General features: G+C 39.5%; 3 protein-coding genes across 11 annotated transcripts; all 3 read right to left on the reverse strand.

Moving 5' to 3' along the window:
* Window positions 1–321: 321 nt before the first annotated feature.
* loxl2b (lysyl oxidase-like 2b) lies at window positions 322–30,720 on the reverse strand. The gene is made up of 14 exons (XM_037258686.1): window positions 30,479–30,720; window positions 25,450–25,803; window positions 24,954–25,129; window positions 15,328–15,539; window positions 12,490–12,706; window positions 10,847–11,030; window positions 8,529–8,680; window positions 7,048–7,215; window positions 4,998–5,163; window positions 4,113–4,353; window positions 3,691–3,806; window positions 3,002–3,138; window positions 2,815–2,926; window positions 322–1,008 (listed from the first exon to the last, which is right to left on the reverse strand). Exons 2-14 carry the CDS (start codon window positions 25,790–25,792, stop codon window positions 938–940), a joined length of 2,295 nt encoding a protein of 764 aa, XP_037114581.1. The 5' UTR covers window positions 25,793–25,803; window positions 30,479–30,720; the 3' UTR covers window positions 322–937.
* A 1,201-nt stretch (window positions 30,721–31,921) lies between these two features.
* On the reverse strand, window positions 31,922–36,197 carry LOC119127492 (cytochrome b ascorbate-dependent protein 3). Of its 4 annotated transcripts, none has more exons than XM_037259437.1 (7): window positions 36,044–36,197; window positions 35,777–35,894; window positions 35,264–35,468; window positions 33,675–33,883; window positions 32,474–32,628; window positions 32,227–32,395; window positions 31,922–32,149 (listed from the first exon to the last, which is right to left on the reverse strand). In XM_037259437.1, exons 3-7 carry the CDS (start codon window positions 35,448–35,450, stop codon window positions 32,123–32,125), a joined length of 747 nt encoding a protein of 248 aa, XP_037115332.1. In that variant the 5' UTR covers window positions 35,451–35,468; window positions 35,777–35,894; window positions 36,044–36,197; the 3' UTR covers window positions 31,922–32,122. The 4 variants fall into 4 exon arrangements, with proteins under 4 accessions (XP_037115332.1, XP_037115334.1, XP_037115333.1 ...); XM_037259439.1 differs by lacking the exon at window positions 36,044–36,197 and adding an exon at window positions 35,652–35,688 and having other exon boundaries at window positions 35,777–35,888; XM_037259438.1 differs by lacking the exon at window positions 35,777–35,894 and having other exon boundaries at window positions 36,051–36,195.
* A 4,518-nt stretch (window positions 36,198–40,715) lies between these two features.
* hdr (hematopoietic death receptor) lies at window positions 40,716–52,675 on the reverse strand. 6 transcript variants are annotated; one of them, XM_037258888.1, is made up of 10 exons: window positions 52,550–52,675; window positions 47,237–47,384; window positions 46,949–47,077; window positions 46,746–46,857; window positions 46,564–46,655; window positions 45,943–46,026; window positions 45,811–45,839; window positions 45,485–45,718; window positions 43,820–43,856; window positions 40,716–42,751 (listed from the first exon to the last, which is right to left on the reverse strand). In XM_037258888.1, the coding sequence occupies exons 1-10, from the start codon at window positions 52,565–52,567 to the stop codon at window positions 42,453–42,455; spliced, it is 1,182 nt and encodes a 393-aa protein (XP_037114783.1). In that variant the 5' UTR covers window positions 52,568–52,675; the 3' UTR covers window positions 40,716–42,452. The 6 variants fall into 6 exon arrangements, with proteins under 6 accessions (XP_037114783.1, XP_037114786.1, XP_037114784.1 ...); XM_037258891.1 differs by having other exon boundaries at window positions 45,647–45,706; window positions 46,552–46,655; XM_037258889.1 differs by having other exon boundaries at window positions 45,485–45,706; window positions 46,552–46,655.
* Between the last annotated feature and the right edge of the window lie 2,504 nt (window positions 52,676–55,179).

Consider the following 55,179-nt stretch of genomic DNA (forward strand, 5'->3'; position numbering starts at 1 on the left):
AGCCAATAAGCAAAACCTGATTAAACAGACAGCAAGTTACTAAAGAAGAAACCACACCCATCTACATTTGAGTGTTTAAATAGGGAACGCTTTGAGTCCATGGTATCATTCGCCACATTTATGAGTCCACACAGATGTTCTACTCCAGCTCTGTAACATCTTCACATTGTTTTAATACAAATTAAAATGAAATAAAAAGAACCACAAGTGCTTCTTGCTGCTTTTGGCAACAAGGAGGAATCATAATCGATTGTCGATGGAGCTCTTTTCATACCTGACTGAAATTACTCTCTACCGTTTGGGTTTAGCCTTGGGTTTCTGTGATTGCAATTTTGTTGCAAATGTTTGACAATCCCCCTTTTTTTTTTGCAAGCATGACTGCGCTCCAACACACAAAGCAAGGTCCGTAAAGCTACTGTATATGGTTGGATAGGTGTAGGGTGGAGAAACTTCAAAGCTCTGACACCGATTTTGTCCAACACTTTTGGGATATTTTAAGCGAACATCAGTGATCTCTTAAATTGTCTTCTAGGTGAATAAACAGACATTCCCATCATCATTGTTGCATTAGATAGAGGTGCTGCAGTGGATGGGAAACCTTTTAAAAAGTTGTGGAAGGCCTGAATGCCAAGCGTCCCTTGCAGTCACCCCCGACATTAAATGAAGCAGGAAAGCTTTAAAACGAGAACCCTGCATGAGCTTCTTTTTCTCCTGTGCTGCACATTCACAAAGACGTTCCTATGACACTTTATCAAATTGTATTCCATCAACAGCTCTCTTGCAGGGAGGATGGTGAAAATAGAGCTGTTCTTTTTTTGGGGGGGGCGTGTAAGAAGAAGGCCGAGGCTGGCAGGAGGTATGCACCACAGATGGAGACGTGTAGTGGCTGCGGGCTTCAGAGGTTCTCCCTGTGGGAGGGTGAATGGCTGGTGGGTTTTTACCTGTGGGTGACCTGATTGTTGAGGAGCCCTGGGATCGTCTGCTCGGTCTCAGTGCTTAATGAGCCACCTAGCAAAGAAGCAAGGAAACGTTTACCGTCAACTTTTCTTTCCTTAGGTACTGTAACAGCTCATACCAACAATCTATCTTGACCTGACATTTCACATACTAAATGAAGGGCTGAATTTTAATTGCATTCATTTTGACTATTTATTTTATTGGTTCACCTAAATATAAGCATACATAGAAATATGACTACTAACAAGGTGCCCGTCTTTGTCAAATAGTACCATAACAATTTCCATATAAATTCTTAATTTTTGGTGTGAATAAGTCTTCAATGTGAATAGTGTTTTTATTACTACATCACCAAATTTAATTATTTAATGGTAGGGACACGATCTTGAACATTGCCCTTCGTTTCTCAGCAAATACTTGCTCAAATGGAATGAGAAAATTTGCACACATTATGTTGGAGGTGAAAGTGAGGTGCAATTTCGTGCCAATCCAATTGTGATTGTTGAGCCTTGGTGGCCGTCTGCTTTCCAATGAAGGCCATTCTAGAAAGGACAATATGAATACGCCATTTATACATTTATTAGTTAAAATAAATTATAATCCATCTATTTTCTCTACTGTTTATTCCATTCACGGCTGTGGCGAGGTGGAGCTTATCTCATTTGACAAAAAACATACTGCACCCTGGACATTTTCAATCACCGAGACTATTCAGACTTACAAGTGCACTGCCACTGGGTAAGAATTGAACATCTACACTGCTGTAAACCCTGATGGAAATTGTGTTTATACTCATCTGACTCTTTCTTACACGCACACACACACACACACACACACACACACGCACACACACACACACGCACGCACGCACGCACACACGCACACACGTGCGCGCACAAACACGCGCATACGCAAAGGTGCCACACAAACAGTGACTTTCTGCTATGTTTGGATGGTTTCAGTCAGTGTTCAGCCTTGAATCGTGATCATGAAGTTAAAATGCCCCTCGGAATGACCTACTGCCCCCTCTCTCCTTTTCATTGCTATAATTGTGTGTCACTAAAATGGAGATGTTTTTTATAAAAGCTTGTTTACCTCCCTACTGCTTCAAGATTTGCGGGATGAATTGAAATGACTTTGTGGATGAGTAAGAATCTATTCCAGAGCTAATCGGTTTATTATATTCAGAAATTTTGGTTTGTTGCGAAGGTGCAGGGGTGTGAGGTCTGTGAGAAGAGATTACAGTTCGTATTATAGTGAAACTGTGTTCAGTTTGAACCCTTATGGCACGGACCATTATTTTATTTTACGCCTATTTTCTCTCATTTTACACAGTAGATAAGTAATCATCACAACATGTATTTGTAAATTACATACACTCAGAGCATCATGATGGTGCCCCATTCCAGAAGTTAAAAGCTAAACCAAATATTAAAATGATTTTACATCAGTAAGCCAATGAAAATTCCTGCCACAAGCTATTGCAACAATAAATAACATACGACATGGAATTACGACTTCTCCATTAGGGGTTAAGTGCAGTGAAGAAGGCACTGTAATTTTGTTTTGTTATCACTGAAATAATCCCAAAACACATAAACAAACTTTGTGAAGGGATAAGGCATGGACAAATAAAAACCTTACATTTTGCTCATTTAATAAGGTTTACCTGCAACTGAGTGCTGAGGCTAAATATAGAAATGGATGTAACAGTGTGTTTCCCACAATCAAAACATTTGAAGTGATGATCATTATATCTGAGTGAGGGTTTGGGAGGCATGTTATCCTTTTAATCATGGATTCACGTGAAGCTCACATTAGGAAAAGAGATAACAATTTACTATCTCTAAGACTTACCATTGTGACAGCTGTACATCCACACACGATGGCCATCATATCGACAGCTACATTTCAAGATGTTGTTGGTGTAATCAGACTCTGGCACTTCGTAGTTTGGATTGATTATTATCTGTAAAAAGGATACATGAAGGATTTTGAAGGACACAGAAATAAAAGAAGAGATAATTGTGGGCAGCAAATTTACCTGGAACATGTAATCTCCGGGCTTTAGGTCAGTGATGTCAATCCACTGGCAATCGATGTCATGCCTGTATGTGTCCCAGCAGCCCACGGTGATGCCCTGCTCTCCAAAATTGGCACATTCATATTGCTTTTCAATGCCTGCAAGAAGACAAGAAAAAAAAAAAAGGTATTTTCTTCTTTTTTTCTTCTTTTTTATTGCAAGTTTATTGGAAGTTATGTGAAGGTTGACTGGACATTTTAACTTTTTTTTGTACACTTTCGCTAAATGTTTTCTCTAAATGTTTTTGCAGACGTATAGCATTTTTAGCCACTTGGGGGCAGAACCTACAGCCACCCATTCACTTTTCCCAGCTGACTTTGGGGAAGAGGTACATGTTGTACCAGCTAATCGAACTGCCCATAATGACAAAGCACCATTCACATTCAAATTTCAAACCTATGGGCATTTTGGAGTCTCCCAAATTAAGCTAACATACAATATACAAAGCTAACCGACATTACCTGTAAGTAAGCTATGCAGGATAATACTGAAGTTTGACATCAACTCATCAGTAGCTATTTTGTCATATCACAACAGTCGATCATCTATTCCTGTTTATTTGTGACTGCGTGGCATGAATACCTTATCATAAAACGCTGCCACAAAAGTGTATCTCTGAAGTAAAAAAACAATTGAGATGAGATTCCTACCTTCATCACACTCTGAGTCTTCCAGACAAAAACTGGCTTTGTGTCCTTCTGCTACTTTGGTTCCATTCAGACTAAACAGGTCGTAGAGGGTAAACACCTCCATGCTGTGATAATGGCTAACGACACATACACAGAGTTTAAACAACAAAGCTCCAACGCAGCACTCTGAGTACAAATACATATCCTGCAACAAAGCAAAAGATGTTAACAAAAGTTGCAAACCCTGAAGTGGAGGTGTCAAGAAAAAAATCAAAATTGTTTTTGCATACTTAAGAAGCTCCTGCTTTCAGGTCAATCCAGGGGCATGCGAATGCGTGGCGAAGATGGAATAAGTTTTGACGTATTTTTCAATCATGCCATACACAATTAAAGTAGTATGCGTTTCATCAAGCAAACAGAGACATCTGTAATTGGGAACTGACCTATGACAGTCATGCCACACCCAAGACTGTCGGTCAGCTTTGGGACGGAAGTCGGAATGACCGTTGTTGTGAATCTGCGAGGAGAAGCGCAGCAGCCGGCGGTAGGAGTTGGGAGGCGTCTCTTTGGCGGAGGAGGCCAGGCACTCCTCCTCAAAAGCACATTGCAGCATGAACATAGGCCTGTCCTCCATGTAGGTGGTCTGCTCCACCGCCTGAGGGTTCAGCACCAGGTCAGGGGCCGCTGTGGGACGAGAATGAAGGATGAGGCGAAGGAATGGTGCACAGACACAATTACACAATGGGACACGTGCCATGTCAAGACGGTTCCAGTGGATGCAAAGTCTCAATCAGAGCCAGATGCTGCATCAGCAGCAAGGTGAAAAGAGGTTGTAAACTTTGTAAAGCACTCTAATTCCAACAATGGCACTGGAGCATCACAGCACAAAAATGATTTGATTTGAAGTCAAGTCTGTGCAAATCATGTGGCGTTGCATTTGAGTAGTGTTTGCGGTCGTGTCAACCAGAAATTCTCTTTCAACACACTCCTTTCATTGAAATGTAAAATTCTATCAAATCAAACGTAGGATGATGTTATGTTGGTTGATAATAAGGAAAACAAAACACACTTTGAATCAGCCCACATTTTTGGGGTAATAGTGTTCCCTTACTTTTCACAAGTGATACTTTCCTAGCAGGCTAGTAAATTTTCCATAAAGTAGAGGGTGACTTTTTCTGATGGATTCACACCTCTATTTAGCCATTATGACCCCCCCCCCCCCCCCACACACACACGCACACATGCAAAAAAAAAGAATGCAATTAGGTAAAACTGCGAATTATGAATCGCAAATCAAACATTAAAAAAACTACGAGGGGCCACCTTACTCTCAGAGCACGAGACTCCGGCGGCATTGCGGCCGCCTCCTTTGGAGCAGCTGAGGTGTGCTCCATGGTGCAGGCAGTGGGACAGAGACATCTCAGTCCCAGAGCAGCGAACGCCACTCATCGCCACACTGTCTGCACTCACCTCGCCTTGCCAGTACCATGCCTCCTGTTAAGAAGAAAACAGGCACCAAGGTTTGAAGTGGACAAACAAGACAAAAAAGCTTGACATGGTTAATAATAATAATGACAACATGAGTGTTCGACTTGACATAAGTGTAATGGATGGAAATAACCTGTGATTATTAAATCACTTCAATCTATCTGAAAAAAAAAAGGTAAAGTCAGTACGGTGAAGACTATATGCCAAATACACCTCACAGCCCAAAGTTCAAACCCAAGGTTGCAGCTTTCTGTATGGACTATGCATGTTCCCCCTAAATTAGAAAAATCTAGAGATTCATTGATTACAAAATTACTAAATTACCAGGATGTGCAATCGTGAGTTTGGCTGTTTGTCTCTATGTGCCCAATAAGTGAGCACACAAACCACCAATGCAGGGTATACACTGCCTCTCACCCACAATCAGCTGGAATAAGCATCAGCTTACCCATGATCCTGAACAGAACAAGCAATGGAAAACGGATGAAAATTGGTAAACTAATCTAATAATTTGCTATAGTTGTTTTTCCATTGGAGTGCAATTTCCAATTCTGACCACTGGAGTGCACTCTGGTATTTCTTCAGCTTTACTTGAAGCCTGTAGAACAAAACCACTACATTATTGTCAAAAATATATTCTATTTTATCCACAGAAAAAAAACAACCGTGAAATTCGATTGATTTTAGCAACTATTAATTGATACTAGAGGGCAGTAAACAAAAGTTCTTAATCATTCACATGTGCCATAAAGGGAAAAAGTACAATGATTCAAAGGAACCATCACTGACAGAGGCCCTGCTAAGAAAGAATTAAAAACTTACATTTCTAACAGAAGGGGCTCAGATTCCTGGCAGCCTCCTGCCTTCATTGCAAAACTTCCAACTATGTCCAATGCAATGTCACGCTCTCATATTAATAATCATCATCATCATCATAAGTACCACAAGGTTCCCCTTGTATAACTCAGCTCTCTCCAACTCGTTGCAAACAAACTGGAGCTTCTCGGAGTATTTTTTCCTATTAAAGTAATACAGCACTTTATCTCATCATCCTCTAGTCTTAAGCAAATTGGATGGTTTTGGAAGCTTCCAACTAAAAAAAAAAAAAAAAAATTGTAATAATTTTGTTGCTCTTGTCTTGGGAAAACAGCGTGGCATCATAACTGTTGGACAATTTAAATTTACTATGTATTCATTTAATTGTAAACTTTGTAAACTTGTCTACTGTTCTTTATAACTGGATATTGATGGTGATGACGATGGACATTTTGCATTTGTGAGCTCAAACTTACAATAAAATGTTAAACCATGTTGTTATGAAAGTAAAACTTGTAACTTATGAGTGTTCTCAAAGGACATTCAATAGTATAAATGTAGCTACATTTAACTAACATTAACATCTTACATAACTATGAATGTATAACTTATTCAAATTTTAAGTATTGCATATGCGTTTTACATATTCAGATTGCATATTAGAAATGTGTGTATATTTACCTCAATCTAGGTCATTGGCAGAGTTCTTTTTGCATCTTAGATTTTGACACGTGCCTTAAAAGGCTCTTCATTCTCCTACTACTACTACTACATTGATTGATAATAATATTTGGAACAATTTCTAAACAAATAAAATCACCAACGTAATCTGTTTCCTATTCCTTTTTGTTTTGTATTTTGCTATGAAAGATTGACAAACTTCGTAAACAGTCGTTCGAATTATATATAATGTATTTAGTTGTAGCTATTGTGCTCCTCTTCACATTTAAAAGAACCGTGGAAATTATCTCGAGAATCCAAATTATTTTTGTGTTTAGCACTATTTTAGCTGAGTTAATTTGATATCTTTAATTGGGTACAACCTCCTACTCTATCTGGTTCCTTTGCTCATACCTGGAAATAATTGCTGGCAAAGCCCAAACCCAGTTGTCTGCAGACAACCATGGCCTCCATGGTTCCCCAGCCCTCACTGCATACGGTGCCCCACACCAGAGAGCCGTTCTTCTCCACCAGCACCTCCACACGACCCTCAAAGGGATTTCGACCTCCACTCAAACGCAGCTACAGGTATGGACGAGAGGAGAGGCACATTGTTTCAGGCTCATATTCATAAATCAGGTCTGATTTTTAGCACAATTAGTACAAAAGACAGAGACGAAGGAATTCCTTAAATGATAAAATTATATACAGACCAAAGGAGTGGTCATGAAGCTTTTTGAAAGGTACCGTTACTTCATGGGTACCGATTCATTTGAAGGGCTACCAGTTTGATACACACTTCCGTAATAAATGCCCTCAAATTACCTTTGGTTTATAAATAATTATATTCATCTATATGATGACCCAGATTATGTTAATGATTTCCCACTAGAATTTTTAATGATATAACAAAGTATAAAATGGATAAATATTCATCCGTAACACTAAATTTCTATCAAGCTCTACAAGATTTCACATTTTCATGTGATCATATTTCTTGTTTCTAAATAGTGAGCTATTTTTGGAACAGCAATATGTTGATGATCACTAGATTATAAGAGTCATTTCAAAATGTCCATGAAGTGCTGGTGTATGAAACATTTGATTTCGTAAGTGTGTACCAATTTATACTTTTACATCTAAAATAAGTGTATACAAAATAGGCGAACTCATAATAAATCTATAATTCATGCTAGTGACCCAATAAATGTCAGATGACCAACCAGTATGTCCGCAAAGAGATCCTGTAGTGGTTGACCGCAATTATACATGTTTGATAAACTTTGCTCAACATTTCTTAAGCGTTCAAGCTCTAAAATCTTTAACTTTGAGTATCCTGTAGTGAAGTTAACAAACGGTAAAGAGTTCAAGCAATTTAAGAACAGAGAAGTTAATATGATTTGTCCAAAATAACTCCTTTTTTTTTCTTTTTTTGGTTAAGTATAGGAGAGTCATTAGGAACTGGAATTGAATCGAAGAACCGGACTCAGAAACCAAATCTTTTCATTAATTTTATGAAGTTTTGAAATTGCTAATCTCATCATCCGAAAGTAGCTAAACATTCCACTTCACAATATCGCTGGCCACTTTTTGATGTCATAAATAAGAAGCGGGATTGATTTTTTTCTCTCTCTTTTACACTGTGATATCTAGTGTTCTGCACGTTGTTTACATCTGTAACTGTCATACATAGCAGACTCATGTAAATAGTTCTCATGTAATCAAAACACTGGTTCCAGTTCATACCGGAAGTCACATCCATAATTCATGCAAAGGCTCCTAGGGCTTGGGAATCAAGTGGATAAATAATTAATTCCCAACTATGTGTTTTGTAATCCTTTTGAGAAACAAGTCAATAGAAAACTAAAGGGGAATCAAATAAATCTGAAGCTCACCCTCTCCTGGAAGCCCATAGCAGGGACATTACATCTAACAGCTGCATCCTCCTCGTGGCTGCAGCCCAGAGACTCCTCGTTGAAGGAACACTCTGTGATGGACTTCTCAAATCCAGAACACTGCACTTCATTCATATGGACTGGGCCCATGCCTTGCAAACAAAAAGAAAAACACTTCTTGAAAAGGACACTTTCTGTCGACACTAGCCATATTTACAGAAAGGAAATGCAGGTGAAAATTGTAACCAGAAATGAAGTATGCTGGAGGAAAAGAATATATCGCTATTCTTATGTTGTATTCATAATAATACATTTTCTGTACCGCTTGTCCCCATGTGCTGGAGCCTATCCCGGCAGTCATCGGGCAGTAGGCGGGGGATACCCTGAACCGGTTGTCAGCCAATCACAGGACACACAGACGAATCAGCCTACCATGCATGCTTTTGGGATGTGGGAGGAAACCGGAGTGCCCGGAGAAAACCCGCGCAGGCACGGGGAGAAAATGCAAACTCCACGAAGGGAGGACCAGAGGTGGAATTGAAGCCAAACCCTCTGAACTGTGAGGCGGACGTGCTAACCAGTGTACCACCATTCAGGCATCGCCAAAATCTGAAATGTATGTTCTTTTTCTAAAGTAGTAGGCGTTTCTAGTCACTGTAGCCTCAATGTAACATCTAAGGTAGAATACAAAAGTCATATTCATTCTCCAAACTGCTTTCAATTTGTTCTGATGATGTTCAGAACTTAAAACACTCATATCTCAAACCAATGAAATTAATAAAATTGTTATGTTGCTTATCCAGACATGTTTTGGCACCATTTCTGTTTAAAAATGTCCTGTTTAAAAGGTTATAAACTGATACTACTCATTAGCCAGTTTATTGTGTTTTGCAATGTTTGTTAGTATAAAGCTAAACGGACATACTTAAGGCTAAGCCATGTGGCTGATTTAAACACACAATGTACAATTTTCTTTGTTTTGTTTAGTTTGACAGTAAACTTTGACTGGGAGTGGTAATAAACAGCTTGAAACCTCTTCTTTGAACTGTTGTTCACTATCTGCCCAAGTGCTGATTGTTGTCAAGAAAATTTAGTTTATTGGCACCACAAAGCGCTCCGGACTAATTTTTTTGCTCACAAGCCAAAGCAAAAATAAAAATGGTTGAACGGCGGCTCGTACCTTCAAAAACTCTTATTAAATTTTGCATCTACAAGAATGTTATTATTTTTTTATGTACTGCACAAAGGGCAGCAGCCAGCTCAATTCAATCCAGCTCAATTCAATACTCTTACTTTGTTTTACTTTTTAAATAACCTTTCCATTGTATTTTATGATGACAGGAAAACAGAGTGTATAAAACATCTGCTGAATGTGTGATTTTCAATGGGTAAACAGCACATTTCAGTTTTTCCATGGGGCAACTCACTCTTGTTGTAAAAACGTGCTGAGAAGACACTGTAAAAACACTTCATGCAGCCAGCGGTATAAACATTGTGTGCTGTCTGGAAGTCTGGAAAGGAAGTCCTTCCAGTGCAGGCCATGATTACAGAAGAGGTTACTGAGATCACCGAATGTCTTTTCTGCATGTTTTTTTTCCACCAGCTGGTTGGTGTGGTAAGGTAACTGATTATACACTGTAATGTATGCTACATACGCCCCAACATCCCACAAAAAAGAAAAAGATGATACATTGCATTAGAATTAACATCAAACACAATGTCTCCTTTTATGTGACTTTTGGCCTTGAAAATAAATATAAAAGGAAATATGATGCATGATTGCAAATTTTATAGAGCTGGTGACTCTGTGCGTTGTGTATTAGTATATGTTTTCTAAATATACACTACCGTTCAAAAGTTTGGGGTCACAAAATTGTTTGGGTGACCAAACTTTTGAACGGTAGTGTATATATTTATTTAGATAATTATTTATAGATTATATATATAATCTTCTGTGTAAAAAATCTTATAATATATATGTATACTTATATTCATAGATTTTTTATAATCTTATACAAATATAAGATATAATTTATAATATTTAATTCATAATATTTTATTATAATAATACTTACACTACCGTTCAAAAGTTTGGGGTCACCCAAACAATTTTGTGACCCCAAACTTTTGAACGGTAGTGTATATGGCAAAAGCCCTACAGTGACTCCAACACCCAGGTAAAACATCTTTATGAGTTTTAACATACAGACTTGGTTATTGAAGACAATTGTGATATTACTAATCCCAGAACACTTGTAATGCTTGTAAAGCACATTTTTGACTCTTGGAAGTATTTATTCTTTGGATGCGTAACTCACCTTGTCCGAGGCGACCACCGGACAGGGCCTCCTTGGCTGTACCGAAGCCCAGCTCTCGACACACCACCGTGGCAGACAGCAGATTCCACTTGTCATCACATATGGTGCCCCACTCTCCATTTTTCAACACTTCTACACGGCCCTCGCCTACTATGGCCCCACCGCGCAGACGGACCAATGGTTGCTGAAAAGGAAAAACGTTCTTAAAATCAACTTAAGAGTTTGTAGACGAAAGCAGGCAGTGATACAGATCTCCCAGCAACTGTTTAGGAAAACTTAGTGGAAACACATGTAACAAGTGTCGCATAGTTTATACAGTTTACACCACATATTGCAGTGTTTGGCACAATTTGGAGTGCCTAACAAACATGGTTTCTTTAGGGGATGTGGGAGGAAACCGGAGTTCCCGGGGAAAAACCACGCAGGCACGGGGAGAACATGCAAACTCTACGCAGGGACGGCCGGAGGGGGAATCGAATGCGCAACCTCTGAACTGCGAGGCAGACGTGCTAACCAGAGAACCCCCCTCCCGCCCTAAAATAATATAAAGTATAATAATTGCAAACATCAACTAATGAGAGACCCCTATTTTATTATCCTTGGTTGTAAATTGTTTTTTTACATTGTAGAGCCAAGTCTGATTTTCGAGTTGCACACCTTCCATGTATTACTACATTGCGCCACAACATGCCAGGCACTAAGGTCTGCTAGAAGATATGCAGCACATAAAGAAGAGGCAGAGAAGATCCCAAACTATGAATTTGAAGTACGATAACATCCATGAACACTTTTTTTTAGCCAATGTAAGGCGTTTTGCATTATGTGTACATAACAAGCTATTCGACATTCATTAGATGAAATGATATGGTTTGGTTGAACATTTTGGTTTTTAAATTTAAAACTTACTTCTGTTTTGTTGTATCTGTGGATTAAACAGTAAACTTAAACTGGGCACGACAAACAGCTTGAAGCACCATTCTTTTCCCCTTCTTTGGAGAATGGTGTTATACAACGGTCTCCCTCAGAACAGCAAGAGAGATTGAAAAATATGGAATACATTGAAGTGTGTGTTTTAATAAAATTATATTTGTATTGGTTTATTTGGCGTGTCTTTTAAGGACTGCAAGGGTTAAAACCTATTTTTAAATGTTTTTTTAATATGGTCTCTCCATATCACAGGTGGATTTGGAGTGCATCCCCCTCAGGTTCACAAACCGAAAGTCACAAAAACTGAAACCATTTCTCACGTATCAAAGTTTATATCTTTCTACCTCATGTGAACGTTTTCAGTTCTAACTACATGAAAGTAAAGTTTTTTACCACACACTGGGCAGGCCATGAGGGTCTGTGCCCATCAAGATGCTTGTGCTCACACTAGTCCATGAGGCACAGAAAAGAAACTGAAAAGAAATTTAAAATGTAATTTTTACGTGCTCAAAGCAGCTACTTTCATGATACGAAATACATTAAATAAATTAAAAGTTCAATTTTAGAGATCTGTGCCTCAAGTAGGGGCACAAGCCTCTTGGTGGTCGGGCACAGACTCCTTGTGCGCCTATAGCGACAAGTGCTTGAATTTACTCTTCAATTGACACCAACCAAAGTGCTTTTCAAGCGTGAGCAGAGATTAAGTGAGACTGTACCTCTTGTCTGAAGGCCTTCTTAAATCCAGTCGCAGATGAAGGAGCAAAGGCTCTTCCAGGGACACAGCTCACCACCACAGGCAACCCTTCTGCGCAGGTTCCATTGGATTCCACGGATTTATCCCTCCCCAGTTTACAGCTAGACAAATGGGCCTCGTTGCCGGTGCAATTGACGGCGTACTCCCAATATGAGGGCTTCCTCCTGCGAGCAAACATCCTGCACAGAACAAGGAGTAAGAATCAGTTACAATATTAAACTGCTTAGAATGGTTTATGTATGCAAGTAAAGAGTGAAAGAGCCAACATTGGCAAGCCCATTAAAACTCTGACATTAAATATTGTTAATCAATTATGATCACTGCTATATCTACATTTGCAAATAGAATACGTGAAAAGATTTTCATCGAACCAGTTATGAAAAGAAAGTGACTCATTAATGAAGATTTTATTAGATTTGCTTCAGCGCTACATGTACGTGTTTCAGATTCATTGTACTAATCTTAATCCCTCAGGGTGAAATGGAATTTACACTCTCTTTTATATTTTTGTAAAGATGACAAATGGAAATAATTTAGAATTAATAAACGTGGCAAAACCTGTTATTCTAACAATGAGGGGACCTGCTGGGTTGCTAATGTCTCATCTTGAGGAATCCCGCATTATGTAATTATTTATTACGCTCATTAAGTGCAACGGCACATCTTAAACAACTGTCCTAGGTCTAAGATATGTGTAAAAAAACAGATGGGGGAGGCAACATTTATTTTTCATCGGGGACTCGATAAGACTCATTATTAATTTTGTTGGAGGCAGCTGGGCAATTAGAGCCAATCTGTTAGAACACTAACAGAAGGAAACCTTTACTGATACAATTCTTATTTCGCTAGCATGGAATGAAGCCATTGATCTATATTGGAATTTACTCTGCACTGTACTACAGCAATCATGATAATGCAAAAGATTATCACAGGAGTTTATTTTTCACAAATGAAAACTAAACCCAGTTTAATTTATTAATGTTATTTGTAATAATACATTGAATACAGTTTCATGATTGCACTGATAAGTGCATTGACGCCATAGCTAATGTCTTGATTGGTTTTCTTGTATAAGTTTTCATAGTAATTTCTTAAATACAGTTCTTGGATATTTTCCACGTCTCCATCAGTAGTATGTACAATTAAACAATTGTTTTTACATATGATGGAAAATCCACTTCTTTTGTTTCAATATTCATTTAATTGTGCACTTTGGAGTCTCCAAGATTGTAGAAAAGTGTAATCTATCCCTCCAGGTGTTGCAGAAATACTTTTATGATCAGTTATGGGGGCTATTCTTTACCCCGTTCAGTTTTGGCTTTTGCCGTGAGGTGCAGATAGCGCGCTCCCTAAATTATGGACAAAATCCAACAGCCCCACACACCACACGTTTCACACGGAGTCATAGCACACGGAGTCATAGCGGGAGCAGGATGACACGTCGATGGAAAGTTAAGCAGTCGCCATGCTCTGCTGCAGTAAAGGAAAAATCCAGCCTCTGCGCCCACTAAATTTGGTGTTGAATGCATTAGCACTAGTTTATAGAAGACTAGGATTAACCTGTGGTGCAGTGTCTCATGCACCTTGGACATCAGAAATCAGTAACTAACAAGCATTTTACATAACGTAACTGATGGCACAAAATTCACTCAAAGCATCTTCTTGTCGGAACTATAAAGAATGAAATATAAAATCGGGACCAAATTTGTGTGCAAAACATAAACCTAATCTCTGTCAGTCAGAATTCATTATACTGATATAAAATACTCTGCATAGTGGATGCAAACAGTGAAGTTAGCTCTTTGAGAGGTTCTCATTATTCCACACAGAGATTCGCTCCAATAACAGTGTTTTCAGCGAGAAAAAAAATCAAAGTTATCAGGAACAGTGGCAACCTAAGCTGGCTGAACTCCGTGGGTGTGAGGCATAGCACACATGTCAAACGGCTTTAATTGCTGTTAATGAGAGACGGGCAAAAAAACTCGTAAGGTTTATCCTCGGAGATGTGCTCCGACCTGTCACAGCTAATTTGTAGAGGAGAGGCGAGGTACATCCTGAAGTAGTCCGCAGCCAATTGCAGGGCACAGATACCCAAATATAACCATTCACATGGGCAATTTAGTCTTCAAGTAACCTACCATGCATGTTTTGGGAGTGTAGGAAGAACACCCCACTTCCCCCTGTAGGAAGTGTACCCGGAGAAAACGCATGTGGGCACAGGGCACACGTGCAAAATTCACAAAAGAAGGCCAAAATTAAAATTTGATTCCACAAATTGAACTGTGAGTTGAATGTGCTAACCAGTTTTGCCATCATTCCAAAGGTATGTTTGGCGCAAACACTATAATGCTCATCAGCAAAAGAACAAAATGCAGTGAAGCATAGTGGTGGCACCGTCATGCTTTGGGACTATCTTTCTTTCGCCAGAAATAGAACGTTAAGTTCAAAAGAATATGAATTTTTAGAAAAGTCTACTAGTATAGCCGAACTTCATTTTGGGTTAATCATAGGCATTTTAAAAGTTGGTAGTTGTGTGCTGACTCTCATTTAACGTGAGTTTGGATCTAATTCATGATAAAGTTACGTCCCCACTTATTAGAGGGTGTGCAAACTTGTGCAACCGCATTATTTTGGCTGATTATTTTTACTTTCATTCTCTGACTTGTGCAGGTGGTGGTCGTATTATTTGTCCAAAAAAACATTGCGAAACTCTAATTTCTTATAGAAATGACCAGGAGTGATCATGTTCTCACACCTGCACTAGATAGAATGCAACCCCAGCCTAACCACAAATACTCACTTGTAGACTCTGGCGTTATATTTCCTCTCCCCAGGGAAGCCAAACATGCCACAGATGACTCTGCTGTCCAAGTGGCTCCACTCCGTGTTACAGATCTGCTTCCATTTCCCACCATCCTTTACCTCCACGTAGCCCTCTGTCACAGGGATCCGCTTGCGTAATGATGACAAAATGGCTCGAATGCGCACATCCTCTACTTGAATGTCAAGGTTCTGTAAGAAATATGAAACCCTCATGAAAGACGGAACATCAACAAATTAAATGTATGCTTAGTTCCACAATATATTACAACCGGAGAGTATGAAATGAAATGGAATATTGGTTAGCAAATCTGCCTTGCTGTTTTAAGACTAGATTTACAGCTTCTGTGTGCTGGGGAGTCATCCAGAGGCCGTTGAGCTAGGTTCTAAGTAATCATTTAGCTGTGTTACATAAGACACAATAAAACACCCCATTTCCTAGCTGCCTGGTCGTAGGCTATGACCTACCAGCTTGGTGTGATCAAACATTTTTCAAGTAAAACACATTTTTACTGTTCTTAAAGGGGCACTATAACTGGATGCCCTGCAACTGTGTTTACCTTTAAAAGCTCATAAATGTAAGATTCTTCACAGTAGCCGTAATTAAGATGCCTTTCCAAACGAAAGAAAAATTAAATTTCCTGTTTTTAATTAGACATACTATGTATAAACCTGAGACTGGGTGTCTTGTTAACACAACCAAACTAAACAAAGCAATGGACTCGGCGAGCAGAAAACACAACATCACTTAATAAGTAGTTACAAGAGGGCTACACATTTTTACAGTGGATTTTGCAGTTCATCTTCCATCATTCCTGGCAGAAGGGACAACTAAAGGACATGCTTTAAAGGAAAACAAAACAGCAAAAAGAAAAAGCTTTGAACCATGTTTGCCGTTCTGCTGAATTCAACAATTACGCTATCCATCCTTCAATTTTCTTTTGCACCACAAAGTGGTTGTCAGTCAATCATAGGGCACATAAAGACAGACAGCAATTCCCCATGCACAAAGACAGGTAAGTAAACCACTACACCATCAGTAACTTTAATAATTAGATCAAATAAATTATTGGGCTTACATATATGTTTTGCGCAGCCCAACTCGTCAAAACACAATATTCTGATTAATGTTTCGGGCAAAATCCATCAAAGTTCCAATCCAAAGTTTTTATCTATCTCAGGAGGTGACAATTTTGTCACTTGCTGTTGACTAAAAATGGCATCACAGTTGCCAGGCCTCAGGTCATGACCAATCACGGCTCACCAGTTTTCTGAAGCTGAGCCGTGATTGGTTCTGAACCGAGACCTGGCATCTGTGATGCGATGGATAAAAATGTGTGGATTTTGCTATTTAACTCATATTCCACAAACACAATATTGACCAGAATGCCATGTTTAGACTAGTGGGGGCACATGAAGAAAATATTGGGGTTGACTTCCTCTTTAAAAATGTACGAAGCTCACATTAACACTAAATAAGAAAGCTGAAGAACACCACTGCTACTACCAAAAATATTTGATGTGTTGCAAATTGCACGACTTTTGGGTCATTTGACTTTGAATGTTTTACTGGGATTTTTATCAAATATGGCAAAGAATAAAAAGGTCCAGAGAACAAGCTTGCAGACCCCTTTACTGTTTGCTTCTGTGAGGATGTATCATTTTGCTATCTCCCATAGCCCGAAGCAACCACATTCTTGAGCTTGAGCCCATCCTGCAATACGGAAATACATCGGGTTGGCTCAGCAGACATGCTCATGATTCCTCACCTCACATACATAATGCAGTAAATCAAATAATGAAGAAAGCATTTTCTAAACACTGCTTTTCCTCCAAGTCCAAGACAAGTCCAGAAATTTGAGAACTACAAATCACCACTCAATCTGACCTCCGGTGGAGTATTTCCTGCCAAACCTAACTGAATTTGTCTAACAAAGTCTACAGTGCAGAGAAAATGAAGCTGTGCAAAATGAAGTATAATAAAAATGGCATGTGAACCATAGATGTCTGTGTTTACTAAACACACAATAAGATACAAGAGTCAGTTGGAGACATTTTCATGACCCATGACACCATAAATGCTTAAAATTTAAGCTAAAATGACAAAAAAGAGGCAGCTAAAATGCATCTCTTGAGGAGGTAAACAACAATGCCAAACCTCACATTGGTCCTCATTCAGTAATGAATGCCTAGAAATGTTTGTTCACTGCGCACAAGTTGAGAACATACACAAAATTACTATGGTGAGTGTGGCCTTTTGTCTACGTTTACCAAACACACAATATGATACAAGAGTCAGTTGTAGACATTTTCATGACCCAAAACACCATGGCTGCTTGAAATTTAAGCTAAGATAATTTAAAAAAAAACAGGCGGGTAAAATGCATCTCTTAAAGAGGTAAACATCTCTGCCAAACCTTACATTGGTCCTCATTCAGAATGCATTGAGATTTCAGATTTTTTAGATCTTCATAAATATCACTAAACATATTATGATTACATTCTTCTTATTAAAATGTGATGTGCCAGAGAAAAAAATGAGGGCAATTTGGAAATCAGACCAAATAAATGCATTCATAAGTGTTTATTTGCCAGGAAACGTAAGCGATTCGAAAGCTTGTCTGGTTACTGGTCGGAATTCAGTCCACAGAAAAGGCGCACCTTATTAAAAGGCGCATCTTTGCTTTTTGAGAAAATTAAAGGCTTAAACTAGTAAGTGCACCTTATGATGGGGAAATACAGTGCAAATGTATGGACATTGTCTTCATACAGTACAAACAAACTTACAGGAAAAGATACCAACTTCGTCTTTAGGTTAGTGCTTTACTCCTTGGCTGGACAATGTAAATGCTTGCCCTCATCCACTCCATTTAATTTCTCTTTATTCCTTTCCAGTCTGGAAATCAGGCGCTCACGTGATGTCCCACCCCTAAAGTATGAGCCATTTAGTTTCACCAAAAAAAAAAAAAAAAAGATTACAAACATGTGTGTCTTGTTTTGTTCCCGCACTCTCCAGGGACATTGGCCTTTCCTGTGTCTTGTTTTGAGGGAAAAGCACAGATGGAAAAGCCATTTGTGGGATGACAAGTAAAGGAGAGGTGAAGTTGATCTGGTGCAATATAATATTGTATATTGTATAAAGCTACACACCAAACAGTTGTGAAGAAACTCCATAGTTGAGAAGAAAATCAAAGGAAGCAAGCCAACAGCCCCTTTTCGACCCATCGTAAAGTTCAGGATCACATGTAAGCTGACGAGCAAAATGCGAGAAATACCCTGGACTGTCCCTCACAAGGGGAAAGAGGCATTGCATGTTGACTTGAATATAATTAAGTGAATTCACATATGTACGTATAAATAATAAGACCACAGACTTGCACAGGCCCACTAACAGTAGGTCTGTGACTGGAAAAAATTACTTGACTGAATGCTTTCCAGCTCATCTCAGCAGCAAGCACCACAGATTTGACAGTTTGCGGGGGATGAGATAACCACCACATGAATGATTACTTTTGACTATAAATACCAAAATAAGTAGTGACTTATATTTATTTAATCGGTAGTGACTAACATATTTATTTCATTAATTTACTTACATCTATTTATGTTTTGCAGTGAAGACAATTTTGCTACGAATGGTAATGATGCAGACTACTAAATTTGACAGAATAAACTACACGTCATGGACATTTTTTAAAGGCTTTTAAAATAAATCCACACAGCCACTTAAAATAATTGTCTGTCAGATGACGGTCACTATGATACCAGTACTGAAGATAGAGCAATACTGTAATCATACTCACAAATAGGTAGTGCAACACTGAAAAATGTTTTAGCTATTCTTTCTGTCAACGTGTAAAACTCAAGTCGTGTTCTGCCTTTCTAACATCGAGCAGTTATATACCCAATCACAAATAAATAATAATAATAATAATGATAATAATAATAATGGCAACCCTTGTAAAGATGAGTGGTATGGAAGATGAATGAATGACTGTAATAATAATATTAAAACCCTTGACAGCAGATAGACCTGATTATTTTTGGGAGGTGTTTCCAACAAATTGCACTTTCCATTTTTACTGGTCCATATCACGTTAATCTGCTTCTAAGTAGAAATTGTTATCACGGCGACAGATAGTGAATACTATCTCACAGTCCTCATTCTCCGGGAAACTATGTTTTTCATTTTAGTCAAGAAGAGTTCCATGTGTCAAAAATAGCTAAGTGAAGAGGCTATCTTATCGCATTTCAATCTCGCAGAGTCAATTTACTGTACAGGGAAGACAATATTTTGTTGGTTCTATTTTTATATTACAGAACACAGCATAACTCTTAGTAAGTAGACTACTGTAGTTTTATAAGAATGTGAAGCTATAGTTTGTGTCATCATGTTTCAGTCACTGCTGGCTTCGAAACAACAATTTGGGTTAAAAAATGGACCAACCCAGGAAATCTTTTAACCCAGCAGTTTTAAGGGTGTATGTACAGGATCTAAATATTCTTACGTGCATGCCACAGTAAGACAGCAACCCAATATATTAACTGTAAAACATTTTAGAGGTTTCTCAACTTTTCGACCATGATGTGCTTTCAGTACATTCCTCTTGTGCAGCAGATGAACATGCGCCAGCAAAAACAGCACACATCTTATGAACACGTGTTTCTAATAGAGGCCTTCAACAGCTTTCAAAAGCAGCAGAAATCACATCACATGCAGGGGAAAAATGCCATGCTGGTAAGGTAAAGCCTCCAACAGAAATGCCTTTTCCTCTATATTGTAAATGGGTCGATCGATTTATGTCAATACTGTATATTATAAGAATAGAAAATTATTTTTAGGAGGAAAAAATATTTGTACCTTCATATTGTACTTATGTATTATGTGTCTACAATGGATGCACTACAAAACAACAGTCATACAGTTCCAAAATGGCCCAGTTTGCGACGCCCCATTTAAAAACCTCATTTGTTCGCAAAGTGGAAACAGATGTTTCCCCAACGCTTTGACAAAGTAAACTAGAAAATTGAAACGATGGAAGTTGTTCATGTATGTAACATACGAAGCTTCAGCAATAATTCCTACATGAAATAATTTTGCAGTATTTCTTATCTCATATTGTTGAACATTGTTGTCAGTCTCGCGATGTATTATCATTTATTGTTGTCTGGGACCTCGATTTGCTTTTGCTTCAACAAAAGCTTTCTTCATGGGGTACCAACAGAAAAACATAAAAGCTTAAACGGTGTTCTTATATTTACAGTGCCTTAAACCTCATACATAGTATTGGTTCACTGTAAAATCACAAATGATGTCAGAGATGGTAAGCAGATATATAAGAGAATATATAGTTTATATATATTTCTATATACATAACTACACACCTACATACAGAACGTACATACCAACACTCACATGCAAAGAAATTTAATACAGGCATAATGAATGGAAAAAGAAATTTGAGAGAAATGAAAACTGATGAAATTGGCCAGAGTTCACCTTTAATGTCAATAAGTAATGTTTTGAGCCACAAAGTACAAGCTAGTTTGATTTAAGTGTCTTATGTGACTTCCCAGCAAGTGTTAAACTGAATTGAGAGTCACTATCTAGCATATGTCTAGCTATGAATCATTTGTTTACATATTAAAAAAATCATTTTGGCTTTATTTAATACTAATGCAATACTAATGCAAAATTAATGCGGGAGTTGGGAATTTCCTTGAGGAACCCCGTATTGCATCTCCTTGTCTCAACTCCAATGCTTTCTATTCCTTGCTGCGTTCCGGAGAAGATCGCAACGTAGCCGTCTCGTTCAGTGAATTAGGCATTAGCAGCTGACAATTTAGTTTCAATATGTTGACCTGAATGCTAAAAACATGATATTTGCATCTTGAAAGATTGATGCCTTGACTCAAAATAAAAAGCATGAAATCATTTACATAAACTGCCCCATGCAAGATTTAGACATGCTGAACCAACCAATTGTCAATTTAAGAAAAAGTGACTACCCACATTAAAAACATCTGTATGAAGATGGTCATTTCTGAAACCTTTTTTGTAAAGATAATTACCATGTACAAATCCACAATTACTGTGCAATGATGAAGGCTGACAAAAGCATTTTACCATTTTACAGTTCAACGCGGACGTACTGTATTTGGAAGTTTACAGGGAGTAAAGTGAAATTTATGTTCTCAGGAGTGAGGGGGTGACCTAAGAGAGGAAAATGTGAGTTGCACAAGAGGTGACTCAGCGTAATTTTCTTATGAAGTGTATGTGCATGAGAGGAGTTAGGGGATGAGAAATGCTGCAGCCAAACAAAATAAACTATAAATTCAAATGTGTTGACACTGTTAGTTCTCAAACATTTTTTCTGTTCTTATAAAATGCAAAGCTTTTGTCAGGAACAGAAGCAGCACAGGACCTGACAAACTGGCACTTAGTTAAGATTAATATTTCTTGTGCGTTATTAACAAAACATTTTTCAGAAATGATGGTTGAATATATTCTTAAATAAATCTGAAATATATAGAGCCGATGCTAACCCTCACAAATATTGTACGACTCGTTACAACTACAGTATTATTGTGTTTGATCAACAAATTAAGTCTGTATTTTGTCTTGCAGGGTCTTTGCAATTATTGTGATTGAGTGCCTCATTGGCAAGTTTCTTCCTCCTGCAAGCAGCTGCAACAGTTCCTGGGGTTTGCAAACTTTTACAGGAAGTTCATTCAAGGTCACTGCACCCTACAAACAACTCCCTTCTACTACCTTACTATTTCCATCAAGCCGATAAACTGATTCTGCCTTTAAATGCCTGAAATAACTGTTCACCGCTGCCCCAGTCCTCATCCAACTTGATCATGCTCCCCAACGTCGAGGTGGACGCTTCTAATTCTGATATTAACGAAACAGGCAAAAGAGCAATTTTACCACATGCTGTTGACTGAAAATCACATCACAGTTGCCAGGTCTCAGGAGACAACCAATCATAGCTCACCGGCTTTCTGAGGCTTCACATGTGACAGCGTGTGCGAGTGTGTGCGTGTGTGTGTGTTTAGTTGTCCAACATATCATTTGGCCTTCCTTATGAAATGTATAGTCTCAGGACATACTGTTTTTGTTACCGTTCATATTTTTAGACTAAATGAAATTGTGTCCTCAGGCTGCAGGAAAGTGGGAATTGCCAACCATTTCATAAACTTCGGAATTTCTACATGTTGAAGATGTTGAAAAATAGAATGGAATGTATGCTCATGAATGCAGTTCAGACCTCAGCGAATTCCCAGTGGCCGATTCAATTGTAATGGTGAAGCAGCAATGCAAACACACAGACAGAAAACCAAATATTTCATAGAGTGAGGCTCAGTAAACTCACAGTGTCAATTGTGTACTGGTCAGCTTACTGTGACAATCAAGTCAAATATACTCCACTGGAAACCTCTGTATCGTGGCATAATAGCCAATTCGAACAAATGTTCAAGATTCAACACCTACTATTCAATTTCAAAAGTGTAACATGGTGACGAACTTACAAAGGAGAATCTGACCGCATTAGTAAAAGGTCAGCAACACATGCATGCAAGGATTCATGTTTCACCTCCCTCTTAGCTCATTGGCTGGGTATTTCCTTTGTGTGTGAATCGCTTGCTGGACATCGAACTGAGGTTAGCGCCACTTAAAAAGGTGGTGGCTCCCCTACATGCTCTCGGAGCACAGTAATCATCCAATCAAAGAAAACCTCCAACTATATGTAATCATTACCACTATTACACATCAGAGTGTCTTTGGGTGTGTCACCAGGATACCGCTTCCAGATAATGCAGTGTGCATACGATGTGGCATGGGGTCCAGATGTTTTTTAGAATGGAAACGCTGAATCAGACTTTCACCACACGGCTTGACATCAGACATCTGGAGCTTTTTTAAAGCATTACATCAACTTCTGCACATTTCAGATACCGTAGACGCATTTACACATGCAATTGACAAAGAAAGATACATTCCACTTCCGCAAATAAATTATAACAGTCCAAGAGGGAACAACACAATAATAGCATTGACATGAGAAGCCCACAATTCGGTCCTTGCTCACTTATCGAGGCGCTGCAGTGTTCTCATAACATTGGAATGTGCATTCAAGAGACTTGCACAGAAAGCTAATAGCTGAGTTTGAAAGTAATTCCATGCTAATAGTCCAGTCTAGAAATCAGCAGGATCTGAAAACATCCAGCCTGCCAGCCAACTCCGACAATTATAATATACCTAAAACAAACAAACCAGTTAAACATTACTTTTACTCACACACACTCAGTGAAAGATGTGTGGAAATTACTATTATTGAACCAGAGAGTCGGGATGTGCTATTGCTATTGACCTCAAGTGTGCCGAGTTGTTTAAAACCAAAAAATTATGACCTGCATTTAAGAGGGAGTTCACTTGTGCTTTGTCCCAAATGTCCTCACTACAGGCCGAACCGATGGTAATATTTACTTCAATCTTCAATTCTAGCACCCTTGTTAAGTCTTCAATTTTGTCTGTATTCTTTATGGAAGGTGATGTAAGCTATTATAAGGTTTTTTTTTACTAAAAATCCTTTGCAGTCAATGAAAACGTTATATTCTGAGCCAGTTAAATGAAGCTATGAAGGGGGGGGGGGGGGGGTGTTTGTAACTATCCATTTATTTTGAATTTGATGCCTGCATCAGATTGCAAAAAAAGGACACGGGCATGTTTATTTTTAACAATAGTAATTAAGCATTTGGAAACTGAAGAGACAAATCTTTTAAAGCTTTGGCAGAGGAATTTTTCCCATTCTTGCTTGATTTACAACTTCTGTTGCTCAACAGTCAACACTCTTTTGTTATAATTTGCATGTAATAATGCACGACACAATTAATGGGAGACAAGTCAGGACTGCTGGCAGGCCACTCATGATGGCCCATTTCTTCTTTGGCCCAGAGGACACAATGTCCATGATTTCAAAAAACAATATAAAATGTGGACTCATCAGACAACAGCATACTTTTACAATTGGCCCAACTCAGATGAACTCAGGCCCAGAGAAGCTTGTTGTTTGTATATAGCTCGCTTGCTGCTATACTGCTATACTGGCTAGCTTGTTGTTGTTATATGGATAGCCTTTCACTTTGCATAGTAGATGACACTAGTTTTACCACCCACCGGATCAAAGGTCACGGGGATTCAGTGTTGGGCTTTAGGCATGCCACTTTCATGGAGAGATTTTTCGATTTTCTCTGAAATTTTTGATGATCGTATGCATTGTAAATGATTAAAACTCAAAATTTCTTGAAATTGTACGATGTGAAAAAGTGTTCATAAATTGCTAGACTACTTGCTCATACAGATTGTAAAATTCATCAGTTTCAAAATTAAACATTGTGTAGTTTGTACATTGTGTCTTCAATTGAATATAAATTGAAACGGCTTGTATTCTGTTTCTATTTGTATTTTATACAACGTCCCAGCATCATTGGAATTTTGTAAATTTCTGAAAGCATTATCATAAAAGTAGGTCCTTACCACAGACTAGTGCAACAATATTACACATAACAAAGTGTGATTAAATTATGCTTGAGCTGTACCTCCAAATGGTTGGGAAGAATGTTGAAAAATTTAAATCCGGGGATCCTCTTGTCGCTGCACATCACGCCTACATCTTCGCTGTGCTTACAGTCCGAAACACCAATCCCATTTGAGGGACACAGCGCCAAAGTCTTTTCCTTGCCAGTGCAGTGGAGATTGTCAAACCAGATGGGTCCTGATGGGGAAAATAATTATTAATCGACAACGGCATGATAGTGATGGTGGGGGGGCTCTAGTTGTGGAACCAAGAGAGGAAAAGTCTTGCGTACGGAGAGAATTATGGAAAAGTGGCCTTGAAGCAAATTCCAGATACCAATGACACTAAAAAGCCCAAGATGGAAAAGAGCGAGCGATCTTATTTTTCTCCTGGTTAATTCGTTGAGATTTATACTTATGTGACAAAAATATAAAAACATGCAGAGATTGCTTGAGTCAAGAAGTGTTTCTGCACATATACATTTCTCAGCCTCCAATAACTGCAGCGCCATGAAATACCTTCTCCTTTCCCATACTTTGCTGATGGTGACCATGAAACTGCTTCCAAGTAGCCCAGCTCTCGGCACACAACTTGTGCATCGTGGATCGAAAAGTCGTCATCGCAGACAGTTCCCCATAGGTTGTTGTAGAAAACTTCTACACGACCCTCGTTGTGTTTCCTCTTGTCTCCTCCCAGCCTGAGCTGAATTCTGGGCGTGTCAGGCGTTAGCTGGGGACCAGAGTACTGCTCCTGCTCTGGCTCCAAATAGCTTGGTGGATAGCCGAGGTGCTCGTACTGGGCTACAACCAGCTCCAGTAGAACTAATAGGCTACAGCAGAAAATGTACTGGATGAGCAACATTTTGGTCAGACCTGCAGAAGAAGAGGAAAGAATTAATTTGATACTTTTAAATTTTGGATTGAATAGAATATTTTATTTTGAGCACAATAGTGAAGTAAAAATAAAAATAAAACATTCCAGCTTTGAATGGAGGAGGGAATTGAATGAACCAACCAACATTAATTTCTTCAACAATTTTCATACTAATATAGAACTCAGTAGGCTTGACGATGAGGAAATTACTTGGACTTTATAGTATTATAAAGTTGAAGAACATAAAAATGCGCTTTTCTGCATTAATACACAGTATTTGAACCCCAGCAAAGGAACATTGCTCCCTGTAAATTTCATGTGCTATATATCAGATATCGCTGGTGTCGGGCCAACATCTTGTACCTCCAAAATAGTTACTTTTCAGGAGAGCCCAACAATGTCAAGTTTGTACAATCATTAGCATTGCATCATGGACGAGAACATGCCATTTTCAACCCTTTAGATTGGACAATGATTTGTGAAAATAGCACCCACACGCGTGGACTGACTAATAGTGTAGATTTTGGAAAAAAATATGAAATTCACCACAATGTGATTTATGAGTTTTTGGCCCCATGTCAACGATATACATAGCTTGGCTTAATTCTGCTCTCTCACTCACTTCCCATTACTACTTTTTGATCACAGTGCAGCTGCAGTAGCCTACAGTGTGTGAACGTGAAATAAAGAGGAGTAAGTGAATATTATGCTACCTGTACAGAGCCACTCTCTATGGATGGATGGTATTTTATCATGAAAGGGGACAGCTGCAGGAAGGGAGCAATTCATCCAAGACAAGTTTTGTTTGCGTTCAGAGCAGCAGATTTAAAAAAAAATAACTCATGCCTCCCTTGGGGGGGGGGGCACCAGAAGACCTTGGAGAATTTGCAGTAGCGTGGGAAAAAAAGAAGAGTGGATGAACGCCACTGAAGAATTCAGTTGTGTTGTGCAGTGTGCAGGGTTCTGCAACTACTTTTCATGAGTTGACAACTGGCCACAACTCGTTGAGCTGTGATTCTAAATGTTGAATTGCAAGTAAATGCATCACAACTGCATGGACGCTGCAGCCAGTAAGAGACAAGACCGGAGCAGAAATTAAAAAGTGGGATATTTATGGAGGCAGCACGGTGGGCTTGTGGTTTACACTCCAGCCTCACAGTCGAGAGGGCCAATTTTGAATCTCAGCCTAGGCCTTTCTGTTTGGAGTTTGGTTGGTGTGGGTTTTTTCTGTCTATTAAAGTTTCCTTACACCGTCCACCTTCCATATTAGACATATCATGGAAAATCCACTTTTTTTATTTTATATTCATTTTATTATGTACTTGGAGTCTCCAAGATCGTAGAGAAGTGTAATCTATCCCTCGAGGACCTAGAGGTAGTACATACTATAATGATCTGTTTGGGGCTATTTTGTACTCAGTTCAATTTTCTCCGTTTTCTATTACGTATTTTTATCGATTACATCACATCCATTGGGGCGGTAGTACCAAACAAGACATTGGGTGAGGCCAAACGGTTTCGCAAATCAGCCATCTTTATTACTCGGATAGACTTTTGTAGTCCAAACAACTCAAGGATGCTGAAGTGAGGAGATCAAAATGTTCCGTTGTTGGTTGCATCAGTCCACAGAACTCATTGCACCGTCCCCCAGCATCAGAACCTCAAAGAAGTGCCTGGTCAAATTTAATTTTTCAAGCAGTGTTCCCACATCTGTGGGCAAAATCCTGTTTGTTCAAGGACGGGTGTTTCAGAAATCTTTTGTCAGTATAGAGACTGGTTCGCCGAAAGATTTTGTTTCGTTGATGGTCCAGTTCCTTCAATCTATGGAAACGATGGGCACAGTAAAGCGGTAAGCTTGAGATGACACAAAATAATAAACTGTATTTCACTTTCATAGTATTGCCTATTGTCTATGATGTACTATGTGTTTTCATAGCATTAGCGTCAATCTTTCTGCTGATTTTAGAGCTGTGCGCTCTATGTTTTGTCTTGTGGGTGTATTTGGAGTAGTTCTATCAGATGAATTGCCTCGAAGGTGCTGTATTATTCTTGGAGTACACAATGTGTTAAATGCATTCGTGAACTTCTCGTTAACACTAGCATTAGCTTACTGGTTAACTTGACTGCAGTGCTTGTTTACAAGATGTGTTCATAAATATTGTAAGGGGATTTTTTTTTTTGTTACGTGTTATGTATGTATGGACAAGTCTTCTGCCCTTGACATCATTTAATCAATCAAAATGTTTGCGGCACAAGTAAACGCTACAGTGGCTACAAAAAAAACTGCTGGGATAGGTTCCAGCACGCCCGCGACCCCCGTGGGAACAAGCAGTATAGAAATGGATGGATGGAAAAATTCATTAGTCACGGTCGTAATCAGCAGTGTACTTTTTTTTTTTGAAAGTATGTTGGGAAATGAAAGACGCAGACGAGTCAAGTGCAACTCTAACAGTTTGAGCAATTTGCATTAATATTATGTGATGCCTGAAAGAGACTGTTAAACACTACTTCTTGTTTACATCCATAAGTGTCAAATGCAGGCCCAGAAAGTAGAAACCCTGCCACAGGTTGACTTTAGCCACAGGTGCTTTTAAACTTTTCACCCGATCTATCATTGAGGACGTTTTGATTATGGCCCATAATCAACCATAATAAACGACCCAGTTAATTTCAGAACCGTAATTGCAAAACCATGTGCTCATACTATTGATGGGTAAAATTAGACAGATGATGGGAAAATCATTGGGGGGTAAGCTCTCATGGGTTAAGTCAGGGATTTTCAACTCGCGGTCCGCGGCCCTCTAGTGGTCGGTGGCGGTATTGCAGGTGGACCGCTGAATTATAAATGGAAAATAATTGTAACATTTTTTAAAATAAAACTGATTTATTATTTAGACTTGATTTATATTCCAACTAATTTTATGACCAATCAACTGACTTTTTCTGTGTCTTCCTGGGGGGTTTCTCACCGGGTTTTTCCTCGCCATCACCTTTTTCTAGTAAACGGTGATTCCTGACTGCTTAGCGACTTCTTCACATAGCTCAGTCGTAAAGTGATAGTTTCCAAGCTTGTAGGTGCTGAGTTCAATCCTCAAGCCTGGTGATCACATCAAATCCTGGGACTTTATTTTTATATTTTGCTCCCAGTAGGGCCTGGCAGCACGGATCGTGGCAGCATCAATTTATTTTTTCTGTGTCTTCTGGTTTGGTCATCGACTGATAGACTTCAACCTTGAAGGTGGTGGGATCAATCCCCAAGTCAATTCAGAATCATTTATCCATTCAAATTATGTCAAATGTAGCTGAAATACAGACACAAATAAATAGCTTGTGTAGGTCTATCCTCCTTCGGTGCAAAATAAAATAATATTCCGCCAAAGCAGTGGTCCCCGAGTTGCTTCTTGTTTATAATGGTGGTCCCTTGGACAAAACCAGTTGAAAACCCCTGGGTTAAGCGAAGTTATGCATAGGGCCTGATCAGGTCTGTGGGATTTGTCTAACGCCGAGGTACTAAAGTAACTGGACTCTAGAATTATATTTTTTGTATATACAGGAGAGTAACTGAATTATCTTTATGAGAGGTTGCAAAACAACAAACATGCACACCCCAACAAAAACTTTTACCCCAAAGAGGATAATACATCGTTCCAAGTCACATGCTTGCATAACCAAAAGTTAACAGTTGGACCAAATAAAACGCAATAGAATTATTATTAAAAAACCAACAACCAATACGTCAGTGCTTCATATTTAACATACCAATCAGATGACTAAAACTCACCAGCTGCATTGCTAAAGGAGAATGTGTACATAAATCTTCCAGCAGGGGCTTTTCCTTAGCTCATTGTAACGTGGCAGTGGTTGCACAAGTGGGAAACATTACAAAATGAACAGATGGACTCTACTGCCAATGAGTTAGAAACATTAAGGGAAAAAGCATGTAACTCCCAATGTAATACTCTTTAGAACAAAACATGTTACAACAAATTATTGAAACTCAAATGGTAAAATGACACCAACAAGAACATCAGAAGAACATACTGCAGCATTTGCATGAAACCAACTTTTTTCCATTAACATGAAACCCTCTTGTATGGTTAAGAAATATTTTGCACCCTAAATAAAAACATTGTTTTTCACCTGTATGCATGCATGTGGCAGTATATCCCACCGGATTCTAGAAGGATATTTATGTAAGAAGGGTCAAAAGTTAACTTTCTTAATAATGTTAGTTGATCTTTTGCGTTAGTACTGTGATTGTTAATACCATAAAACGCAACTTTACTTAAACCTGACTTCAAAAGAGCAAAGATTATTCGTATAATAGATATTGTCTTCGCAAATGAATATCCAGTGAATAACCCTTAAAACACGACTTTTCACGAGTAATCAAAACAATGTGATAATTTAACTATTCGTGGATAAAAAAAAAAAAAAAACTAATCAGAAACCTAATTGTCTTGGCTGACAATGTCATCAGATCGTAATTGATTCAACGTGTAATCTGGACAATCGTTCCATCTTGAAACAGTTATTCAACATTTAACTTTTTTTCCCCGAGCCATAACAACTCAAGAGATGTTAAGATGCTGTAAATTAAAGATACTTTCGGATACAGTCTTCTTTGAATGCAGCATTAGAGAGATGTCTACTCGAAGACTCAGGTAAACTTACTTCTTGTCTGCGACCAGTCCAAGTTGAGCAGGCAGCGGTAAGAGGGAAGCCCTGAGTGAACAAATCAGTCAGAAGCCTCTTGTTCCAGAGGACTTCACCTCCCAGATGTGAACTGCTGGCTTTGGGCAGGATCCTCGCACCCGCTGACACCCACCTTTACAATGACATCACTGGAGATGGCCCAAGACGTGAAAACGCGCACGGAGACAGATGATCCTCGGCTGTGAAAGCAGAAATGCTGCTTTCATAGACTGTCGGAAACTACGAACGCGCTATCGCAGCAAATGGGACTAAAATTGATTTCAACAGGTGAGCCTGAATTGGCTGCCTCAAGATACGCTAAATTTAATCATGACGCCACAGATAAATTAAAGTTCTGTAAGATGACGTTAATTGACGGGGGGGGGGGGGGGGGGAAGAAGACAGTACATATGATGCGGTTGTAAAAAACAGAAAAGTGCGTGTCCACACTACTAGGTACGATAATGTGAGTTGGTTGTGTTCTGGTTTGATGAGTATGGTGAAAGAAAACAAAACTTTAATTACAATATTGTACATGCAATTACCACCGCTCCAGGTGGAGAGAGAGAGAGAGAGAGAGAGAGAGAGAGAGAGAGAGAGAGAGAGAGAGAGAGAGAGAGAGAGAGAGAGAGAGAGAGAGAGAGAGAGAGAGAGAGAGAGAGACGCCACGGCGTAACATTAGGTTTATGGACTTGTTGACTTAGTAGGCAGTTAATAGTTTCATTTATTTATTTGCGAATTAATAACACTAATAATTGAGTAAGTTGGAGCGGGTACGACGAGGGGAACTACACAAAACACCTCTGTGCGCGTGTTTGAACCAAACTCTAATTTGCTGCCACCTTGTGTAAAACTAGGGTAATTAATATTATTGTCATCCCAAAATCCTCTAACACAAATGCCATTGTGTTGTTTAGTTCTCCGGGGGGAAAAAATGTGCCATGAGATAAATAAATAAATATATAAATAAATAAATAAATAAATAAATAAATAACGGGCGGCTCGGTGGGGCACTGGGTAGCACGTCCGCCTCACAGTTAGGAGTGTGCGGGTTCGATTCCACCTCCGGTCCTCCCTGCGTGGAGTTTGCATGTTCTTCCCGGGCCCGCGTGGGTTTTCTCCGGGCACTCCGGTTTCCCCCCACGTCCCAAAAACATGCTTGGTAGGCTGATTGAGCACTCCAAATTGTCCCTAGGTGTGAGTGCGAATGGTTGTTTGTCTCTGTGTGCCCTGCGATTGGCTGGCAACCGGTTCAGGGTGTCCCCCGCCTACTGCCCGATGACGGCTGGGATAGGCTCCAGCACGCCCGCGACCCCTGTGGGGACTAAGTCTGTCTAAGTCTAAGCGGTACAGAAAATGGATGGATTTTGAGACAATGAGCATCACTGTTACCGACCATGAAGAAATGAAAGGCACTAAGAATAAGAATAAACCTTTATTAATCCCACAATGGGGATAATGTCATAAGTGATTTACAAACACTATTATTTAAACACACAAATATTTCTGGAAACAGAAAAAAAAACGTGTTGCTTATTTAAACACCCAAGACAGAACTTTTAATTTAAAATGTCTTCTTTGGTTCCATTGACTTCTCCAATTTGGCTTTGACTGCAATTTCCATTACGTATTTTCTTCATCGAGCAATGGCTGTGGAGAAATGATGAATATGTTGCCACTGATATTAAATCATACACATTTTTGAACAGTTGTGATGTCGAACTCACCGCGTAGGTCAGATTTGCAGGCTGGCTTTCTGGCCACTGCCACTCATGAGTGGACAGAATCTTGAGGACAACTAAGCCAAAAGCTACGATCAAGACTCCTAATGAATTTCCGAGCAAGGCCTCGGTGGGAAGTTGAGAATACGGCTGAGACCCATTGGTATTTCCTTTCCTATTAAAGGGTTTGGATATGATAATCATGATAACCATCAAACCATTCGAGCAACAAAGTTTGGAGGAAAGTACTTACAGTACAAAGAAGAGTTTTTCGTTAATGCCCGAGATACAGGCTGCAATGCAAAGAGTCATGAGACCCCCTCCCATCCAGACATGCTGGGGTTTCAGCAGTTTACGCAATGAATCAGGGCACCACGGAAAGAGGAAGACAGCCATCCCTGCAGCCCACTGGATTGACAAAGAGATAAAAAAAAAAAACTGTTGTGAAAAGAACAATATTGTCATTGTCCCATGAAACGCACACAAATCCAGTCAACATTTTTGTACTTTTTTCAGCATAAAGTTGTTAATTCATTTCAATTCAATTAAGGGGTAATAATGCGCCTTTAGCAGAGGTGGCCCACATCCTAGCGAGCTGCTTAATGGGGGCAAAAAATTACATATTTTGACTTAGGCCACTATTTTAAGAGGGTGACAACATAAAGAATACATTTAACACATTCAGGTAACAGTGTACATGCCATGTTTGTGTACCGTAAGTTTCGCACCATAAGGCGCACCTAAAAGCCTTTAATTTCCTCAAAAACTGAAGGTGGGCCTTTTAATAAGGTGCACCTTTTGTGTGGACCGACTTCCAAATTCTGTAAATGTTGTGTGGCGGCAAGGACGTAAGATGTAGACCCGATGAAGCGATCAGAGGACATTAGGTTGTACGTAAAATATGTAAAATGATCAGAGGACTGTACGTAACACGCAGAGTACGCACCTTCACCGCCATTGATAAATAAATACTATCGGTTCGTGCAAAACTAACAGCATGAGGACCCTCTAAAATGGCGTCGACAAAGAGACACGCTTACGAGGCACAATTCAAGCTTTCTGGAAAGCCGGGATCATTGCCGAAGAGCAACGTGGCAACGACGAGACAGTGACGAGAGGGTACTTGTCACGTTTAATGGCGACCTTGCGCAAAACTGGGTACAGAAGATGAGGACTTTGATGGATTTGCGATGAACATCGTTTAACTAGAATGTTGAGTACAGTAGTTTAACTAGAATGTTGAGTACAGTAGAGTACGCGGTTAAATACTAGAATAAAGTACAACCGATCTGTCTTTCGCCCGTTTTTTTTTGGGGTTTTTGTTTACGGTAAGTCATGCATGCGTCCTATAATGTGGTGCACCCTACGTGTGGATTAAGAACCGAAAAGCCCGTGCAATTGAGTCTGCGCCTTTTAACCTTGTGGTGTGAAAAATACGGTACATGGAGTTGTACCTGTGTGGCAAAGAGAGCTGTAGTGGTGATTCCAATCCAGCTGTGCAGGGAGTATAAATTGGGGATTTTCGAGGCATTGTGATTGCCAAAAACAGCACAAAGTCCAATAACTGAAAGTATCACCGCGATGAGCATCAGTGCGGCATGCAGCAGCTTCCGAGGAAGTTTATTTGCTCCCCAATTCAGGGGGACACGGTACAACACAGCTCCTGCAGGGAAGAGCATTTTAGGTTCTATTAAAGAAGTCACCTTCAATGTCCATTGCCTGTCAGGGCTCAGTGCAAGCGCAGCTTCAATAGCACATGATGGCAATATGATTGAACGAGGCTTGTTCTCAGAAAAGGTGGTCCGCCCCGGGCTGTGGATGGTAACCCAATTGGAGTCAATATTTTTTTTCCCTCTAAAATCAATCACCAGATTTCCAATATCGGAGACATAATGCAGAAATAAAATAAATAACCTAAGGGAGTTTTTTGAACTCTGAATAATACAAACCAGAATGTAGCATCAGATAAGCTGTTTTTCTTTTTTCACAGTAATGCTACAGTTTGTGTCTGACTTTATATCTGTTTTCTATCCCCAAGGTTATCTGGTGATCATTTCACCAAAAAAAGAAACATAAAAAGAATACTATATTCAGGGCACTGCAATGATTTTGTTTGAATATTGAGAGTATATAAGCAATTCTAACCTAAGGGATGGTAAGCCAATAGTGCGGTTGTTCCCCGAAGAATTCCTGTCATGATATTCATCCATCTATCCCACCCAAACCCATCAGCCCGCCGGTCCAATCCATTCATCCTGACAAAATATAATCACACAACTATGTTTTGTGGTCTCATTTTCTTGCAATATGGACTCAAACGGCCTATTTTCCTCAGATATTGTTTACAACCAGAGACGTACGAGACGGTCAGAAAACTAGTCAGTATCTGCTGTGACCACTCTGCCTCACACAGCGCAACACATCTCGTTCGCATAGAGTTATCAGTTGTGCCAGCCATCTACAGTCATCACCTCATGTTGCAGCCTGATAAACGCACGGCTCCTTGTTGCCAAGATCTGTGTATAAGTCCTGGCAGCTGAAAACATCCTCGTTTTTGCATACTCACTGGGCATGTAGTGCGTCTGGGATGCGTGAATAAATAATAATGTGTCTTGACTATTGTGTATATACAGTAATAACTTATTTATCACGGATAATTGGTTTCAAAAACTACCCGCGATAAGTGAAATCCGCAAAGTACGGTCACCGACAAGAAGTACTGGGCAGGGAGTTAGCGGAAAGATGCTAAGTCGCGATCGTGCTAATACGCGTAAACGGACTTCTAAAGGAATTTAAACGAACATTTGGAGCAATACTACATTGTCCTAAAGGTTAGACACATTTCCTCAATTTAGAAGTTTTATTTTGACTTTTAAATGTTTTATTAATCTGGAAAGAAAATCCGCGATGTAGTGAAGCAGCGATAAACGAAACGCGAAGTAGCGAGGGATCACTGTATAGTCTGTCTGATTAAAGATGAGAGTCAAGAAATAGAAATGAAACATTGTATGCCCTCAGTTGGGAAGAATAAAATCATATTCACCATTGCCGTACAGCACCAGCATGCCCGTTACCATCAGGACCGGGTGCCAGTTGAACTGACGGGAAGAGCCGTCCCAGGCGAAACCACCACGCCACTGGCTGTTCCACAAACACACGCACACCACGCAGGCCAGGCCCAAGCCCAAGCTCAGAAAGTACCATATGTGGAAGGAGGTATTGGTCATCATCCTGGAGACACTTGAACACTGAGAGACAACAAAAATAGAATTGTGAAAATGTTGCCACACTTTGCGCAATCTTGTCAAATGTGAATGTAATCATAATAATAATAAACATATAGCCAAATCAATTAGCACTACCTTTACGTTTTATTTTTATTTAAAAACTCCACAGTTGCTATTTGATGGATGTTTATTCACAAGACTTACCTTGTAAGGAGCTGCTTTGAAACAGTGATCAAACCTACTACAGTGCACAACTAAAATAAATCATTTCCTGCACTCATGATCGCTGGTTAATGTTTGATCACCCACGTGCTACAGTTTGCTCTCACTTGGCTTTTTCTGCATATAGTAGTTTCAGTTTCACGCTCGGCCGTGTTGAAGTGGCGAAGTGGGAAGTAATCAGAGGTTCGTGAAGAGTCTGCGGTAGAAACGCCAACCTAAATCATAAAACAAAAAAGGGGGTGGGGAAGGGTACATGCAAACGAGTTTGACAAAGCGATTTACTTTCGTCAATATCGCAGACTATGTATGGTTTCTTTTTGAACAGTGTAATGTGAAAACAAGTAACGCTTAACGAACTTTTTTCGAAGTCATTATATTTACGTATTGCTCGCACTCGAACGACTGCACAATAATATCCAAATAGTATATATATGCGTACTGGAGATAATCTCTGAAAGACAAACCGCAAACTCGAAATTGAGACTGTTTACCAACTCGCAACCAGTTCCTTATTGGTCGCGCAAAGAATCTTGGGAGTGACTTGCTATCAGTCTATGCCACCTTAACCCGAGAGCTCTGCCTGCCTGCCTTTTGTTTAAAAGATACGAGAAGGGTTATGTCAAGTCAAGTCAAGTCAAGTCAAGTCAAGTTTATATAGCCCTAAATCACAAGCAGTCTCAAAGGGCTTCACATATACAAAACAAATGGACAATTATTCTCAAAGCATCCCCTGATCTTAAGCTCCCATTTATGCTATAAATCAGGTGGCAAACGTATAAAAAATACCCGCTAGGTTGCATTGTGCTGTACTTGAATTTTTACATATGTAACACTTGAACATTGCACTCTCTAGCCATTAGAGGCGCCATGGAGACTTACAATTCTGATTCACTTGTGATGTATTTATGCCGTTTACCTTGCATTACAGTGTTCTATGACTTCACACATGTACAGTCTTCACTCCAGCAATTCATAGGGGAACAAATATATAACGTGGGTAGAAAGTATATATTATGTAATGAAATCCAATAGGATTCATTCATGTTTAAAAAAATGCTTTACAAAACACGTAAATATATTTCATATTTCCCACCAAAACAATTTACTCTTTATTGTTATTAAAATGTAATTGATGGCAGACAGGTGTTTTTTGGTTGACAGGGACAGTTGTCATGGATGGTCCTAAAAGGTCACAATGTCGCATGTACTTGTCACAATCTTCCACTAGAGGTCATAATTTATACCTAAAATGTCACATCTAATCCCCAATCCAAATTGATTATGTATATTGTATACAATATATTGGGAGGATTAAAATGAAGTAAATGGTGTCCGGAAGGGGTCACATTCATTTGTCCGAACGAGCGTGTGGTAAAATGTCATAATTAAGGATGATGTATATCCAACTGTGCCCAGCAAAATAACAGCACAAATTAATAAGTGCGGACTTTGGAGTGAGAAAAATACTCGCTAAACAGAACCGGAAACCATAAACAGAAATTTTGCTATGGTGGATGTCATCCCAGGAGTGTCCTATAAGCTTCAACATGTAAATATAAATATTACATTTCACAACACCGTCTTGAGTTTTGATTTTGACATCTGTACAGCCATCCATCCATTATCTGTATCGCTTGTCCCCACGGGTGTCACGGGCGTGCTGGAGCCTATCCCAGCCGTCATCGGGCAGTGGGTGGGGGACTCCCTGAACTGGTTGCCAGCCAATAGCAGGGCACACAGAGAGATGAACAACTATCCACACTCACACTTACGGGCAATTTGAGGTGTTCAATCGGCCTACTAAGCATGTTTTGGGGATGTGGGAGGAAACTAGAGGACCCGGAGAAAACCTACGCAGGCACGGGGAGAACATGCAAACTCCACACAGGGAAGGCCGGAGGTGAAATTGAACCCACACACTCTGAACTGTGAGGTGGACGCGTTAACCAGGTCTGCACAACCAATCTTCTCAAAATTACATTTTAGTAGATCTCATTTTAGTAGATTTCTTATTTTCTTTCTTGTATCTTCCATATAGCCAATTCAGAAATATGAAGTTAAAACTGAAAATGACCTACTGAAAATCTTAAGTCCTTCTCATTCACTTACTAGAAAACCAACCTTGCTAATGTCACAGAATCCGGCCCCGTCCCTCGACATCGAGCCAAAATGCAGCACAGCACTTTCGGTTCCGACAGGTGAATCTTCCTGAAGCCCTCAGGAGTATTGTCCAAGTCCAATGATTTCTCCTTTGAGATCAGGCCCATCCTCTCTGTGTTTTAACAAGTCCAGATATGGTTCAAGGAATTCTCCTTTGACGTAAGGCCCACCCCTCTGCGGTTTAGTACAAGACCCCAGCTCGAACATAGAAGCATTTCCTGTGACGCACATACATACTACATTCAAACATTCCTTTGTAATAAAATAAATGTGACAATGTCATATGATTCGTTCTGGTTCAAATACAAAAATTCGGATTCTTTGTTTGTTATTTATGGGCAGTTCGTAATTCAGTTCACTACTGATTCATGAGCGGCCCTGTTTACATAATCAGGACTGAAGGGAACATATTTGTAATTTTTTTTAAATGTTCCCATTGTTTGAATTTATGGCTGGTCCAGGTTGAAATGACGAAAGCCACTTGAGCATAAAAGACGTTTTGGCACATTCTCATAAGGAATTGGGAGAGTATGAAATTGGCTTTTAGGTGGAAAACACCTGCAAGCTTCTTTTCACAGATAAGATCAACTCAAACAAAAGTTCTTTCACACCCACGCACCGTCTCTCTCTCTCTCTCTCTCTCTCTCTCTCTCTCTCTCTCTCTCTCTCTCTCTCTCTCTCTCTCTCTCTCTCTCTCTCTCTCTCTCTCTCTCCCTCTCTCTCTCTCGCACTCTCTCTCTCTTTCTCTCACACACACACACGCACACACACGTTAAGGGGAGACTATGCAAAACGATTATGCGACTACCTTATAAATGTTCATTGAGTTTCAGAATGTTTCATATTTTCTGCCTCCAGACGATATCATGTAATCTATTTTATAAATGGTCATTGAGTTTCAGAATGTCTAATATTTTCATGCTTAGCGCATGTCAAGCGCAAAGTGCAGTCTAACTGTGTGCATGATCGGAGTTTCCTTTTTTGGGAGGGTGGTATTTGCGGAGGAGGAGTGCGGGAAGTGTGCGAGCAGACTTGAGTGTAACAAGCTTTAGAAAAGTGTGTTAAAATAAAGAGAGGACTGCAGTACAATCCCTGTGTCCCAGTAGTGTGTTGTGGCCTATAGCCCCCCCCCCCCTACAAGATGGACAACAGTTTTAAAAAATGAGCTGTGATTGGTTGTTGACCCTTGTGCACATTGTCATTTTCGGTTGACATATCAAGTGGCAAAATCCGGTTTTAAAGATGTAATTATACATGAAATATATTGAAATGATCAAATTAATCATTAACAAAATATTTAATGTTTGAACTCTATTATCAGTTGAAATATAAAAATATTAAATATATTAAATATTAAAATAATTTAAAAACATTAAAATTACTCGCTGCGTTATCATGATTGAAAAAGGATGCCACCTAGAGCTCATACTGAACCCTCTCACAAGTGGTGAATCCATGGGAAGGGGGGCCCTTGTCATGTGCCAGGCCCACCTCAAGTCCTGGTTTCAGGGGTGTCCATCATTCGTGTGAGGGAAAACATGCTGAAAAATACTTTCTTCATGACAGTCAACTCTAAACTGTGCTTTGTCTGGTACCTCAACTAGAACATGCCCTGGGTCACACTACCAGATCACAAAACCTCACTGCATTATACCATCCATGGTGGTACTGCTACAAAATGTCAATGGGAACCACTGCGTCAACAAAATAAAATGTGTTTGACTTTGGGACCGGCGGCTCGGTGTCGCACTGGGTAGCACGTCCGCCTCACAGTTAGGAGGGTGCGGGTTCGATTCCACCTCCGGCCCTCCCTGTGTGGAGTTTGCATGTTCTCCCCGGGCCCACGTGGGTTTTCTCCGGGTGCTCCTGTTTCCTCCCACAACCCAAAAACATGCTTGGTAGGCCGATTGAGCACTCCAAATTGTCCCTAGGTGTGAGTGCGAGTGCGTATGGTTGTTTGTCTCTGTGTGCCCTGCGATTGGCTGGCAACCGGTTCAGGGTGTCCCCCGCCTACTGCCCGATGACGGCTGGGATAGGCTCCAGCACGCCCGCGACCCCCGTGGGGACTAAGCGGTACAGAAAATGGATGGATGGATGGATGACTTTGGGACACGTGTTTGTCCACAGCCAGAGGTTTGTGCAGTTCTGACTCTTTGTGCTGTACAAGGAAGAAAGGCATATTAAATTCCATCAACCTTATCATGTAAATCTAAAACCGGCTCATCCAGAAATTGTGACGCCATAGCTGGAGGTTGGTCCCTTTGTGGTTGCGTGTGTTCGTGATGCAATCCTTTTGTTATTGAAGTGATGAGTCAATTGATATGTCAGATTGTGTGACAGGGCCTAATTTGAAAACATTTAGCGCAGTAAATCAAAGTGCACAAGGTCAGGTTTCTTTTTCAGGAACTTGAATAAACATAATTGGTGCACAACATTTGGTGTTTTGTAATGCAGAGAAAGATTGGGTATCCTAATTTACAAAAATCTTCAATTCTGTTTTATGAAAAGATACTGTACTTGCTGTTTATTTGGCTATTGGCCAATATGGGTTATTAGAAGCTGTATCAAGTAGTCAAATTGGAGCAACAACTTTCTTGATATATTGATGGGTGAATTCAATTAAATTACTCAAAATAATTAATTTTACATTGGACGAAGAAAAATACACCAGCCACAGTACTTGCCATACATTTTGCATTAATGCAAAACAGTACAGTTGGCTATCTACTATAAATTTTGAACTATAAACTTTAGTCTGTTAAGTCAAATTCCAATATTTTCATGTGGAAGATGAGCAAGTGAAAAGTAACTTCAGATTCTTATGTCTGTTATAGAGGGATATTCATAAAAAAAAAAGTCAATAAATTTGAGAAATAGGAGAATCTGTGTAATTGGCACATATTTTATTGGAAAAAGAAAATTAATGTATTTCAGGTAAATGCTTGAAAAACAAAACATTTGCGTACTTGAGACATAGTCAATCAGTTAGTCATCGTTATACATGCCCATAAACCAATGCTTACATCAAGGGAAATACCAAAAGACCCGTTTAACAAATAAGCACGAGCCCTGTCAAGGGAGTGCTGCACAGGGAGAAGAACAATATGCCCAACCCCGGTTGAGTCACTTGGTTAAAGATTCATTTTTAAGGCACACCCCAGTTAATAATTATCGGTATGATCAGAAAACAAAACAGTACCTAAAGCCAAAGATCAAATATCCAATATATCTATTGACACAATTAGTCATATTCAGAAAGCAAGTTAATTTTTTTTGTGGTGATTTCCGAGCTCTAAAAAAAAAAAAAAAAAAAAATCAGTCTATTGTACAATTTTATAAACATCTTTATTGAGCCAAACACATTGGCCCATTTCAACAACAGCTCTTGAAAATAAAACAAGAGAGTTATAAACATCTTTATTGAGCCAAACACATTGGCCCATTTCAACAACAGCTCTTGAAAATAAAACAAGAGAGTTATAAATATGAAACAATTACAATCCAATAATGGAGAACTATTTCAAAAGCTTCAAACAATATTTTAAAATGAAGCTAACACCGAGTCTGGACTTTGCATAAATAGAATAACTTTAAATGTGCAATTTCATCAAACTCTAGAGATCATCATCATCGGCGGCGGTCACTCGGAGAGTACGACTGTCCGAGAGATATTGTACGTACAACATACATAGCAGCATGATATAACTTAACATTTTATCCTGACACTGAAAGCCCTTAAAAACATTTAACAATTGTAGGAAAGGGTTAGTCATTAACACACCTTCAAAAAAACTACATAAAGCAGCTTCACAAAAGTCTTCACAGTGCCCATTGAGAAACTTCCCTCCTTCATCCATTGAGTATGAATATGTGCTCTAAACTCAACGAACAAGTTAAAATAGGCAACATTTCATATTCAAAGTCAAAATACTGACCAAAAAGCAAGCCACATTCTTTGCTTGTGGAATTTTGAAGTCGGGTCCTCAAGACTGCAACACATCGATACAAATCACCAGATTCATTATCGGGCATTCGCAAAACTTGATCAATCAGGTGTGTTTCAGGTGACTGGAGTAACGGACACAATTCGGTGAAACGGCCATGATGCATACATGTAATTTCACCTTTGTCCATCACTAGCAGTAATTGAAGCCAAGGTTTTATGAGACAAAAGCCATTGTAAAACTTTGTCCACTTCCCATAAAACTCACAAGAAAGGACATTTAAAAAAAATTCCCTCTTGCAACTTAATCCAGTGACCACGTGTTCATTTGACTGGCCCCAAAAGTTGAGGCATCTAAAAGTCAATGTCACAGTCATGATACAAAATGAACAAAATACTTGTGATAGTTCATTGAAAAACTTTCAACAGACATTTGAGTACAAGTTGCAGCTGAAATGCATTCACGCCACTCCACGCATATTTGTTCTGTTGCTCAGTGTGATCAAACCAGCAGAAAAGACTGCAGTGCCAATCAGTACTGTACAGGATAACTATACCTGTGCATGTCTTCAAAGGCTTACAAGACATACAACTTCAGTTACAATGCAGTCAAGTGCACAAAACTATACATCACATCTAATATAATACAATCAGACGGATGCGGAGTAACTTCAAACAAGTTAAAATGACTTGCTTGCTAAAACATAATGACCATTTTCCAGGGCTTTTTCCTTGATTGTCTCAGCTGTTCGTCTTTGATCAAACTTAAGCAATGCTTTTAGCAGGTCATTTAAACTTGCGTCTTTGCCCTCCTTCTCAACCCAAACGTTCAGTAACTCGTGAATCCTGTCTTCGTAGGGAAGTTGATCTTTGCTTCTGATCACATTGCCGTGTAGGTCAAGTTGACGGAAGAACCTATTGTAGAAGTCGATATCCACTTCCTCAAAATACTCGAAACACTTCCTGAGAGAGTCTACACCTGCAAACAAAACAGTACAAAGCTTTTTGTCACATCATAAACAGATTATCTTCACAATATCCAAATTAACTGTCTATTTTAGAGAACGCAAGGCAATACATTTGATCACCCGCTACTGGTTTGGCAGGTCTGAATTAAAGACTGTTTTCTCAAATTTTGAGCGTTTTATGAAAGAAAATGATCATGAAAGGAATACATACCTTAACTACACTCAAATGATAAGACTTAATGATATGCTGCAATTTAGAACTTCCCAATCACTGCTCATGTGGGATTTATTTTCTGTATAATGAATCAGAAGCTAGTCTTGGCCCATGTGGCATGTCTTCAGATACTACTAACTAGCTGGAGTCATTTCTTGTCAAGTACTGCATGAAAAATCATGCCTCCAACACACACCCACGACAACTCAAGTCCTGACAAATTAGAAATAAATAATTGCAATTATTTTAATGCAATTAACCATTTAAATATCATTATTTAGTACCGTAACATCTGGACTAATAGTGGCACAAGCTTTGAACCCTGCGGTTTATAGTCCGGTACAGCTTATGCAAGGGGTTTTCATTATTTTTATGATATTGTAAGAGGATTTGTCTTGGTAATACAGGTAATGGAAATGAGGACATTTCATTTAAAACACCTGCGGCTTATGGTCGAGAACAGCTTATATATGAACAAAACAGGATTCCCCCCCTAATATTAGCTGGTGTCGCTAATATTCAGGTCCAGCTTATAGTCGGGGAATTACGGTATATGTTTATATTTTGATAATGTACTTTCTTATTGAGCCAAAGGATAAAATTAAACAAGTTGTTTTATGATATTCATGGGGTATATTATGTTGCACATTTGTTACTACATGTTTAATTTTGTGTTGCTCTTGAAAAAGAAAAAAAAAAAAAAAGATTCCGCTGAACTTAGTCAGATACCTGATCAAGATCATTGGCCAGCTTGTCGGCACAATGAGAGTTTCTGCTGGGTAAGACTAATCAAGTTGAACAACAGCTTTCCTGACATTAAGTAACAACAGTAATTGAATAACACAAATTAATTGCAAAGACTTACCATTTACAGGAATCAGTTCGGGAAAAGGCTCATCCTCCTAAACAACGACACAAGGCAGTCAATTCATCAATAAATCATTTACAGTATATTATTACATCACAGCCATAAAACACGAACGCATTCATTTTCCAAGCAGGTTAAAAAATGTTTGCTGTCAAGTAACAAGCAATGTTGTGATTAACACGCCCTTTTCCTGTTATTTGGCAGCTGCCGGTGACTCATCAGTTTTTCAGCAGCACTAACAACTCAGGCCATTGCCATTACAGACAAATGTGCAAAACCCGTTACAGCTATTAAGATTTTAAAAATTGCAAAATGGAGGTTGGTCACCCACCAAAACTTGAAACTTGACCAATTTAGCTTGAACAGCCAGTACCCCTGACTTTTTCTGTCAAGCAATTCAGTCAAAACCACCTGAAATAATGTAGAATAATCAGCGAGACAGATCAAATTGTTATATTAAATACTCCACTCTTCAATATGGTTTCTTGAACGAGTTAAACGATTTGTGCCAAATAAAGAGAAAAGGATCACTTAACTCTAAACACTCAAAGGGCTAATGCACACGACTTAGACAATGCCAAATTGTAAGCACTTTGACGTCACAACGATCCTCTGGCAGATCACACACACACACAAAAAACACACAATTTGTTGAAGGGAATGAATGATTATATTTTGATGGTACATTTAAAAGAATGTGTCAAAATAATCTATTGTGACATTAGATTAAAAACTTTTTCTTTTCTTTTTTTTAAATTACTAGTATATGTACACTTCTGCGGTCATAACGGACAATTTTGAGGAAATTATCTTTTGTACCATTCTAATCAACCACATTTTGTTCGCAGTATGTATGAATAATAGAAATGCTGCAATGCAATGTTTTCGACTCTTGCCACGTCATGTCCAGCTAAAAGAGACCCAATTCCCTGTGAACTAAATACGTTGCGAGTGTGTGAATAATCTCGACATGACTTTTTTTGTCATTACTAAGTGCAAACCAAAGGTTTAGGTTCTCATCACAGTCAGCTTCCATAAATGCTCTGAACAACAGCAAAAAAAATCAATCAACCAAATAAACCGAAAGTAAAAACTGCCAACGCACTTCTGTTACCATCCATTCTGCAATTCACTAAACCTTGTACCCCCAATGTGCCGCTTATTACATATGCACTCCTTGAAAATTATATATGCAGTCCGATATGACATGATAACGTGTGCAATACAATATTCAATATGCTAAAATGCTTAATATGTATAATATCTTGTGCAATTCCATATACAGCGTCAGTCTACCTGCCTGTTGCTGCCGCTACTGGAACTACAACCTAGATGGAAAGCAACTCACCAACAATCCCAACTTAGTTGTATACCTGTTGTACAATGTCATTAAAGACATTCCATTCTATTCACACTCTACAATAAGACCCTAACGACAATAAGTGCAACATAAAATGGATGTGATGGAAAGTTTCACACTACAATATTTCAATCTCATTCTCTCTGAACTGGAAAAAAAAGTTACCTTTTTAACCTCTGAAAACCCAACATTAAAATAAAAACGTAGAGGCCTGTGAAAAAGGTGGAAGAACAAGAAGGCATGAAGAGGTGAGAGGCAAAGAGAAATGGCAAGAAGTTTAAACGAAGCAGGTCTGCTCTCACCCTCAAATCGGGCTGATAGGCTCGTTGGGCAGGGGCGGCAAGGGTGGCAAGGGCAGGGGGCAGGCTGGTTAGATTTTGTTGGGAGCTGCTGGCAGAGCTGTTGCGGCTTTCACACAGCGCTTGACACTCATCCACCGTAGCGGATGCGCTTTGAACTCTCACCAGTGACTGAGCAAAGATGAGACCAGAGCATCCCCTTTGGGTTTGTTCATTTCTCCCCTCTTGCACGTGCAGCTGTAGTTTAAGAACACATTTCAACACACCTGCTTCATATCCTTGTGGAAATGTATTTTCTTACTCTTACTTAATGCTGACATGAAACTTACCTCTACTTTCGACTCATTTCCAACAGAACCTAAAGAGAAGATGCAAGTTTAATTCAAATCAAAACCAAATTTGGAACCCAAGATAAGTAGAGCACCCATTTGTTTAAGAAACTTATTTTGTGTTGCATCTACCTCTTGCTCGTTTCTTCATACAGCAGAAAATGAGTGCACCGACAATTCCTAACACGACCAACACACTTACAATTATGGCAATGGCTGCGGGAGGGGAAAAAGAGGACAACATTAGCACCATGGTAAATGGATACTGATACAAGGTTATTTTTATATATATATATATATATATATATATATATATATATATATATATATATATATATATATATATATATATATATATATATATATATATATATATATATATATATATTCAAATCAGTCATTATGTATATTAAAACTATTTCAAACATGCAAAAGCTGACATTTTCAAGGAGGAGGATTAATGCCAGTGAAGAGAAAAAAAAGGTTGGCAGGATTCTTGTTTAAAAAGGCAGGATTCAACTACATTCTTTAAAGTGAGTTTTTTTATTTTTACTTGATCTTAGAATTAAATGAGTAGATTTAATCTCAGAACCCTCACTTTAAAAGTCAGAATTCTAAAATTAAAAGTGAGAATCCTGCCAACCTCTTTCTTCCTTCAGTGGCTCTAATCCGCTTCTGTACATTTTAGACCTAATACGTACAGCAAGTTTGTTGCATTCAGAAAGGCAATCAAACTTTTACCTTCCACGATACCTGAGGAAGAGTTTGACTGCGTTGGTATTTTCTTGCACTCCGTGTTGGAGGTAGCAGTGCAGTTACGAACAACCTCTTCATCCTTCTCGCACCTAATTCAGAGAGAGGCAGGCAAATAACACTTGAAGCAAAGAAAGAAACACATTTTATCCGATATGAATGAGGAAAGTGTACATCTTCACCTTGAACACTTTATGCACGTCTCACATGCTTGGTCAGGGTCACAGAATAGTCCTGCTTTGCAGTGACATTCAGCGTCTTGGGTGTGACTGCAAGGCCGGAAAATCACCTGATCTGAAACCACAAAATAATAATAAAAAAAAGACCTCGTGTCGTGGAATTTATCCTCATCATTCTTCTCTGTCAGTTCACCAAGCAGATATACCTGAATGACACAGGGTGCATGGGATACATTGTGTGAGGTGATTGGCATGCTGAGTGTGTGTTCCATCTTCACATTCCTCGCACTGCCCCTTTTCACCTGGCGTAGTGCAGGCCGACTTCCGATGGGTACCTGAAACAGGCACAAAGCTGTCACCATTTAAAAGATGCATCAACCTCAAATTTGTCCCATAAACAAAAGAGTCAACAATCCCAATTGCGACTTCTTATTTGTGAGAGCCAAGTTTACGGTGTCAATGGGCTAAGACACTTAAGCCTGCATTTGCCTTACCAGCTGGGCAGTTTAAGCAGCAGATGTTGCCGCTGCGGTACTCCTCATCTCTGCAGCGGACTTCCCGCTGGGTCCTGATAGGCAAGTCGAGGTCAGCCCAAGGAAATGAGGCAGTGGATGCAAACAAACCAATCAAAACAGAAATGACCTGTGGAGAAACAGAGAGTACACACCTCTTCAGCCAGTGAAATGGATATGGTTGGTTGCCTCCCAGTATCGTTTTATGTTCATTCAATGTCCCACTAAATCCTCAGATTATTTTAAGTAAAATAAACAACAGTGATGACTGAAAATATTTACATCCTCATGGGTGAGCCAGCGTCTAATTCCAGCTGACCTTGGGTGTCAGGGCGTAAGTTAGTCGCCAGCACCTTCCAGGGCACATCTTGACAATCAATGATTCATACTCACAAATACACCTATGGGGCAATTTAGAGTCTGTTTTGGAAACATTTGATTTCCTTCAATTCCCATAAGAGAGAAGCAGCAAAAGTGGGATGGACTTCAGTCGACTTCCGGCGTATCTGAGCGGCTTCTTTGGTCCTCATTAAAATTAGGGCAGTTAAAGTGCACACAGTCCTTAACATTGTGGAAGCAGAAATTGACTTGCTGGTGTCCGTGAATGAGCTTGGCAAGGACCATACATGCACCACACACATCCACAGACCTCAGAATATCTCTGCCTGGGTCTCATTTAAATCTACCAAAATCACATCACACCGCCTGTGCCACAAGTTAGAACTACTTTTAGCTCATCTAAAATCTACTTTGGGTCTAGATGCGCAAATGGCATGCAGCAGAGTACGCTGCAACACGTTGAGGCGTAGCGCAGCGTCACAGACACGCTAAATTAGACTTGGCGCGGCAGTCTACCTCCTGTCATTAAATTGTCATGCATTTACAAAATCATCGCAGTATGACAATATGTGATTTTGTAATTGCAAAGGCTGAGGTTACTACTTTACTGACGGAGTGTGAGGGGAGGCTCACAAAAGGCTAAGGTAAGGCTACCTTTCAGTCATGCCTTTAGCTTTTTAACTTTGGACATTTGACACTGCAAATTTTGAAATAGTTTGAAACAAGGAACAACATTAAAAGTGGTCCTGTGGCACTACATGGGTCAGGCCACCCATAAACTCACTGACGCTGAATACAAAATAGAAAATCCACCCACTTGCCTTTTTTTCAAGTACCGTATTTTCCGCCCTAAAAGGCGCACCGGGTTATAAGGCGCACCTTCAATGAACGGCCCATTTTAAAACTTTGTCCATATATAAGGCGCACCGGCTTATAAGGCGCATAAAATAGAAGCTATACTGCATCAAACTGAGGTTGACTAGGGTTGCGGTATGCATCCACTAGCCAATAACCAACGAGCCCTCTATAAACAATCGCGTTTCTCAAACGATCTCCTATAAAATGATCAGAACTGACTAAAGTTCGATCTAACGCATTGGTACTACTTACCTATGTTTCCCTTCCATATCGATCCGTAGATTTACTCGAAACATTAACAGAGCAGCCTATTTTGACATGAAATAGCCTGGTACGTATAGCAGCTATCGCAATAGCATTAGCCATCCGCAAAGTCTCACGAGCCTCAGCGAAGTGTAAACAATCGCGTTTCTCAAACGATCTCCTATAAAATGATCGGAACTGACTAAAGTTCGATCCAACGCATTGGTACTACTTACCTATGTTTCCCTTCCATATCGATCCGTAGATTTACTCGAAACATTAACAGAGCAGCCTATTTTGACATGAATAGCCTGGTACGTATAGCAGCTATCGCAATAGCATTAGCCATCCGCAAAGTCTCACGAGCCTCACCTCGCAATCTCCCATGAGCCTCAGCAAAGTGTAAACAATCGCGTTTCTCAAACGATCTCCTATAAAATGATCGGAACTGACTAAAGTTCGATCCAACGCATTGGTACTACTTACCTATGTTTCCCTTCCATATCGATCCGTAGATTTACTCGAAACATTAACAGAGCAGCCTATTTTGACATGAAATAGCCTGGTACGTATAGCAGCTATCGCAATAGCATTAGCCATCCGCAAAGTCTCACGAGCCTCACCTCGCAATCTCCCATGAGCCTCAGCAAAGTGTAAACAATCGCGTTTCTCAAACGATCTCCTATAAAATGATCGGAACTGACTAAAGTTCGATCCAACGCATTGGTACTACTTACCTATGTTTCCCTTCCATATCGATCCGTAGATTTACTCGAAACATTAACAGAGCAGCCTATTTTGACATGAAATAGCCTGGTACGTATAGCAGCTATCGCAATAGCATTAGCCATCCGCAAAGTCTCACGAGCCTCACCTCGCAATCTCCCATGAGCCTCAGCAAAGTGTAAACAATCGCGTTTCTCAAACGATCTCCTATAAAATGATCGGAACTGACTAAAGTTCGATCTAACGCATTGGTACTACTTACCTATGTTTCCCTTCCATATCGATCCGTAGATTTACTCGAAACATTAACAGAGCAGCCTATTTTGACATGAAATAGCCTGGTACGTATAGCAGCTATCGCAATAGCATTAGCCATCCGCAAAGTCTCACGAGCCTCACCTCGCAATCTCCCATGAGCCTCAGCAAAGTGTAAACAATCGCGTTTCTCAAACGATCTCCTATAAAATGATCGGAACTGACTAAAGTTCGATCCAACGCATTTGTACTACTTACCTATGTTTCCCTTCCATATCGATCCGTAGATTTACTCGAAACATTAACAGAGCAGCCTATTTTGACATGAAATAGCCTGGTACGTATAGCAGCTATCGCAATAGCATTAGCCATCCGCAAAGTCTCACGAGCCTCACCTCGCAATCTCCCATGAGCCTCAGCAAAGTGTAAACAATCGCGTTTCTCAAACGATCTCCTATAAAATGATCGGAACTGACTAAAGTTCGATCCAACGCATTTGTACTACTTACCTATGTTTCCCTTCCATATCGATCCGTAGATTTACTCGAAACATTAACAGAGCAGCCTATTTTGACATGAAATAGCCTGGTACGTATAGCAGCTATCGCAATAGCATTAGCCATCCGCAAAGTCTCACGAGCCTCACCTCGCAATCTCCCATGAGCCTCAGCAAAGTGTAAACAATCGCGTTTCTCAAACGATCTCCTATAAAATGATCGGAACTGACTAAAGTTCGATCCAACGCATTTGTACTACTTACCTATGTTTCCCTTCCATATCGATCCGTAGATTTACTCGAAACATTAACAGAGCAGCCTATTTTGACATGAAATAGCCTGGTACGTATAGCAGCTATCGCAATAGCATTAGCCATCCGCAAAGTCTCACGAGCCTCACCTCGCAATCTCCCATGAGCCTCAGCAAAGTGTAAACAATCGCGTTTCTCAAACGATCTCCTATAAAATGATCGGAACTGACTAAAGTTCGATCTAACGCATTGGTACTACTTACCTATGTTTCCCTTCCATATCGATCCGTAGATTTACTCGAAACATTAACAGAGCCGCCTATTTTGACAGGAAATAGCCTCGCGGGTACAACAGCTATTCGGTGACGCCCCCTGACTACAGTTGCCGTAATGCTGGGAAGCGATGCGACCTTGTAATTTATTAGTCGTACTAAACGTACTGAAACATTTTGGCAGAGCACTGTGTACAACCAGTATGGATCAACAAATTCATCAGTTGATCCATATATAAGGCGCACTGGCCTATAAGGCGCACTGTCGGCTTTTGAGAAAATTTTAGGTTTTTAGGTGCGCCTTTTAGGGCGGAAAATACGGTATATTAAACATTTTACAATTTGTCCACTAATTGACCAATCAATGAGCTGCGCTGTGCGTCAGCTTAAATCCTTCCAATAGGAATGGCCTGAACTAGACAGCACAGAAAATGTTCAATGTTATTCATATTCGGTTTGATTTTGTAGTTTGTACAAAAAAAAGCAGAAAATTACATGGCTCGTGTCAACACAACATGGATCATGGTGGGTCGACGGCGCCACTAACCCAGTGAGATTTAATGAAGGACCTGGTTTTTAATATATTGCGCAAACAGGATTAGCAGCACCAGGCTGAATGATAGTTTAAGCAAAAGCTTACAAAAGAATTCCGTTCAACCTTCCATTTCCACTTACAGCTCCTTAGCTGGTCTGGTCTGAAATAATTGCAATGGTGACGCATTACTTTTCTTGCACAACAGGGGAAACTCTGAAGGTTTACAATTGTAGGCCGTTTGGCTTTGGCTGGTGCACAATGACGATAAATCAAAACGATCATAAGTCCATAAGTCAACAGTCGCAGGCCCCCAAGCCGAAGCGAACACCCGAGTAGATCTGGTACCTACTGAGGCACGAGATTGGGCTGGAGAAAGGTGCCTTTTTTCCCCCCTCCCGCTTTCATGATATTTATCATGTACTCCTGTCACGTCATATGACAACTGCAAACTTTCCATTTAAGTTCATGTGCACTTCTCTACTCACGCAAACTTTAACCTGAAAATATTAGACTAATCGCTTTAAAAATTTGAATTTTATTAGCCTTAGATTCAGCCTTTTCATCTCCATAAAGAAATTCTGTGTCCAATAGTTTTAATATTATGGACATAAAGGGTTATCCTATCCATAGCAAAAGCTTAATGGTGCTTGACATCAGAAAACCGATCAACTTCACGAAAATTTCTACTTATGCCCACTTCAACCGCCCCAAATAACAAAATTATGCCAAATGGATTTTTTGGGATGTAAGCCAGGCGCTCACTTGTCGTTTAATGAGGAGAACTTTTCAAAGTCTGTATTTTACTAAATTTTGGAGATCATTTTTCACAGGTTGAAGTGGACCTAATTATGTGGGGTGGCATTCATAAAATTCACAAATTCCTATAAATAACGCGTGATCACCAAAATGCCGTGCATAATGCCACACAAGAAACCATAAGTGGGAACTATCAAATCACTTTTGAGGAGTAAATTAGGGTAACTTGAACGAGTTACGGTGAAGAATTTCACATGTCTTCACGGGCAAATTTTGACATGGAGGTGTTAAACTCCTTCCAGCACACATATTTGAAATAACTATACAGTTAGACACGATCATCGGGAAAAAACTATAAAACTCTTCCCGGTATCTTAACTGTCAGACTCAAGAGTAGCGCCAGAGAAAAAACAAATATTTATTCCTCTCTTTCGAGAATACAGACCGACTGGCGGCCAGTACAAGCATTGACGACACGCTATGTTAAACAAAATATGCTCCAATACTGTCGAGTAAAAGTGGCTTTAAGCCGCTTATCCCAAGAAAGAGTGGAGAAAACTTACAACTGGGAATCTATTCATTCTTCGGTGAATTTACGATAGTCCAGCAGACACGAACATGTTCCGCGGACGCGCTGTGGGAGACTGACAAGGAAATTCGCAGGTGGGACTAAATAGTCTCCGCTCCTACGTCAGTCAACGGGGGCGGAGAGAAAGCGGACCGGGGTGATGAAATAGCGCAGGGGTGGATAAATGGTGGCCCGTGGGCCGCATACGGCCCTTGCCCCACTCAGAGTGGCCCTCAATTAATTTCTAAAAATAAAAATGTGAGCTATTGAAAGATGTAATACCAGTATTAAACACAGGATGGCCATTTCCAGCTCAGTGGCCAAGTGGTAGAGTGTCCGCCCTGAGACTGGAAGGTTGTGGGTTCAAACCCCGGCCGGGTCATACCAAAGACTATAAAAATGGGACCCATTGCCTCCCTGCTTGGCACTCAGCATTAAGGGTTGGAATTGGGGGGTTAGATCACCAACTGATTCCCGAGCGCGGCACCGCTGCTGCTCACTGCTCCCCTCTCCCCCAGGGGATGGATTAAAATCACACGGGGATGGGTTAAATGCAGAGGACAAATTTCACCACACCCAGGTGTGTGTGTGACGATCAATGGGACTTTAAAAAAATCTTACCAGCGCCCCCAATCCCAAAACTGCAATAGCCACTTCTTGGGGTCGTTCGTGTGTGGCGTGATAGGTAAGGGAATTTCTTTGGCCTGCCAATGAGGTATTCAAAACTGGTGGGAAGCATAGTAGAAATGTGATTAGGATGACTTCAACCACTAGAAAATTTATGTTTTTTTTATTTAACATAGTATTTTAAATATTCCTGAATGAAGTTTGCATGTTATCCCCATGCCTGGGTTTCCTCCAGGCACTCCGGTTTCCTCTCACATACCAAAAACATGTATAGTAGGCTGATTGACCACTCCAAATTCCCCCTAGGTGTGAGTGTGAATGATTGTTTGTCTATGTGTATCCTGCGATTGGCAGGCAAGCAGTTCAGGGGGTCCCCCGCCTCCTACTGCCCAAAATCAGCTTGGATAGGCTCCACCACACCCAAGGTCCTCGTGAGGAGGAGGTTCAGAAAATGGATGGATATTATAAATATCCATAGCCTGTGTGGTTTAGCCTGGTGCTGGTACTTAGTGCCACTGCACACTGGCCCACTCAAGGCACTGAGTAGAACTGTTTCAACTGTATAGCAATTTCTGATTACCTTTTTATTTTATCTGATCAAATTTCAAATTATTACATTTCAAATACTGGTTTATCATTAAAGCTTCTCTAACATTATTCTGATCACCTTGGTTATTTTCTACAGTGAGTTATTTTAATGAATGAACTATATTATAAACTATTATATTGTTCCGGTCATAGAGGAACCTATGTTGTGACTGTGGCTACTTAGAGAATAAAACAAGCCCAAGTAATTGCATATACGTAATGTTAGTTGCTTACTTTCTCAAATAATTAGTTAGGATAATAAAGCCATGCAATAAAACAAACAAACAAACAAACAAACAAACAAACAAACAGACAAACAAACAGACAAGATAATACAAATAATTAGGTATCATTTAACCGCTTAACCATTTAACCGGCTGAGTGGAATAGATGAATGACCTGTAGACCAAAAGGAAGGACGAGATCTAAGTACCGTAATTTTCGGACTATAAGTCGCACCGGAGTATAAGTCGCACCAGCCATAAAATGCCCAAAAAAGTGAAAAAAAACCATATATATGTATATAAATCGCTCCTGAGTATAAGTCGCCCCCCCACCCAAACTATGAAAAAAAACCGCGACTTATAGTCCGAAAATTACGGTATATCTTTTTTTTGAGTAGGGCCCGACACACTCTAGACTATATTAAAAGAGTCAATATGTCTTAAGAAGTCTTTTGCCATAGAAACCGATCATTCTATTGTACCATTTATTATGTTTTTTAAATGTATTTTTTAAAGCAATATTTAAAAAAAAAAAGATGTTTTAGTTTACTTATTGATTTGTTACTTTTATCTGGAAGGACATTTATACTTGTTATAGGGATGCAAACAACATGAAAGCCAGAAAGCCGTCTTTGGGTGGAATACGAATAATAGTGGGACAAAGTTTTATATTGTAATAAATATTGTACTTTGTTAAAATGATGGAAAGGCTACCTGGGTTAAGAGAAAGAAAGACTCTGACTCTCATTTGTACATCTCATTGGCATTAATGCCGTCTTACATTGCTGATTCTGGGATGGCCTCATTAATCTTTACTAATGTAATGTACGATAAAATAAAAAATTGCAACAGCAAAACGAACTCAGAAATCTACAGAAACACCAATTTAAGTAATGTGAAAGCAACCAAATTGTTAGGGAGAGCCTACATTGAGCAGCTAGATAAGATTAATGGCCTCATCAGATCATCAGGGGGAAGAAGTGGAAGGTTTTAGATTAAGAGTCTCTAGCCTTTAAGAGATACTTCTTGGGTATGGATTAATGCGATAATTACCCACTGATACCCACTTCTGAAATGACACATTTGCTCAAACATCCTTCTTTTTTATTCATAATTAATTATTATAAGAACCATAATTAATTCAGTATATGAAGACACTGCTCATGTTAAAGATTTCTCACAATGT

This window comes from Syngnathus acus, chromosome 9 (assembly GCF_901709675.1).
Source record: "Syngnathus acus chromosome 9, fSynAcu1.2, whole genome shotgun sequence".
In the NCBI taxonomy this organism is placed as follows: domain Eukaryota; kingdom Metazoa; phylum Chordata; class Actinopteri; order Syngnathiformes; family Syngnathidae; genus Syngnathus; species Syngnathus acus.

Coding starts and splice junctions, on each gene's coding strand:
- loxl2b (XM_037258686.1), bottom strand. CDS start 25,792: ATGTTGCTCATCCAGTACATTTTCTGCTGTAGCCTATTAGTTCTACTG. Junction 25,130..25,449: donor AAAGTATGGGAAAGGAGAAG/GTATTTCATGGC, acceptor TTTCCCCATCAG/GACCCATCTGGTTTGACAAT. Junction 15,540..24,953: donor TTCTTCCCAACCATTTGGAG/GTACAGCTCAAG, acceptor TATTTCTTACAG/AACCTTGACATTCAAGTAGA.
- LOC119127492 (XM_037259437.1), bottom strand. CDS start 35,450: ATGATGACCAATACCTCCTTCCACATATGGTACTTTCTGAGCTTGGGC. Junction 32,396..32,473: donor GAAAAACTCTTCTTTGTACT/GTAAGTACTTTC, acceptor ACCCTTTAATAG/GAAAGGAAATACCAATGGGT. Junction 32,150..32,226: donor CTGCAAATCTGACCTACGCG/GTGAGTTCGACA, acceptor ATTTCTCCACAG/CCATTGCTCGATGAAGAAAA.
- hdr (XM_037258887.1), bottom strand. Junction 45,840..45,942: donor TATGAAGAAACGAGCAAGAG/GTAGATGCAACA, acceptor TCTTCTCTTTAG/GTTCTGTTGGAAATGAGTCG. Junction 43,857..45,484: donor CCTATCAGCCCGATTTGAGG/GTGAGAGCAGAC, acceptor GTCGTTGTTTAG/GAGGATGAGCCTTTTCCCGA.